Here is a 60,948-nt window from a genome sequence, read left to right as displayed (position 1 = left end):
ATTTTACTTTAATTGCAACTTATAATTTCTATTACCATGCCTATAACATTTTTTTTGCGAGTTCTTTATTTTTCCTCTTTGATGACAAAAAGGGGAGAAAAGAAAAGAAAACTTGATTATGAAGCCTTTGAATGTTGCTTATGCTTATGCTATGATGTTATATTTGCTCGCATTATGTGCTCACTGTTAATCTACTAATGCTATGTTTTGCATAATGGTACTTGTGTTGAATGATTATCTATTTTGTACGATTGTTGCTAAGCTATATTGCTTTGGTACTAATTTTTGGTTGTTTTGAGCATTCAAAATTTTAAGAGAAAGTCATGATTAAGGGAGAGAAATGTTGATATTAAGGGAGAGTACCTCACATCCTTACTCACTTCAAATGGTTATCAAAGGAAAATGTTCTTACTCCATTTAAATAAAATTTTAAATTCTTTTATCCTCTTTTATCATGTTTGTTATCAAGGGAGAAATTATTGAGTTAGAATTGATTTTGATATATATTAATATGATGACAAACATTATATTGGGTTAATAACCTAAAAGTGTTTTGATGGAGTATGTGTTATAGTGTAGGCCCAAGTCAATCTTATGAAATGAATCACAGGGCCAACAACTCAGGAGCCCAATAAAAAGAACAAATGTGTATGTATGCTGTACTTGGACCAAGCCCACAATTCCTCCGAACAGGCCCCAAACAAAGACTCCATTAGCTATAACTTTTGTCAAAATGGGTAAAGCACAGAGATAAAAAAGCAGTTTCATTTCTCAATCAAACATCAAAGAAGAAAGCAGGAAAAGCAAACTTTTGGAGATAAAGTCAAATCAACAGAGCCGAAATCAAAATGCTTAAATCAAACATGATCGGAAGAAAAAGGTAAAAGATTTCTATTATTATGCACGTCAATTGTTTGTTGAATCTACCTTCCCTCTGTACTTGCATTTCGAGTAATAAGAAGAAAATGGAAATTATTTTCTTCTGCTGTAAATCAATGGCTGAAATTAAAACTTGGGGCCAAAGCACAAGAATAAAATTGTTGATTTGGCAAACACATTAAGGACCTCATACCCATGAAGCTGTTGTTGCCCATCTCACCTCTGCGTTACATTACTCTATTCTCAATCCTTGATTTTCTGGTATGATTTCTTGAAAGAAGGAGAAGACTTCAGCTGGTTCATGCTTAAGTAAAATGTAGAGGCGGTGAAGCAAAATTGAAGAGCCAGACTTACACTATATAGCTAGTCTCACAATAACATTTGAAGGCAAGGAAAATAGAGTAAAAAATTCAGAGTATCATCTCATACATGCAGAATTACTTTTCTTTATCTTTGAGCTTCATTTTAAATCTCATTGTTATGGCTATCTGATGTTTATCTTTCTATAATTCAAAAAAAGACAAATCATGGTGAGGTGAAAAACAAAAAAGTCAGAAAAAAGGCAAGAGATATACATTGAAAAAGTCAAAAGAAATTTTTGTGTATTTGGTTATTGTTGAACTAGGATTAGTTTCTCTTGCCAAGTTGGGATAGCACCACTACAAGGGAATTGGAAAATAGCGGCAATTTTTTGGAATTGCAGCGGTTTTAAACCACCACAAAACGGCATATCAACAGTTCCATAAACGTTGCGGTTTAGGGTGTAGGCATTTGATTTTGCGGTGGTTTTTACGAACAAGCACAACCACCATAAAATTAATATATAGCGTCGGCTGATTTAGCAGCAGTTTTATATGACCAACCTTAAATTCGACGATATTTATCGACAGTCATGAACCGTCGCTATTTGAGGATCATTATTTTTATCAAATTTATTTGGCAGCGGTTAGAAACTGCCGGTATCTGATAACGTAGAAATTTTAACTTTATTTTTGGCCGTTTTGTAACCCCGCTATTTTCTTGGCTAAACTGCCACAAAAATATTGTATTTTGCACTGCAAATCGACGTTATTTTTTATTTGAATATATTAGGTTTTATTTTTTGTTTTTTTAATTTTTGAAATTTTTTTAATATTATTAATCTTAATTATTTTGTCTCTGAAAAATAAATTAATGGCAAAATGGCATAAAAAAACTATGAAGCAAATTCATATATTTATATAAATATCAATAAAGTGTATCCATTACTAAGAGTTGCATAGTCAACTTTAAAAAAGTGTATATTTAAAAAAATTATCTAATCTTAAGATCTACTTTCCACTCTATCCCTCCAAGGAATTCATCCATGTAGCAACGTCTGGTGGCAGCTCCCCACCTTGCCCTTGAATTAGACATCTTAGAGCACTCTCTATTGCCTGCATCCTTATCTCTCGGCTGCTACTTTATCCTCCACTGCCTGCCTTTTTGTCTTCTTAGTTGCTACTTCATCCTCCACTACCTTCCTTTTTAATTTCTTGGCTTCCAACTCTGCTTGTAGTTCAAGCAGCACTCTTTAGGTCTCCTCTCTTTGAGCTCCATCGCTTGGCTGATGGGAAGTCGTATCGAAGAGTTGACTAGAAGTCGGTCCGAAACCCACACCATGTACTTTACCCGGGTGCTCTTCTCCAAAAGCTTGAGCAAGCGAATCATTCTGAGACAACAGTCTAGAGGATTTATTATGTTTAATCTCCTAAATTCTTTCCTACACACATAGATAAGCAAACATAAGCATTTATGATCTAGTTGCTAACTATATAGACTTTCAAGACAATTTTATAAATTAAACCTATGGAAAACAACTTAACGATTCTAAAAGAAAGATACTCTGGTTTCAAAGCCAAAAAATTAAAATAGAAAAGAAAACCTTTCGTACAAAAAAAACAGAAGTTAGAGTTAGGAAAACACTTAAGACAAATGCATCATATAAGTAAACAATCAACTTAAAAAAACAAAAACTTAAAAATTATTATATTTGGATAAAAAATAAGTAAACAACTATACTTAGATAAAAAAAACATTAGTGACTAATGTTGTAAAATAAATAAGAAAGAAGTAATAAAATAAAGTATAAATAGAAAAATACTACTATCAGTATTTACCAATACTATTGTACTACTATAAAGATAATATATTAATATTATATTAGTAGTATGTGAAGAAAGAAAGTAAAAAAGTGCTTTATATAAGAAAGAGAGAGAGAGAGAGAAAGAGAGAGAGAGAGAGAGAGAGAGAGAAAGTATTTGCTTTATTATTGCTGTGTTTTTCTCAAAGGCAAGGGCCTCTATTTATAGGCGTATATGATAGTAGTTTTTCAAACTATATTAAATAAGATTCTCTTTGGAAACTTGAGTCTTGTGAAAAATGGGCATCTACCTCAGGCTATCTTATCACAACACTCCTTACTAAAGAAAAACCCAGTAGGAAAAAACCTTAGTGAAGGGAAAAAGAGTACAAAATCCTTTGTGATGGGGACTGCCTCATTAAAAACCTTGTCAAGAAAAATCCAATGGGAAAAAAACCTGACCAAGGGAAAAAGAGTACAGTCTCCCCCTTTTGTCGACATCATTTAATTTTTCGAAATTGGCGCATCCCAATCTCATGTACCAATCTTTCAAACGAGGATTTTGGGAGTGACTTTGTGAATAAATCTGCTAGATTGTCACTTGAGCAAATCTGTTGGACATCAATTGTCCCTTGATTTTGAAGATCATGAGTGAAGAAGAATTTGAGAGAAATATGCTTTGTTCTATCACCTTTGATGTATCTGCCTTTAAGTTGAGCAATGCATGCTGTATTATCTTCAAACAGGACAATTGGAGCTATCTTCTGATCAATCAGTCCACATGATGACAGAATATATTGGATCAAACTCCTCAGCCAAAAACACTCGCGACTAGCTTCATGTATAGCTAGTATTTCAGCATGATTAGAGGATGTTGCTGCAATCGTCTGTTTCGTAGACCTCCATGATATAGCTGTACCACCATATGTGAATAGGTATCCTGTTTGAGATCTCCCTTTATGTGAATCAGACAAGTATCCAGCATTTGCATAGCCAACTAATTGTGACTTGGATCCATAGGGATAAAACAATCCCATATCAACCGTTCCATGAAGATATCGAAAGATTTGTTTGATTCCACTCCAATGTCTTCTGGTTGGAGAGGAATTATATCTTGCTAGTAAATTCACAGCAAATGATATATCAGGTCATGTATTATTAGCAAGATACATTAGTGCTCCAATGGTACTAAGATATGGTACTTCAGGACCAAGGATATCTTCATTTTCTTCTTTAGGACGGAATTAATCCTTTTCCACATCCAAAGATCTTACGATCATTGGGGTACTCAAGAGATGTGACTTATCCATATAAAATCTTTTTAAGATCTTCTCTGTGTATGTTGTTTGATGAATAAAGATCCCATTTTTTTATGCTCGATCTGCAGGCCGAGACAAAATTTAGTCCTTCCAAGATCTTTCATCTCAAACTCTTCTTTTAGAGTTTTTATAATTGTTGGAATCTCTTCAGGAGTTCCAATGATATTTAATCATCAACGTACACAGCAATTATAATGAATCCAGATGCTGATTTCTTTATGAAAACACATGGACAGATATCATCATTCTTGAATCCATTTTTGGCCAGATACTCAGTAAGACGATTATACCACATTCGTCCAGATTGTTTTAGACCGTATAAAGATCTTTGTAATTTGACTGAGTATAACCCTTGTGAATATTCATTGGATGGTTTAGATATCTTTAGTCCTTCAAGGACTTTCATATAGATATCACGATCTGATGAGCCGTATAAATAGGTTGTTACCACATCCATTAAATGCATATGCAGTTTATGATATGCAGATAAAGTGACCAAATAATGCAATGTTATCACATCCACTACAGGGGAATACGTTTCTTCATAATCTATACCGGGCCTTTGTGAAAAACCTTTACAAGTCGGGCTTTGTAGCGCACAACTTCATTTTTCTCATTTCGTTTTCTCACAAATACCCATCGGTATCAATAGGTTTTACATCTTCAGGTGTATGGACTACAGGTCCAAAGACTTCACGTTTTGCAAGTGAGTCTAATTCAGCCTTCATGGCTTCTTCCCATTTTGGCCAATCATTTCTTTGTCGACATTCTTCGACTGATCTTGGCTCAAGATCCTTACTTTCATGTACGATATTTAATGCCACATTATATGCAAATATTTCATTGACAATTGTCTTATTTTGGTCACATTTCTCTCTTGTAAAGACATAATTTATCGAGATCTTGTCATTTTTACAATTTTCAGGTACCTGAACGTCTTCTGGCGTTAAAATTATATCAGAATTTTGGACAACTGCAGGTGTCTTTTCTATGTCTTTTTCAACAGGAATAGTATTTACCTCTTTTCTTTTTCGAAGATTTTTGTTTTTGGAACCGACAGGCCTGCCACGCTTCTGGCGTGAATTTGCTTCAGTGGCTATTTGTCCGACTAGGACATCAATTTGAATTGGGGCATTTTCCGCTGGTATATAAGATTTGGTTATCCTCTTTGTATCGAAAAATGCATTAGGCAATTCATTTGCCATTCTTTGCAAATGTATAATCTTTTGAACTTCTAGTTCACATTGCCCTGATCGAAGATCTAAATGCATCAAGGATCATGCATTCCAATTAAGTTCCTTTTCAGGAAGCTTATTCTCTCCCTCGAATGTTGGAAATTTTGATTCATCAAAATGACAATCCACAAATCGGGATTTAAATACATCTCCAGTTTGTATCTCAAGATACCTCACTATAGAGGGAGAATCATATCCAACATATATCCCCAATTTTCTTTGGGGTCCCATTTTGGTGCAATTAGGTGGTGCAATGGGAACATATATGGCACATCCAAATATTCTTAAATGGGAAAAATTTGGCTGCTGGCCAAAAGCTAATTGCATAGGAGAGAACTAATGGTAACTCGTTGGCCTCAAACGAATAAGTGCTGCGGCATATAAAATAGCATGCCTCCAAAGCGAGGTTGGGAGATTTGTTCTCATAAGTAAGGGTCTAGCAATTAATTGGAGACGTTTAATAAGTGATTCTGCTAACCCATTTTGTGTGCAAACATAAGCTACTGGATGTTCAACACTTATTCCATTAGCCATACAATAATCATCAAAAGCTTGGAAAGTAAATTCACCAGTATTATCAAGATGAATTGCTTTGATTGGATTTTCTGGAAATTGTGCTTTTAATCGAATAATTTGAGCCAGTAATCTCGCAAACGCCAGGTTGCGAGAAGATAATAAGCACACATATGACCATCTCGAAGATGCGTCTATTATGACCATAAAATATCTAAAAGATCCACATGGTGGATGAATACGTCCACATATATCACCTTGAATCCTTTCTAGGAATTCAGAGGACTCAAATCCAATCTTTACTAGTGATGGTCTTAAAATTAACTTTCGCTGAGAATACTACTAGAAATAGGGCTTTTTTGGACAAATTTTGAGACGAAATCGAAATAAATTTCGAACAAATTAGAGACAAAATGTTTCTTTCAAACAAAATTGGGACGAATATTTTTTGTCCCAAAAAGCCTTGTTGCTAATTTACATTTTGTCTGAAATTAACGGTTTTGTGACAGATTTTGAATAAAGCATTTATCTGCTAGATTTCTAACTATTATGATGTATTTTAGACGAATTTTAGATAGATTAGCCAACATAAAGACAATATATTTTAGACAAATTTCAAACGTAAAAATATTTCATTTTAGATATATTTTATTTCAGACAAATTTCAAACAAAAAATATATTTTATTTCAGACAAATTTCTAACGAATTTAGTCAAATATAACAACTTTTTTCGAACAAATTTTAGACAAATCAAATATTTCTTTTCAATTAAATTTCAGACAAATTTAATTTAAAAGAATTTACGTATTTGAAACAAATTTCATACAAAACAAAAAATTATTTTCACACAAATTTTCTACAAATTTAATATAATATTTCAAATAATTTGCTATTTAATATATAAATATTTTAAAAAATAAATTGTGTTCGATCTGCTTTCTATATTAAGACCATCATAATCAATTTTTTCGTATTACATCATCGAAATCATAAACACATAATAAAGTCATGAAAAAGTTGATTACCATAAAAGAGTTAAAAAAATATTTATTATTAAAATACTTTTATCCATAAATGTAATCAAACTAAAATATGAAAAAAAAATACTTAACTAAAACAAAGAAAGCCTTTAAAAAGGTCAAATATCATGAATAAAATAAAATGTACTAACTAATTCACCTAAAAATTCCTTAATCTAAATCAGAAAAAACATATACTCCTGACATCAATCACTTATGTCATCATCCTCATCATCACTAGAGCCTATCCCAAATTCAGCTTCTGCAGGATCAGACAAGGTTGAAGGAAGTGAGAGATTCAACTTTTTATACAAAGCATGAATTGTCTTTTTAGTAGAACCAATTCTTTTCTGTTGAACCTTTAGTTGACGTCCTTGATCTTTTAACTTGTACTCAGCATCATTCAACTTAACATTTTGCTCTGACCACTGGAGAATACATAAATCAAAACAAAATGTTAAATTCAAAGACATTGGCAAATGATAGAAAAAGAAAAGTGTTAATAGAGTTGAAGGAAAACTACTAGTAGTGTTAATAGGATCAAGAGTTTGTATTGAATCAACAACCATAGCACGAGGAGAAAGAAGCTGAGCTTTCTTCAATATGTCCTAAAAACTAAATTAAGATAAAAAAAGCATACAAGTATTTAGACTTCACCGTACAGTTCTCGCAAGTTAAGGCTATTACATGAAATAATCGCTTAATAGGACCCAGACAATAACTTCAATAAAAATCTATGTATAAAACAGAAAATAATATAGCAAGAAGAATGTTAGCAGCAAAACTAATAACAAGAAATCCAGATTTCCACCTCAATATTAGTACTTAAATATAAATAGGTTTAATTACTCTGTTGGTCTCTATAGTTTCGCGAAATTTTTAATTAGGCCCTATACTTTTTTTTCCTTTTAATTGGGTCCCTGAACCTTTTTTTTCAATTAGGTCCCTATTGATGGTAAACGTTACAAAAAACGTTAAGAATGGGTAATTTGACCATTATAACCCTCGTCTACCCCTTATAAATCAACGAGACTTAGTAGGGTTCTGAGTTCTCACTCTCTTCCCTTCACCTCTTCCTCAAAATTCTCCTCCTCCATTTGCGTCCTTTACTATGTCAATACTCATGGATCAGAGTCAGTTATCTTCAGGAGTCTGTAGTTTTAGAACCCTCGTCAAGAAGAGACATCTTTGTTTTTGTGGTGAGGCAGTTGCTGTGATGTCTTCTTCGGTAGTAGCAAGCCATAGAAGAAGGTATGTTGGTTGTGGGAGAATGCTAAAACGCAAGTTCTTCGAGTGGATTGATGATGAAGAAGATGAGAAGAGTGCATGGTTGAAGCAAAAGGAAAGGAGGGTTCGTTGCTTTTGTGGAGACACTCTGATTCTTCGGAGTTCAAGTACATCAAAAAATTCAAACAGAAGATTCATTTCTTGCCCTAATAGGAGATGCAAGTTTTTTGAGTGGGTTGATGGGAAAGAAAAAAAAGCTATCTGGAGAAGATGGAGTAAATAGTTCACAGCAAGTACTTGGAAGGATTAGAGAATTGGAGGCACAAGAAAGGAAGATAGACAGATTAAATGTGGATCTAGAGAGATTAATTGCAGAGGTTGGAGAAATAGATGCCTGTGTAGAAATGTTATGTGGTGAGCTGAGTTCAGTGGAAGAGTAATTTGCTAAAATGGAAGATAGTATGAAAAAGCAAAACAAGATGCTAATTATGCTGGTTTTGATATTAGGTGTTTTGATTGTTCCAGTGTTATATGTAAAGATGTAGAAAGTATGGTTGTTATGATAATGTAATAGTCTATATAAGACAATAGTGTACTGTTTATGTTGAGTGCAATAAAGATATATGAAATGTTGTTTAATTTCTCTAAATGAAAGTTGTTCCTTTGCTATTTAATATGCATAGAAGTATGAGACAGAGACAAAAGTAGGTAAAACAAAAGATGCATTGAATTATAATAGATACCATTGTTTTTTATATTATATAATGTAGGACACCTAGATAGCCACAAAATAAATGTGACACCCTCTCATAACAGTTTTTCACCCACATAACAAAAGTGGTCCATAACACATAATAACAGTGGTCCAAACCATAAAGAAAGCAGAGTCACAGGTGAACACTAAAAATCCTACATAACACAATAGATATCAAAAGGAAACCCTAAACTCTCTTCAGCCTCAATCAAGTGTGAGGTCAACATGTTCAGGCGGCTGACTTGTTGCCTTCCTAACTCCAATCTTGAGTCTTCCACTTCTTCTCACACCAAAGATTTTGGTCTTGGGTAAAGGTTGAGATGCTGGTGCAGTGGACAGTGATGCTGGTGTAGGTAAGGTGACCGGCTGTGATGGTGGTGCAGGGGTTTGTGAAGGCTGTGATGGTGGTGCAGGGGTGTTTGAAGGTTGTGAGGGTGGTGTAGGGGTTTGTGGAGGCTGTGATGGTGGTGCAGGGGTGTTTGAAGGCCTTGATGCTGGTGTAGTCATAGGCCTTCCTCTGCCCATCCCTACTGCTGGTCTTCCTCTGCCTCTCCCTCTAACCATCCTGGATCTAGCAGTAGGAGCAGCTGTAGATCCATTTGCTTCAACAGCAGCACCAGGTTCATTAGCAGTAGCATCAACTCCTCTAGTTCCAGTTGCAGCATCAGATCCTTGTGTGCTTTCAGGAGCTACAACATGAAATAGCAATTAATAATAGTTTCTCAACATATGAACAAAATAACTGAGCAACCAATACTTGTCACTATAGGGTTTGGACAGAGTCTCCTATTGTGTCTGTATTGGCCACAATTACTGCAGGTAACAGAAGTTCCAGTTCTTCTATATTTTGTTTGTGTTCTATTTTTATCGGGTTTCCTTATCGTAACCATCCTTGGCCTTCCTGGTTTAACTCTGAAAATTGGAGGGATGATGGTATCACATTGTATCTTTGGCCACATGTTTTCTCCATTGATTGGTGATATTGACTGCCCATATGTAGCAAGGTATGCTGCCTTGCTGTAATAGTTACTACAATAATCTTCCGAGTTCACCCTTCTCAAAGATAGCACAACAAGCATGTGGACAGGGCATACCACACAAGTCCCAGAACCTACAACTACACCTTCCAGCCATCAAATCGACCACAAACCTTTCCATGATCATCCTGTTCTTATGGTGGACTTCAAACTTGAGGTCTCCTGCCCATTTAGCTTGCCACTCCATAGCTCTAACCGCAATGATATCTAACTGTTTCTTGGGCTTTGGCAAAACAGAGCCCTTATACCTCTCTGCCTTCTTTTTCTCTGTAAACCTTGTCATCAAGTAGCACCTAATCCATTCAAACATTGTTAGAATTGGCTTGTCTCTTGCCTCTAGGATTCTTCCATTGAATGCCCCTGAGATGTTGTTCATCAGCATGTCACTCTTGGCCAGAAATGTGAAGTGACTCTTTGTCCACAATTTTGGATCCAAAGCAAACAACTTGTCATAACAGTCTCTGTTGATCTCCTTTAGTTGATTCATCCTTCTTTCCCATTCTTCCACATAGGTAGCTTTGGCAATAGATAGAATGAGGTCCCTTAGTACAATACCACCCCCATATGCTTTTTTACAGTTGGCATATAAATGCCTCAAACAAAGCCTATGCTCCAGTGTTGGCAATGCCTCTTGAAACACTTGCATCAGCCCCTGATTTATAGTTTCAATGCAGAAGACAATATACCCATGTAACAGATTAATATAGCATCTAAACATAGCAGATTAATGTTCACAAACATAGCAAATTTTGAAGCAGATTAATATTCACAAACATTGCAGATTTATGTTCACAAGATTAGCAATTGCATATATGATCATATACATATCAGATTAATATTCACAAGCTTAGCAATTGCATATATGATCATATACATAGCATATTTATATTCCAATCAAATTAATTGCAAAAAAATTAAGTGCAAACAAATTAATTAATCCATTTGTGATACCTTTTGTTGGTCACTCATGAAAACCCACTTTCTTGATTTTCCAATGTCATTTAACAGCGTCTCCAGGAACCACCCCTAGCTGTCCTTAGTCTCTGCCTCTACTGCAGCTACGGCAATCGAAAAGTAATTGTCATTTGGATCTCTGCCAACAGCAACTAGCAGCTGCTGTCCATGGTCGCCCTTCAAGTGACAACCATCCATGCCAATAATAGGTCTACAACCCGCTAAGAAGCCTTTCTTGACTGCATCAAGGCACATATACATTCTCATAAATCGGGGCTGGTGCATAAGAGAAGGCCTATCAACCAATATGCTCAGACTAGATCCTGGATTTGCCCTAAGTATTTCTGCACAGTAATTTCTTAGCTTAGCATACTGTTGGATTGCCCGCCATGTACCTCTTCTCTTGCCTTCCTCCTTGTCCAGTAAGCCTTACCAACACTGATATTGGCCATGTATTTGTCTTAGATGGTCTGAATAACTGTCGCAAGCTTCATCTCCTTGCCTCTACTGATGTTGTTGGCAATCTTCTTTGAGATCCAACTACTTGATGCAAGTCTTCCGCTATAGTTCCTTCCACATGTATGCTTACCATTCAAAGTCTTGATCCTGAAACAGTCAGAACCCCCAACCTTACTTGCAAAACAAACCCACTTGCACTTTCCCTTTCTTCCTTTGCAAACAACTCTACACTTCACCTTATCATTTTTTCGAAACCTAATGTCCCTACCATTCAATAGGGCATGCTGCTTAACAGCATCTTTAAATTGACTAAGTGATTTAAATTCCATCCCCACCTGAAATTCATACTCTCTGTTCATCTCTGCCTCATTGTATTTAGGAAACCTCCTCTTTTTATCATATCATCAGAGTCTCCCTCATAACAGTCTATATCATCAGTCTCATATCCATCAGATATACCCACAACTTGCTCATCACCCTCCCTTAAACCTTCATCACCTTTAGTTGTTCCAGCTGCTGCAGTTCCCTCATCATTTAGTGGGCCAGTAAATCCCCTAAATGCATTTGATTGTGGATCATTATCCTCCACCTCAAACCCAAAGTGATCCTCATGGTCACCATCATCAGCACTATCATCAAATACCTCTTTTTCAGTAGAAGGCTCTGACTCAGCATCCACTTCAACCTCTATCAACCCAGAGCCACTGTCTTCACCTTCCTTTGGCACATAATCAGCATCACTTGAAGTAATTTCAATCCCGTTACTTTCTCTGGCTCCATCGACAACGTATACCTCACAATGTTTGCAGGAACTTGACACCAGTGACCTAGCCATTCTCATCGCATCCCCATCGAACTTCATCTCTCTAAGACCTGACTTCAAATCCATCCCAGGTTCCTTGTACCATACCCTGGCGAAACCCTTATACCCTAGTTGCTTTAGCTGACTGACAATCTCTTGCAATGACCATTCATCAACGTCAAAATGTAAATCCTCCACAACCATTCCTCCTAAATACTCTGATCGTTGTCCACTGTCAACAAATTTGCCACCATGGTGGATTTCGATAGTGAAATCCGAATCACCCATAACTTCATACCAAAAAAAAAAATATAATACCATAAATCCCTCTTCAACCATTTTCAGAAATAAAAGGAAGCTCTAATAAACAATGTGGCAAATTTTCCCAGGAGAAAAAAAGAAAAACCCTTCAACGACTGAAAGGTTAAGCGTTGTCTTACCTAGAGGCAGCACCAACGCCTACGACGATGGCAGTGACATCGGAGACGCGAAACCCTCCAGCAATATTCCAGTGGAGTTAAAGATCTTGGCAGCTGAAGGAGTGGGCAACCAACGAATGTGAATGAGTTTTTTCTCTAAGTTTGGGAGAAGAGAACGAACAGTTTTCTTCTAAGTGTGGGAGGGTAAATTTGTATTTCAAAAAATAGGAGTGAAAGAGAATTTGAGATTTCACAAAAAGTTAGAGAATCTTTAATTTAGGAACGGAATATTCTGTTAAATCTAACTGTTTGGTCACGGTAGGGACCTAATTGAAAAAAAAAGGTACAGGGACCTAATTAAAAGGAAAAAAAAGTATAGGGACCTAATTAAAAATTTCGCAAAATTATAGGGACCAACAGAGTAATTAAACCATATAAATATATATCTGATTTAATCCTAAGGCGTTCTGCTCTGTTCCAATTTGCTCAAGACTCTGTCACATGACACAAAACAAAATAAATGCAACCAAATTAGAGAAGGTTAACTGACTCTAAACCCAAAGCACAGTCACAAACCAAATGCTAAACTTCAGTGCCCACATCAGGAAAATCAAATATTATCCCAAACTACAATACCAGGATGCAGGAAAGAAACCCAATAAAAGCTAACCTCTTCACCAGACACATATAAAACTCGAGACGCTTTGCCTTCACTGCAACCCTTTGCTATCATTATTGCCATCTTCCAATCAAATCATGACAATAAAAGAAAGCATTAGTGGTAAGAGTTCTGTATCCTCTTAATTTAAAAGAAATCAAATTGAACTCCTCCCAAGTCCAATCAGCAAAATTTGAAACAAGATAGATAATAATAACATTACAATCCACAAGATCGATTCTGTTACAAGTGAGCCAATCATTTCACTTCATTTGTATCCTCTTAATTTATTTTGTGGCATTGCGGATGCGATCCAGAAAGAACTTATTGTATAAATATTGCTCTCATAAAAGTTTAGTACCAGAAATAAAATCTCTCATACAAGGACATATTTATAAAGTTTAACTTTAATTCACTTTCAGGTTAAGCAATTTTAGCATGCATTCAATTAGGTAAAGTCACCTAGCAAAAGTAAACTACTTTTTTACATTGATTGTAGAAACTAACAAGTTTAGTATCTTTCAACTTGTATAACTTTTACTACAAAAGTTCAATTAGGCTAAAGTTTGGTTTGGAAACTACTAACTTATCTAGCAACGAGTGTGTCTTGATTGCAACTCAATTGCTATTCAATTCTAAGAGTTACAAGCATTGGAAGTTGATACATAACTTGCTGAAAACTGGTTCTTTCCAGCTTAAATCATTAACTTTCAAAAATTTACAAATCCCAATCCTTAACTCCTAAAATTATGAAGTTTTAGAGAAATAAACCAAGTTAATCAAATTTTAAAACAAAATTGGTTTTGCTCCAAAACTCAGCTCGTAGGAGTTGCAGTACAACAAACAAGTTGCTGCCCTGTTTGAACTTTTTTGCTGTAGGACAGATTTATCGACCTAACTTTAAAAATTCACCATAAATTGTGTATTTAACAAAAAGGCCTCAAATTTTTCAGTCCAGCTCCACATATTCCCAAGTTTAATCTGGACTTAGTCCCATGCAATTCTAATCATCACAGAATTAGTTATAGCTTTTCAAAGTTTTTGACTTTGTTTTGAAGTAATGCAGAAAATCAGATTTTACAATTCTTCTTTGAAAAATCATAACTAATTCTCTAGTTAAAATAAAACCTTCAAAATTGAATATTAATAACTATACTTGTTGTAGTTCGCTTAACTTTTAATCTAATAACATTCCAATCTCTATTAAGTTGCTGGTTCACTTTTAAAGTTGCCATTTAATTTCAAAACTCGAATTTTTCAGCAAGCAATTCAACATTTCAAATTCAATCCCTTAAACATTCTCTAAACCCAATTCCAATCAATCATCAACTAAATCCATCACCGATACAATAATCATATAACCAGCTCAACAGCAACAAATCCAACCTAATCCATCAAAATTTAGAATTTTCATCAATCACTCATCAACAATTCATATTCCACCCATGATCAATCAATTCCACAAAATCCACAATTTCAATCAATTCACAGCCACAATTCAACATCCACACAAACAATCAATTACTCACAATAATTCAACCTATTTGCAATTATTCAATAAACTTTATGGGCATTCTTAAATTAAAACCGTTTAAAATTTAAACCCCCTACCTCGATGTTGCAATCGTATTATTTGACGCAAAAAGCCCCTTTATCCCCAATCGTGGCAGCAGCAGTGACAATTCCAACGTAACCGGGATAGAGGCAATGGCACCAACTATGATCACACTCGCAGCAACAATTTTGACATTTTCGGCAGAACACAGCAGTACTAAAACAAAGATATTGGCTACCGTAATTAGAATAAGAATATAACAGAGAAACAATGCTAAACAGAACAAGAGTGGAAGCGTTACAGGGTTTTGAACGGGAGAATCGATGTCAGAATAAAAAAGGATGGCGCAACAACTTGTCTTCTCTGGTGACAAGCTTCAACTATGATAATTTCAGCAAACTCAACAGAGTCGAGAACATCAGAAGCAAGCACAGGGTTGTTACAGAGCAAATAAGGTTCAGAGGTGGTGATTATTAGGGGTGTGCATGGTTCAGTTTTTCTCTAAACTGAACTGAAACTGCACTAAACCATTTTAAATGGTTTAGAATCTGAACCAAACTGCTTTGTCACATAAGAAACTGGTTTTAAACCAGTTTATAATACAGTGCACCAGTTTAAACCAGTTCATAAAATAAAACTGGTTTTAATTTAAAAAATCAGTTTAAACTGGTTTATAGGCTAAAACTAGTTTTCACACCCTCTCTCTCCCTCAAAAAAACCAGTTTAAACTGGTTTATAGGCTAAAACTAATTTTTACACCCTCTCTCTCCCTCTCTCCTTTTCCTCTCTCTCTCCTTCTCTCTCTCTCCTTCCCCTCTCTCTCTCCCCTTTTCTCTCCCTTCCCCTCTCTCTCTCTCTCCCCTACCCTCCCCCTCTATCTCTCTCTCCTCTCTCTCCCCCTTTTCTCACTCTCTCTCCCCCCTTTCCCTCTCTCCCTCCTCTTTCTCTCATCTTCCCCTCTCTCTCTCCCCCTTCCTTTCTTTCTCTCTCTCCCCCTTTCCCACTCTCTCTCCCTTCTCCTCTCTCTCTCTTTCCCCCTCTTTCTCCCCCTTCCTCTCTCTCTCTCCCTTCTCCTCTCTCTCTCTATCTCTCTCCCTCTCCCCTCCCTTTCCCACTCTCTCTCTCCTCTCTCTCTCTCTCCCCTTCCCATCTCTCCCTCCTCTTTCTCTCTCCTTCCCCTCTCTCTCCCCCTTCCTCTCTCTCTCTCCCTCCTCTTTCTCTCCCCTTCCCATCTCTCACCCCCTTCCCATCTCTCACCCCCTTCCCCTCTCTCTCCCCCTTCCTTTTTCTCTCTCCCCCTTCCACTCTCTCTCTCTCCCTCTCTCTCTCCCCCTTCTACTTTCTCTCTCTTCCTTCTCTCTTTCTCTCTCTCTCTCCCCTCTCTCTCTCTCTCTCTAAATCAAAAGTTGAAAGAATCATAAAATATTTACATAATAGTAAACTAAAGCATAGTCTTACTTTTTGTTCAATGACAACATTCAAAATATGATATAATATGACACTAACCTAAATGAAGTTAAAATAAACTAATTCAAATCTAACACAAATACACAATTTTGGCACATTACAATATTCTAATCATCTTCAAGAGAATCAAGCGTGCCGACATTTCTTGAAGAATTTCTCCCTACATAGAAAAAAAATATCTCATTAATTATAGAAAACTAACAATTAGTAACAAACAAGCAATAAGAAAAAAAGTATATTACCTTGTTCAGCTTTTTCAATCTCTTCAAAATTTTCAATTAGTCCAAAAGGGTAATCTATTACCCAATCTTGAGTGCATACAAGAGCTTCCACCATATATGGTGTCAAGGAGCTCCGATAAGGGTCAATAATCCTTCCTCCTGTACTAAACGCACTCTCAGAAGCAACTGTAGAAACCGGTATGGCTAAAACTTCTCGAGCCATACGTGCAAGAATAGGAAATCGGGTTGAATTTCCCTTCCACCAACCCAAAATATCCAATTCTGCCGACTTGTTTCTAGGCTCACAATCTTCTTTCAGATATCTGTCAAGTTCAGATTTAGCATCTGAATCACGTCCAGTTGATTGCAAATAAATATTCAGGATATCATCTTCATCCTCTTCATTGATCATTGCATCTTGATTATTTTGAGATTCATCTTCTTTGCCTTGGTAGTGATTATAAAGGGAATTCAAGCAAGTAAACAATTTTGACTTGAGTTCTCCTCCCTTTTCAACACCAAATAACTCATCCAAAATCCAATTTACAAAATCCAACTTGTGACATGGATCAAGCACAATTGCAATTAACAACAACATGTTAATGACATTTGGAGTTCCCCAATACTTATCATATTTCCTTTGCATCTTGGACGCCATTAATCTTATGCTCAAATCAGTATTTTCATAATGCAACTTGATTTTTCTTCCGATGCTAAAGACTTCTTTCATATATTTATTACTAGTGACATACAAACTCCCAGAAATGCGCAATGTAGCATCATAGAATATTTTCAAGAATGGTAAAATTGACTATGCATAAGTCCAATCATCATCTGTAGGCACACCATAAGATTTGCTCATCTCATTAATATATTTATCATCTTGCAACTCAAGTAAATCAAACGCTGCTCGAAGCTTAAATGCTGCCTCCAACATTAAATATGTCGAATTCCACCGAGTTTCGACATCCAAAGAAACAACCCCTTTATAATTGATGCTCTCCCGCTCAATGCACGCTTTGAAGCTTTCACATCTCATAGGAGATGACTTGACATATTTGACTGCATTGCGAATTCTTGTAATTGAATCATCAATCTCTTTCAAGCCATCTTTCACTATCAAATTTAGGATATGAGCACAACAACGCATATGAAGATAGTCCCCCTTTAAAACAAGACTATTCCATGCATTTAATCTCTTTTTCAAGTATAAAATTGCACCATCATTAGAAGTTACGTTATCAACCGTTACAGTAAAAACTTGATGCAATTTCCAAGCATCCAAACAACCTTCAATAGCTCTACCAAGTACATCTCCTGAATGACCCTCAACCCGACAAAAATTCAATATCTTCTTTTGCAACTTCCAATCATTATCAATAAAGTGTGCCGTTAGAGACATATAAGTCAAATTTTGACTCGATGTCGTCCAAGTGTCAGTTGTAAGGCACACTTTTTGACAATGATGAGAGAGATAACTTTGTAACTTCATTTTCTCTGTTTCATAAAAAGAAAGTATATCACGGGCCAATGTAGTATGCGAAGGGATTTTAAACTTAGGTTGCATGCTATGCAAGAGCTTTCGAAACACATTTCTTTCTACAAATCAGAAAGGTAGCTCTTCAGTCACAAACATCTCAGTAAGGATACTTCGAGTTACTGCTTGGTCAAACTTTGTAACACTCGGTGAGGTTATAAGACCACTTGTTCCCCCTTCTATCCTTTGTCTCTTGCTCTGTTCGTTGTTCGATTCAAAACATCGCTTCCAATGTTGCCGCATAGCACTTGTTCCCCCCGCATATTTTATTTGATCGTTGCAGCTTTTACATCTTGCATACTTCTCTATCCCTTCGATTGGAATGAAATGTTCCCATATCTCTGATCGATTCTTACGCCCAGAAGATCCACTAGGTTGAGGAGGTAATGAGGGATGAGCAAGAGAAACAGCAGGATTTGAATGCTCCTCTCTCTCAGACATCTTTGGCAGCCCAATGTGTTGAATAATAAATTTGTTGTATGTATTCCTGTCCGTTGAACATAATTAAGATTCTCAATTTAATAATAAAATTCATTTTCATTTTGTAGTTACTACATACCCTATATATATATATATATATATATATATATATATATATATATATATATTTGTTTTACAATAACTACATCTAGCATATAGTTTTACCATGGTACCTTAAGCAAAAATACAGAGACAGAAAATTCCTTTCTTTACTTCTTGAAAATTGCTACAAAAGAGAAACGAAACAAACTATGGCTGGTCCTTTATTTTTCAACAAAGTATATAGGATAGTTGCATATCAGAAACAAAAGAACCATGTATCTAACTAAAGCTGCAAGTGTCTGAAATGCTAAAGTTAATGATACCCTGCATCTAAGTATCTAACACGGCAATTATATTTGCCTCAGGAACACACAAAATAATACAGCACTAGAAAGTGTTACACTAATCATAACTCATAAGCAACTCATCACACACATTAGGAGAAATACTTGAATATGATCAGCATATGTCACCTCCAAAAACATAACATGCAGAATACACATTATAGATACATTTTATTTAAGGTCAAAATGTAACAAAGCAATGCTGCCAATGGCTCAAGAGTTGCTAGCCTGAAAACAACATGATAATGCAAATTAAAGCAATACCGTCAAAAGATAGGCAAACATACCTAACAATGAGCAAAATGCAACATATTCAATTCGTTGAAGATGAACTGGAATTTTGTTTGTAATATCATGATGTATGATTGGAAAAAATGGTGGCCAATTCTTCTCCTCAATTACAATTCCAGCTGCAAAACAAAATGTAATGGAAGATTATTCCCCAAGCAAGAAACATGAGTTTAAGCTTCATAGAATTCTGAAGTGGCAACATTGCAACAATCAGATATAAGGACAAGGAAATTTATCTCCCCCCCCCCCCGCCCCAAAAAAAACTACAACGTTTACAATTAGACAACATACATATATACATGCATAGAAGACGTCATCTACCACTCACAAAAGATAAAACTACCAGAAGAGACAAAGATTAAATGTTGCATTTATGCTAAGAAATGACGTGAAGGTTATGAAATGTAATTTACCATAGTAGAATATCAAACTAGCAATGTGTCATGTTAATCATTCCAATAATAAACATCTCAGACTCTTTTTAAATGGTTGCTAGTGTTAGTACATCTCTATGTAATAAAAATTCTTAGTTTCTACTAAGAAAATACCAAGTTCATTAAACCAAGATGCTAAAATTAAATTGAGAAATCTAACTCACAAGCAATGCATTCTGTTCTACAAAATAGTGAATATATTATGATCAGAATAGCAACAACAAAGGGGCATTAGGGCAATGTTGCAAGTGTCATGTGTTCTTATAATCAAGTTAATGGCAAGCCAACTTGTGCAGACCCTGACCTTCTTAAAGGGGTTATTCGTGACAAGTGGAAATTAAATGGGTAGGTAAAATTAGGCAACATTTTCAGTTCTTTGTATTTTAATGATGTCTTTATAGTAAATATGAACATGCTACATAATGTGACTGCAGATATATAGTTTCTTATTGTGACTCAGTAGATGTGTTTTTCAAAAATCAACACTACACTAAGACTCCTGAAGAAGCTGCAGCCAAATCCATTCTAGCAGGTTAACACTTGTGACAATCGCTATTAAATTACATATTCATAGGCATCTCTTAGATTTAAATTGAATATCATAAAAATTAGAACACAACCAAAAATAGAACAAAACCAAAACCCTAAACAAAAAATTAGAAGAACCAAAGAACAACCTAATATCCAAAAATCAGAAACAAAAATAATTAGAAGGGGAAACAGAAATTAGAACAGCACCAAGAACAATTAATCATATAAAAATTAAATTAGAACAAATAATTAGAAGAGGGAAACAGAAATTACTTAAAGCTCCATTCCAAATGCAGGGTACGACGGAACCGACGACAGCAAGGAGACAGAAACTGAGCGAAGATGGCGCCCGCGATGGGGCTAGACGGCTGAACAGAAACGACGGCGACTGCACAAGGGACTGGCGCCTTGATGGATCCAAGTGGTGGAAGCTGTAGGGGGAGGACTGGACGGTGGCGCTGCGAACGGAAGGGAAGGCGTGCGCCGTGTAGGGCTGGACAGTGACGCTGGAACACCCCTACTGCCCGACGGAGAGTGGAGTGAAGTGAGGGCCGAGGGCGAATAGTTCGACGGCGGCGAATAGTTTGACGACGACGACTCTGACGGTGGCAGCGGTGGGTTGGTTGCGACGGTAGAAGGGGAGAGACGAGAGAGGAGGTTGAAACGGCGAGATTAGCGTTTTTGAGTTTTTCAGATTTTTCAAACCAGTTTTGATTTAGAAGATTGAAGACTTGAAGTTACTGATGTCAATAAACCAGTTTTGATTTGGTTTAAAACTAAACTGAACCATAAAAACTGGTTTTTAATAAACTGGTTTTTATAAAAAACTATGGTTTCAGTTCAGTTTTTTATTTAAAAAAACTGATTTATTTAAAACAGTTTCAATGCAGTTTCAGTTCAGTTCAGTCAAGCCAGTTTTTTTGCACACCCCTAGTGATTATGGTAGCTAGGCACGATTAACTCACCATGAATTTCGGCGGCAAACAGGAAGTCTAGCGGCAGCAGAGGAACGGCTCCTCCTTTGTTGCGTCACTTCCTCACACACGTTGCTTCCTTCCTTTCTGCAGTAGCATCAACGACGACCTCCTCTCCCTGTTTGGTTCCTCCCAACGACGGTGGCGGCAACAAAGACGAGCTCCTCTTCCTCGCGTCGCGTCTATCTCCCTCAACGCCTCTGCAAAGCAAATCTCTCTCTCCTTCGGCGCCTTAACGACAACGGTGACGACAGTAAGGACCCAGCCGCGTCGTCCCTTCCTCTCTTCCCCTCTTCCCCCTCGAGCTCCCCCTTCTCCCTTCTCTGTTTTCCCTTTCTCCCTCACTTACTGAGTGTTGTGTACGTGTGTTTAGGGATTTAGGGTAGTAAATTGAAAATTTTAGGATATTAGGGTTTTTATTAGAAATTTTTAGGATTAGAGTAAAATATACATGGGTAATATAACAATTTTACAAAATATTTGAGATAAAATAACAATTCAAAAATCAAATATAATACTATAAAGATTACTTTTAAAACGCATAAGATTTTATTTATCAATATATCAATGAGTTTAAATAATTTCTTTTAATTTAAATTATAAAGTAAACATACTAATCACATTTTATAAAATATGGTTTAAATCCTAATATCAATTATCTAAATTAAATCATATAACCTTTTATTATTTTTCCGTCACCAGAACTTTAATTTCAATTTATATGAAATAACTAATTATAATAAAAGTTGTACAAAAATATTAACTGACTTAAACTTAAAGTATTTACAAAAATTCATTTAATTATTCCTAATAAGTTAATTTTTAAGAGCTCAATTTAATAACATAAACTGTAATTTAATCACAATACAAATTTCTTAAATTAAATTATATAATACTTCTATTACTGAATTTTAGTTTCAAATTATATGAAATAACCAATTATAAAAATTACACAAAAATTGTAATTAACTTAATTCAAAATATTTAATAAAACTAATTTAATTATTCTTAATTGATCAATTTCTAAAAATAAAGAGTTCTTATTAATAAAATAAGTCATAACTTTTTCATAATAAAAATTACCTAAATTAGATTGAATAATTCTTTCTTATTTTTCAATTACTAAAATTATACAAAATATTTCATTATATAAAATTACTTAAGAATCTTAATTGGTTTAAAATGAAATTATCTCCGAATCTATTTAATTATTTCTAATAAAATAATTTCTAAAATTATAAAGTTTAAACTTAATAAGATAAAATCACAATTTATTCATTTTTAAATTTTCAAATATGCGGGATGTTACAGTAAAAATATTGGATCCTAACATATTCTTAAATTTAATATGCCAAAATTTAAATTTTCATTTTCACATCTGCAACACAGGAACAGATTCACAGCTAGAGAACCAAAATAATGGCCATTATCATAAAAACAGAGAAATAGAGGGAAGAAATAGTTACCTTGTACTATTCATGGTGAGGGTTAAGCGCCGATTGAGGGATAGGCAGTGACAGTTGAGTGCCGATTAAGGAATAAGCAGCAATGTCTTTGGTGTTTAGAGTTTACGACAGACAGCGCCAATTGAGGAAGGGCATGCCGATGCAGGGTGCGCTGACGAAGCAGTGACAACGGAGCAGCGCCGATGGAGGGTTGCGAGAGAGGGTGCAAGGTTGCGAATCTGAGAAGGAGGCTTGCGGTTAGGGTGCGAGGGTTGCGACAGACGAGAGGGTGCGAAAGAGAGGGTGCGACGGAGGGCTGCAAGATAGGGCTCGGAGAGAGGGATGGGTGCAAGGGTTCTCTTAGTAGTAATAAAGGTTCTCAACAGTGATGATGATGAAGGGCTCGGAGAGAGGGCTGGGTGCGAGGGTTCTCATAGCAGTGATTAAAATGAAGGGCTGGGTGCCAAAAAACCTTTGATGTATTCATTTGTGTTTTCTTTTTTTAATTTTTAATATATCTTAATCTTATATGAAAAAGTATATGATTTTTTTATTTTACGTAAATTTTTTATTGTTATTTATTATTTGTATTATTTTTTTAGAAGATTGGATATAATTTATTTTTAAGTTTTTATAGATGTGATTCTTTTAGATACACTTTGTCTTAAATTTTGAATTATTATAATGAAAATAATTAAAAGAATAAATTAAGAAATAATAGACTAATTTAAAATATAAACAATATTTTTATACTAAATATTAAAATTTTTCAATAAACATTTGAAATTCGTTTGAAAACTGATGAACTTTCAAATAGAATTTACAAATGATGTTATTTTCATCTCAAATTTGCGCAAAAAAATTTTAGCTATTTCGACGGGTAAGCTATAGTAAAAGCATTTAAGACTAATTATAGACAAATTTGGGATAGAATTAACATTTTTCAAAATGCGTCTCAAATCCGTTTGAAGTTATTGCGCATATTCAGATGGAATACAGACGAATTATTATTTTTGTCCAAAATATGTTGCTAATCTCTATGAAAATTTTGGCGCCATCCAAAAAAAATTTGGCACCAAAATTTGGGACAAAATTTAGGACAGAATATATTATTCCAATGTCTCCACTAAAAGTTGTTCAACATTTGTCTCAAATTTGTCCGAAATGAAAAAGTCATTCAGATGGAATAAATTTTGTTTGAAATTTTCGTCCAAAAAAGCCCTATTTCTAGTAGTATTATAACATGCAACACAACAAAATTCACTAGTTTTAAGAATCTTCTGGTTCTTTAATGAATGTCTATGGGAGTTTTCAATAATTCTCCTCATCATGGTTGTTCCCATATGACCCAATCTATCATTCTAAGTTATGAATTCATTTGGGCTAGTAAACTTCTGGTTTACAATGGTATGTGATTCAATTGCACTAATCTTGGTATAATATAACCCAGATGAAAGTGATGACAACTTTTTTAATATAACCTTTTTGTTTAAATCATGAGTTGTGATACATAAATACTCATGATTTCCCTCATTCATTGTTTCAATATGATATCCATTTCGACGAATATCTTTGAAACTCAACAAGTTCCTCAGAGATTTGGTAGATAATAGTGCATTATTTATTATAAATTTTGTTCCTCCAGGAAACAAAATTATAGCTCTTTCGGAGCCTTCTATCACATTGCCTGAGCCAATAATAGCATTAACACATTCTTCTTTTGGCACAAGATGGGTAAAATATATATTACTTTTGAGAATGGTGTGTGAACTTGCACTATCCGCAAGGCAAACATCTTCGTTATATATCCTTGTCATTCTCTTCAAAGACAAATAATAATAATAAAATGAGTAGTAATGCATACACAGTCAAATTGAATTCTTGATTCGAATTATTTTTTTAAGAAATACTGTACATAATGTCATATACTAAAATTTTATTATTATCACTATTATTATTAAAACTTGACATATTTAATGATTTCAAAGCATAAACATTAATATTTCATTATTTATATACATCATATTTAAAAATTAAATATATAGAAAATAAAACTTAACAATAAGTTTCATACATGATTTATTTATATGAATACTTAACAATCTCACATATTAAACTATTCCATCATTGATCAAATGACCATATTTCCTTCAAGATCCTCAAAGAAATCAGATATATCATAATGAGTGGTGGAATTTTCAGTATCATTTGAAACAAAATTTGTTTCCTTTCCTTTGTCATCCTTTTTCAATGATGCTTGATAAAGATCAACTAGGTGCTCTGGGGTACGACAGGTACGTGACCAATGACCCTTTCCACCACAACGGAAGCATTTATCCTCAATTGATTTGCTTTGCCCATTGTTTCTTTCTTTATCCCACTTCTGGTGAGATCCTTTGTGAACATAATTTATTTTCCTTCCATAATTTTTCTTGCTACTAAAATTTTGCCATTTACCTCTTCTGGGGTAATTTGCCGCATTTACTTCAGGAAACTGGGCGGCGCCAGCTGGGCACGCTTCATGATTTTTTAAGAGCAATTCATTGTTGCGTTCAGCAACAAGAAGACAAGAAATTAACTCAGAATATTTTTTAAATCCTTTTTCTTGATACTACTGCTGCAGGAGCACATTCGAGGCATGGAAGGTTGAGAAAGTTTTCTCCAACATATCATGATCAGTTATCTTTTTCCCCACATAATTTCATTCGTGAGGTGATTCGAAACATTACAGAATTATATTCATTTATGGATTTAAAATCCTGTAGACGCAAGTCCGTCCATTCATATCGGGTTTGAGGAAGTATCACCGTCTTTTGATGATTGTACCTTTCTTCAAGGTCTTTCCAAAGATCTGCAAGATCTTTTAATGTGAGATATTCATTTTTTAATCCTTTGTCAAGACGACGACGAAGAAAAATCATGACTTTGACTTTATCCTTCTGGGATGTATTATTTTCAACCTTAATAGTATCTCCAAGATCCATTGAATCAAGATGGATTTCAGTATCTAGTATCTATGATAAATAGTTGTTTCCAGATATATCAAGAGCATTAAATTCAAGATGAGAGAGTTTCGACATAATAAAAATTTGTTACCTGAGTTTTCTTAAAAATTTGATCAGAGTCTCGTGCTGATAACACATTGTAAAATAAATAAGAAGTAATAAAATAAAGTATAAATAGAAAAACACTACTATCAGTATTTACCAATACTACTATACTACTATAAAGATAATATATTAATATTATATTAGTAGTATGTGAAAAAAGAAAATATTTGCTTTATTATTGCTGTGTTTTTCTCAGAGGCAAGAGCCTCTATTTATAGGCGTATATGATAGTAATTTTTCAAACTACATTAAATAAGATTCTCTTTGGAAACTTGAGCCTTGTAAAAAATGGACATCCAACTCAAACTATCTTATCACAACAACTAAATTAGTTATCCACATCACATTATGTTAAATATATATCAAATAACTCCAATTATTTATCATGATCAAGTTCATGAAATTGTACTGGGCCATAAATACAAGTTCAACTAGTTGTGATTGAAAGGATTAATCACAAAGCAAATAATTTCATGAACCACATCCTAAATAAATAATTTCAAGTCCAAAAACATTAAACAAAATTCTTCACACATCAGCTGGCAAAAAATGTAGACCCAGAAAATATCATATATTAAAGGGAATCTCGACTCAGATGCTAACAAGTTGTCCTAGAGGTTTTGCAATTCTCTGAGGAAATTGGCTATACATGCTTGAAATTTTCAGTGTATCAGTCGATTGTCTATAATAAGGTTCTTGACTCATCTTGTTGTGCATTTGTTACTCCATCTTGTTTTACTAGTTTTGGAAATTTATTTTTTACTTGTTTTCTGAAAGAGGACATCCTAACCTAGAGTCTTTATAATTCTCTTCTTTTTTGAACTTCTTTTTCTATCAAACATTATTTTCAACCAAGTAATTGAATTAGGCATAAATTGCCAGCCCTGAAAAAGACCAGTCATTTGATTCTAAGCAAGATAACTAGGTTAAAATATTGTGCAAATCTCTGATTTAAAAAGCATTGTCAATGCAGAAATCAAGTTATAAGAAAAGCTTATTGGCTCCCGAAAGAAATTCATGAAATAAACAATCAGATGTTTTTCTGAGAGATAATCACACAATTTATGCTAACTGAATAAATATGGGCATAAGCATTGTACCCAAAGAAAAATAAAACTCTTAAGTGTGCACAAAAACTAGGACAGTATCGACTAAAGTGAGCATTTCGTTTGTACAATTGAAAGTTGTCTATATCAAACAACTTTTAGTGCCTAGTGCAAGTGGAATGTCAAAAGCAGTACTTCTATCATAAATTCATGCCTAGTGCCTTTTATATTGAAGGAAAACAAAGTCTGAATTAGTGAAGTGTATACTTTTAGGAGAAAACAGGGGAGGTCAGCTAGAGGAGAAGGCTATAATAGTACTTAATTGTTCTAAGTTTATCATAAAGCATACTTGATTAGTGTATGATAGAATTCTTTTAACCAGTTTCAGAGACAATATGAAAATATAGATCATTAATCTGATCATTAACTAGGATAGGCTAAGAAGTATGCAAATAAAGTCGCATCAGTAACCTCTGGACTCAAATCACCAACAAAATGTTATAGTGCCCTGATGATTTTAAAATAAAATGAAAACAAATAAACAACTAAAAATAAAAAAGAAAAAGAACTCCCCCAGAAAGGAACACAAGAAAATCATCTTAAGTCAAAGAAATATAAATTGTGTGCGCTTAAGAGTAACCTGAAGTATCCTCTCTACAGCTATTGGCATATGCCCAATTCACCTTAAATGCTTGACCGTATCTGTAGGTAGGAATTAAAAAAATTAAAAAATAAATTAATTAATTAGTGAAGTGCTGCAGAACATTAAGGAAAAGTCTAATAAACTTGTCAAGATTGAATAATTAAAATGGCATCCACTAAGACATTACAATACATGTATATTGGCAACTATGCAATAGGTGTATCAGTAAGAATGGCTATATACGGCAAGCCTCCACCACAGTTCACATACCTATGCAAATAAGGGAGATTCAAAATAATCAAGTCTGAAACATGATGCTTACATGCTGGAACTAATTTTTGAAAGGAATCAATGAATTGAGGGACGTTTTCTCAACCAACATGAAGTAATCGAGTAAATGATGACATTTTTTAGAAAATATGTGGGTTTAAATATGTGATTCTTCATGGACTTTAACAAACTTAAAAACTTTATACCATTTACATCTTACAGTATTCACACCTGGTAACATTGTTCAAAGTTACAAAATGTCATTAGAAAAATCAAAAGAACAAAAACAGACTTAAACTATTTAAAGTTGAGTATCAGAAATAGGCAGGATTATATATAAAGATTTGATTGAATTGAATGGATGGAAAACAAGCCAGGAATGAAAGAACAGTGCATAGATTTGATAGAATACACAATATTCTTGCAATATAAAAGTGGATTCTACTAACTTTATTCAACCACACAGTCATGAAGTAATTTCATTTAAGCCAAGAGTAAAGCAGAGAATATTATCATTCATTATCAATGCCGAGGGTAAAACTATTTTGGACTTTTCCTCAACCTTTGACATTTTCATCGCAAATACATGTTTTAAAAAGAGATACGAACATCTTATAATCTATAAGAGTGGCATGACAAGCTCTCAAATCGACTTCTTCTTGTTGAGGAGAGTCGACCGAAAATTTTGCATTAATTGTAAAATCATCCCAGAAGAGAGTTTGATAACACAACATAGGATGCTCGTCATGGATTTTCGCGTTGAGTAAAAGTTGAGGAAAAGACATCATACGAAGAACCCAAGGACGAGGTGGTGGCGGATGAAAGGTGAGGAACAAAGAAGCTTCTAAGACGGGTAGAAGAAAGAGGCAAAGTGGGATAGAAATGGAAGCGCGAAAGAGATGTGGAGGGAGATGGCAGAAGTTATTAGAAGAACAATAAAAGAAAGTTTTGGTGAATCTAAAGGAATAGGACCAAGAGACAAGGAGTCCTGGTGGTGGAATGCGAGTGTACAAGAAAAGATAAAAATAAAAAAGGGAGTGCTTTAAAGAGTGGTCTTTATGCTACAATGTAGATAATTGGGAAAAATATAAGGCGGCTAAGAAAGAGACAAAAGTGACTGTAAGTGAAGCAAGAATAAGAGCATATGAGGGTCTCTACCAGTCTTTGGGTACGAAAGAAGGAGAAAAAGGTATATATAGAATCGCAAACAGCCGTGAAAGAAGAACGAGAGATTTGGATCAGGTTAAGTGCATAAAGGATAAAGATGGAGAGGTGCTGGCTCAAGAGGAGAAGATTATTGAAAGGTGGAAGAGCTACTTCTACAAGTTATTTAATGAAGGACGAAAGACTCTTCCGAGCCTAGGTCGGTTATGCACAAGAGAAGAAGATTAAAACTTTGACTAACTATCGAAGGATTCGAGACTTCGAAGTAAAAGAGGCTCTAAAGCATATGAAAAATGGCAGGGCAGTAGGACCTGATAATATCCCGATTGAGGTTTGGAAGAGCCTTGGAGGAAAAGGCATCAACTGGTTAATCAAGCTTTTTAATGAGATTTTAAGGTCAAAGAAGATGCCTGATGAGTGAAAAAAGAGCACATTGGTATCTATATACAAGAATAAGGGGGATATACAAAGTTGTAGAAACTATAGAGGGTTCAAGCTCATGAGCCATACCATGAAGTTTTGGGAAAGGGTGATAGAACGGAGGTTGAGAAAAGAGACACAAGTAACAAAGAACCAATTTGGATTTATACCAGCCAGATCCACCACCGAAGCGATATACTTGTTAAGAAGGATGATGGAGAGGTATCGTAGTAATAAAAGGGATCTATATATGGTGTTTATTGATTTAGAAAAAGCGTACGATAGGGTGGCAAGGGAAGTCTTATGGAAGGTTTTAGAAAAGAAGAGAGTAAGGGTTGCATATATTCGTGCAATTAAAGACATGTATGATGGGACCACAACTAGTGTGAAGACTCAAGGTGGTGTGACAGAGGAATTTTTTATTGGTATAGGATTACACCAGAGATCATCCTTAAGTCCATACATTTTCACATTAGTCTTGGAAGTACTCACAGAGCACATCCAATTGCCTGTGCCATGGTGCATGCTTTCTGCCGATGATATCGTCCTTATGGGAGAGTCAAGGGAAGACCTAAAATAAGAAGTTGGACTTATGAAGAGAAGCTCTAGAAGTGTATGGTCTGCGCATAAGCCGTAGCAAGATGGAATATATAGAATGTAAGTTCAGTCTTAGAAGAGAAAACCCTAAAATAGAGGTGAAGATTGGAGAAAACATCATACGAAAAGTTAAAAGTTTTAAGTATCTTGGGTGCATCATACAGGATAATGGAGAGATTGAACCAGATGTAAATTATAGGATCCAAGCAGGTTGGTCAAAATGGCGGAGTGCATCTGGTTTTATTTGCGACAAAAGTGCCTTTAAAACATAAAGGTAAATTCTATCGCACTGCTATAAGACCGGCTACGCTTTATGGTACGGAGTGTTGGACGGCCAAAGGGGAGCACGAACGTAAGCTTAGTGTGGCAGAGATGAAGATGTTGAGATGGATGAGTGGTCATATGTGATTGGATAAAATAAAGAACGAAGATATAAGGGAGAGAGTTGGAGTAGCACCCATTATGGAAAAGATGGTAGAATCGCGTCTCAGGTGATTTGGACATGTGAGAAGAAGACCGACAGAACACCCAGCCAGGATGGTGGATGAGATGGAAGATGGACAAGAGGTGAAAGGCAGAGGAAGACCTATAAAGACCATCCATGAGGTGGTCAAATGAGATTTACATGTAAACAGTCTCTCTGTAGACATGATATATGACAGAGCTCAATGGCGTCGTTTGATTCATATAGCCGATCCCACCTAGTAGGATAAGCCTTTTTGTTGTTGTTGTTGTTGTTGTTGTTGTTGTTGTATTATCATTTTGTACAGTTTTACAACAATTGTATCTATGCCTAGTTATACACATGAGGACCGCCAATGCAGTTACTTCAGCCCTAACATATTTTTCCCAACTTCTAAAACTACCTAACCAATTGTAGAGACTTACTACTAACTCCTCCAATATAGATTAAGCATGAACTGTTTTTGGGTAATTCACAAAAGTGTTGTTTTTATCAGTTTTGTTCAGTGATGACTCATTGATCCAAATATCAAGACACAGGAGGTTCAGAAATTAGAGCAAAATTTTATCAGAATAGGGTTGGAACCAAAATACAGAAGGTACAGGGATGAAATTGGAGCAAAATCAATCGACCAACAAGCAAATAAAATAAATTGAAACAAAAGTACGAAGACGAGGGGAAAGAGCGGACTAGAGAGGGGAGAGGAGCGATTGAGCAGCGCACAACAGGACAAGGGGAGAAGGATGACGACGACGACACCAGGACGGATGGGCAGCCACGCGACTCCATGACGACACGAACCTGCACGGTGGAGGAAAGAACAATGGATGTGCTTTTCCACTTTCCTTTCGTGCGCAGGAGCTACACGGTGGAGGGAGCAAATCCGTGACGGGGAAGGATTTAACGGTTGAAACTGACGGAGGGAAGGTATACGTCGGCAAGGATTCGAGAAACTGGTGATTCGCGCCTTTTCCCCCTTTGGGTTCGCGCGAAAACGGGAAGAATAGCCTAGATTGACAATTTTCGAATCTCACAGGTTGACCTCTATTTGAGGGCGGTTGGAACACCAAATCGCCGCTATCTTGATCGGTCTTTCACGGAGATAGATAGCACTATAAGATTCACTGCTATTTCGTCAATACACGGCGGTTCGAAAAAATGCCGATAATTTTTTTGCCGCAATTTTTCTGTTCTCTTGTAGTGCATTTGGTGGTCATTAAATTGTAACACCCTAACTACCAAAGCTCACGCTTCCGGCTGCGCGACTCTGATAGCTTGGACATTACGACGACACTTATATTATTTAATACTAAAATATGAGCCTGTTTAAAACTTTAAACCGTAATACCGCTCCCAAAAATACTTTCATCCGATAACATACATCTATAGATACCATACAACTTACAATAACTCATAAAGAGTACATCCATATATATACACACATATATATAAATAATATTACAAGTATTAACCAATACAATCCCTATCCCTCTTACAGAATATATCAAGATAAAGGCGAGGGTACAATAAACAATAACTAAAGCAATACAGAACATTTCAATAACTAAATAAACTCTTCGTAACTTCTGCGCCCATATCCTGAAAGGGGAAAAATGTAGGGGGTGAGAACATCATCCTCGAAAGGGTTCTCAGTAGAGGGTTTTTAGGAATTACTGTAATAGGATACATGAAGATAACCGCACCAGTGATTCATAACCGTCTTATGCCTCTTTTCAAAAACAACGGGTACAATAAAAGTAAGGTCAAAAATCTTTTCTGAAAGAAGAACCGTTCAATTCTCAAAAACTCAAAAGCCTTTCAAAACGGTTTATCTATACGAAACCAAAATAGCCTTTCATATTTTATTCCAAACCAGAAACACAAAACCGAAATCAACCATCAGTTCATCTTATTCCAACCACGGCCCTAGGCCCAAACAATCCAACCAACAACCAATCACCACCATCCAACAGAGTCCCAGATGCAAACACAGATAGGAAGTTCAAGCACAAACAAACAGTTATTACAAGTAGAACAGTTAGCAATTAATCACATAGGCAAACCAAGTATAATATGCACACCCAACCAATGTCACACAAATGCATATGATGCATGCCTGTCCCTAGTGGCTGATGATATCATCTGTCGGTTATAGAGCCAACCCGACAAGTCCTGATAGCTAACCATTGGACTGTCCCTCTGTCGTGCATCCCAACTCGAGTTATACTCATCATAAACTTGATCATAATCATGATCCATATCCATCACCCTCACTGGTGAATATTTATCCATCACCATCACTGGTGAATATTTATGGGGGCGAGCTCATCCGGGCCTTTCACAGTGCCCGGCCACACTTACGACATTGGGTTAACAGAGCTTCGAGTCTCAACCTGGAGCACATGGTGGCTAGCCATTGCTACTACCCAGGGAAACCCTCATCTCCAATAGTGGAAGTGCAAAAATCACAATTATCAATAATTCAGCATATACATGCATTCATTCTCATCCATGGATCAACATCCATCTCAGCCATCCGGCTTACGGTTCAGTCCAGAACCAGCCAATATTGATAATCATACATAGCCATTCTGGCTCACAACAAAACAGCACTTCCACATTCAAAATCATCAAATTCGTAAAATCGGCATTTGAGCCATAAATCACTTTTTCTCAAATCATATCACTTTGAAATCAAGTTTCAACTCTTTTCAGCCTTGGCTTTAAAGATCTCATTTCTCAATTTACCTCGGGCTCATAAGCCACTTTTACTCAAGGAAAATTCCCTTTTTAAAACAAAGCCACTCTCGGCATTCTCTTTCCAAAACTTCCAAAACCATGGCAAGTTAAGGATTTATTTCAAAGCATTCAAAATCACCCATCCAACAATGGAATTTTATAACAAGAGTTTCTCGGCAGAGTTCCAAGTCTTTAGGGGAGATCAACCTATTTCAATTCCTTAAAATTCATTGAAACTCTTAAAATCATGGATTCTCGGTTCAAGTAAATAAAACTGAATTTATTATGAAACTGACCATACAAAATCTCAAGTTCCAACCCGGTCCAAAAATCAACTCATTTGGAAAGGAACCGGTTCATTTGAATCAAACCACTTTCAGATTTCTTTTTGGAACCCATTTTTCTAACCCTTCCAAAATGCCTCAAACTTAATTACTCAATCAAAAGTCTAGATTCCTTTGAAACCACTAAAAGCTCCTTTTTATATTGAAATCAATATTAGAGCATCATTCTTTCCTTCAGTGATTCAAATGGTAAAAATAGTTCATTTCTAAGTAAGTCAAACTCAAGGCATAAAGTTCATTAAATAAATTAAGCTTGAAAATATAATTATTCTCTTAATAAATCAAATAATACAACTTCTCAAATCCAATCCTTTCTAAATAACTTTTCAAACAAGACTAGGATTTTGTAGAAATTTCGGCAGCACCTCCCCTAAAACTTGGACTTTTGCCACCCAGTTCGGGTCCCAACTAAACCGTTTCTCATTCCTTTTCAACAGCTCAAAACCAGAAATCAATTCAAAGCAAGCTAAATCCAACAGTTGCCTCAGTGGCATATCTCAAGAAAACCATTTCAAAATCAACTCAATATCCACCGATTTAACTCATTTTCAAAGCTTTAAAGAATCGGTTCAGCATTAAATCATTTATCAAAACCAAATCAATTAAAGCAACCCAGGCTGACTTTCAAGAGTATTCTATCTTTCACATCATCAAAATAATTAACTCAATTCAAACCAATCCTCAACGGATTAAACTCATATTTCAAATCTTTAAAGAATCAACTTCAGACATTACATTTCACAAAGCCGCACCACAATTCAGCCAAACCAACATCCATAGTCATTCGAGTTAATCAAATAATACATAAAGCAGATACAATCACCAAATACACAATATCTCGCACCAGTATCCATATGTAAAAATTCCAATACACAAAACATAGTTTTTGGAAAGCGCCCCTACCTCAAAACGCAAATTCCATAACTCAAACGCGTCACAGAGTCCTTTCCGCCTCAACCCGAACTGACGGCAACCAAAACCTCAGCTCCCAGTCACGTTCGCAATAACCATAGCAACACTAATCGCAACATACAATAATCAGGACTCGACCCCACGTTACCAAAACTCATTTATTAACCAAACACAACTGAAAACTAACGCGAGGCTTTTCGAAACATAATTTCTTACCGGAATAACAACACGAAACAGTTGCGATTTCGAACCGGCCCCGACAACAGCTCCGGCAGCGGCCAGAAGCTTCGGTGGATCAACTATAAAAAAAACTGCGCAGCATTAAAACCTTCTCAAGATCCAAAATGACCAAAACCACAAATTAACCCTTACCGGCAGAGTTCTCCGGCGACGGCAGCAGGGTCTCAAGTGGCAGAAGCTCAGCCCGGAGCTCCGGCGGTGATCCCAGAAGCCACATAACCACTCCCAGCGGTCAGAAACGCAGAGGCGCAGTTTCCCCTCCGACAGAGACACCTGCAGTGGCCAGAACCTCTTTTCCGGCGGCGGTGAGACCCCAACAGCGCCGGTGCGGCTCTCCCACTCCACCCCGTCGCGTTCGTCTCTCCTTCCTTAGCTCAGCTCACGAATAGAGTAGATCTATGGTGTGAGGGTGGCACGGCGATGAGGCCAACGCGAGTCCGCGGCAGTGGCACTCAGGCGCGACGGCGGCTCCGGTTTGAACGACGATGGCAAAGGCTCCAACGGCGCACCAACCTTCTCTCTTCCCTTGCCTGACAACCCTCAAGGCGTGAACAACGGCGTGGTAAGATGGCTGGGCACGGTGGCGGCACCCGCTCCCTTAAACCCTCCTCTGCGCGCACAGTGACGACACAGGAAGCTTCGGCAGCGACGCGACGGCGCGGAGGCTTGGCGACGGCGACCCTGGCGGCATGGACCATTGCGGTGGCGCGATAGCGAGCTCCCTCCTCCTCTCCTCCGCCACGACTCAGTCTCCCTCTCCTTCTGTTGGCGACGGCGGCGACGCTCCTCACGGTTCCGGCGACGAGGATAACCCTCTCTCTCTCTCTCCACACGCAGCGAACTCCCCTCCTTCTCCCTCAATTTTGTTTTCATTCCTTCATCTTGCAGCTGCTGCTGCGGTGGTTTTGGCTTGAGGAAAGGGGAAAGCAAAATTGCGTTGCTGCTGCTAGGTTGGGTGAGGAGGAAACCGGGTCGGGTACGGGTTACTGGGTTAGGGTTTCATTTTAAAAATTAGGGTTAAGGACATTATGGTAATTTCACATAAAATTGGGAATAATATAGTAATTGATACCCAATGTAAATCCAACACTAATTGTATATAAAAATATACTATTTGTTCATCAATTTTACAAATTATTTTCAATAAAATGCCCAAATCTAAAAATTAGAAATAATATAATTAATTTCTCTATTTTCCAAAATAGCAGTATTAATATTTAAAATATTAATTATTTAATCTAAATCATATAGAAATCCTTATTATTTCACAACTACCAACTTTATAAGTTGAATATAGAAAATAATCCAATAACTGTAAAATTGGATAATAATCTCAATTTATTTCAAATTCAATCAACCAAAACTTGCTTTAAATTTCTTTAATAGAGAAATTTTTGAAATTAAAGCTACAGAAATACTAAATTTGAAATTAGCTAATGATAGCCCTTTTTCAAAGGTTTTGGATCTTACATAAATCAATTGAGTTTTTCTTGTCAATTTAGGATAGTACTTGATGGATGTTGAATCAGGTTAGGTTCTCCTTTGCTAAATTAAAATAGCACTTCGTAGTTACTAAATTTGGTTAAAAATTTAGTAGTAAATACTAGATGAATTAGATTATAATTCATTGATATTAGTGCATGTAATCAATTTTATTATAGTTGAGAGTCCATCATAATTATAATAGAAATGGGATGTTTCATTGCACATGAAAAGTAAATCAGAATATATGCTTATGTGATTTCTTTTTCTGTGCTATGTTCTGTTTTGATTTTAGAAAAAAAAAATTTTGCATATTACTTTTGTAAAAACAAAAAAAGAACTCCAATTTTAAAATTAACTTAATTTAAACTCCCTTTTCAAGTTATAATATCTCCATTAAAACTATTGCAAACAGATACTAAAAGAAGAAATTGTGTATTCTGAATTGGATCCTTTCATCTCTCATAAGTATGCACATTCTAACCTGCGTTATGCTTTGTAATTTTCTATTTCCATCATTCCATGGTCCTTTTGTTAGGAATTTGTTTATTTATAAATGCTAATCATGAAAAGAAAATTAGTTTGAGGACATATTTCTATACTAATCGATGCATGTTTAGTTTTCTCACTTGCTAGACAGATGAATAAATGTAAAAATAATAATAGTCTATTAAGTTAGAAAATTGTCTGAAATATGCCATTTGCTTTTTTTTGGGATTTTAAAATAAAAAAAAGTATAGGTAGATAATAAAAATACTAAACAATGTGAATAATTAATATGTCAGATGTTCAATTTAATAGGTAAACAGATAGTTGATTATGCTGATTCTTAATTGGATGGTTATTTCTTTTGATTCGATTTACTCATACACAGTTAACAATGACGGGATGTTCAATTTACTAGGTGTGTGAATGACTATCCTAATATTAGAATTTATAAGATAATTTGGAGTAGAGTATTTTTTTTATTTTATTAGGTCAATTTTAAAATTCATTATTCACAAAAACCATTGTCTATCTAACAAAATCCTTAAAATAAATATTCTTTTCGCATTCAATGATCCGTGAAAAGACAAGAAACAAAGCTAGGGAACAATTTTTTACTGCAGTAGAGATTGAGACGAGGATAAGAATTTTTGAAGATCTAAAATAGGGGAGGCATCCTCTCGCCCTTTTCTACCCCTTTGGTAGGAGTAGAAAAAATATAATATTAAGGGTTTAAACTTTTGTATCTTTTATTTTATCTAAAAATTTTTATCTACTAAATTATTTGTTTTTTTTAATTATATATAATATTTTTAATTTTATTTAATTATTTATTTATTTATTTTACTATTTTTTACTTTTTAAAATTAGCAAGCTTTTTTAACTAATTTCAGAACAAGTCACACTTCACAATAAATAATTTTAGTATTTAGTAAATATCTTATAATAAATGATAGATCAGATTCCAGCCAAACCTAAGGTAATAAATTTTATTACAGACCTAATATGTTAAAGATAAAGTCTGACCTAATTTAATCTATTTTCACCTCTATCTATTTATATTTCTATCATCAATCAATAACTTAACCAAAAAAAGAAAAGAAAAGATTGATATGTTTAATTTTGTAAGATATCAAATTTATAGTACATATACTTTAGTTGTTATAATTTATTTTATATTCACATAATCATATATGATAATTAAAACAATTTTATATAATCTATTCTATTATATAAAAATTGAATTTCTGCATTTAATGATGGAACTGACCTGGCATATTTTTGAGAGTATTTTTTGATTTATTTTTTTAACTCATTAAATACAAATGACTATGGTAAATTAATTATAGCAACTAATTAATTTGATTATATATTTAAATATCACACAATTTATTATAATTTATATCAAACAATTAATTATTAAAAATATTTTTTAATTTATTTCTTTTAACTCATTAAATACAATTCATTACAGTAAATTAATTATATCAACTAATTAATTTAATTAGATATTAAAATATTATACAATTTATTATAATTTATATCAATTAATTAATTATACTTCATTATATCAATTATTTTAATTTATTAATTTATAAGGTGCATATTAAAATAGATAATTTGTTATTTATTCTAATTGAATATAATAAACACAGATTAATTTAGTTAAGAAAATCATTGTCTCCTAAAAGAGTGTTTCTCTATTTGTCTTTTTGATTCATGAAATTTAATAAACTATTTCTTAATTTATTTTTTAATTCAATACATTAAATCAAATTAAATCAATTATACTAATTATTTGTATTAACTAATTGATTTGATTAATTCTTAAAAATATTTTTATTTTATTTATTTTATTTATTTAAACATATTAATTATAACTAATCTGTTATTTAATTTTATTAGAATAAATATTAAATTCTATTTCTAATATAAAAATATAAAATTTTATTCCTTCTATTTTTATTTTATCATTATAAAAGGACATATATATTAGAAGAGGATCTCATTTTTTTATCAATTACTCTTTTATTTGATAGTTTTTACAACAATTTTTTTCTTTCTATAAGACGTCGTGGCAAGAAGGCAATTATCGACTTATCGTGGATACAAGCCACCAGACCCTCCAACTCCCACTCGGAACTATATATAATATGTTAACTATGAAGTATTCATGGACCATGAACTATGAACACTGAAAATGTGTTGGGATAGAAATTCAATGGCCAAATATTCAAAATGTTATCGATATAAGATCAATCTACAGAGGGTAAGAAAAATCACTTTTGAAATGTTAATCCGAATTATATAAATCTATCGTTGTCACTACCTTTGTTTTATAATTATTTTTTGGTCTCCTGGTTTGCTCCAGCTATAAAAGATTTGAATATTTAGGTCATGAAACATTTGTTAGATACTCCAGATACACTTCCTATTTTATATGAACACGGTCTTTTTGGCATGTATCACAATTGGTGTAAATTGTTTAGTACTTATCCTAGGTCCTACAATTTTCTCCATACAGATTATCTGTTTTCAAGACTCAAGAAAATGTGTGTATAATTATTTCATTTCTCATTCATCAAAACCAATAGTTTGTCAGATCATATCAATAGACAATAATTATCTGTATCATTTTGCTAATATATGTATTGGTCTCTTAGGTGCAATTTTCAAGTTGTTGTGGCTGAGATTGATCAATTTCTGAGACCCGAAAGTATGCTTCTTGTTCGAGACACTGCTGAGGTAATTAATGAGTTTGAGAGCATGGTGAAGTCTATGAATTGGGAGATTTGCATGACTTACACTAAATAAAATGAGAGCTTTTTAGGTGTTCGAAAGTCTACATGACGGCCTACAGAGATTGTGACGCTCGAATATTTTGTTTAATTGATAGAATGGATATGTGAATTTTGAATTATGGCTTAGAAAAATTCTTGTATAATTGTACTTCCACATTTATCTATGTATCATAGTAGTTAGACATTCATGTATTTAGCTTTTTTTTTTTCATTTGGTTATTGATTTCGATCTCCATTTAGAGGTTGGTGTATTTTGCTATAAGATGGTGATATAGATAAAGAAATTTCATCACATTCTTGAAAATGTAGAGATCCTCGCCTTTGAAACCAAATAATTAAGATTCTGAACTGTTGTATAACGAAGGAGATAGTATTTATGTAATTGAATATTTCTAAAGGAATAGGTTTAATTACTCTGTTGGTCCCTATAATTTTACCAAATTTTTAATTAGGTCCCTATACTTTTTTTCCTTTCAATTGGATCCCTACACTACTATAATTTTGTAATTAAGTCCTTCCTAGTGTAAAAAATATTAGAGTTAACTGAATATTTATTCGCAAATTGAAGGTATTTATAATTAAAAACTTAATTAAATCTTTGACCGCATGCATTCTGATAAAAATATTATGTTAATTTTAACATTTTTAACATGAAAAGGACGTAATTACAAAATTAAAAATAGTGTAGGGACCCAATTGAATGGAAAAAAAATATAGGGACCTAATTAAAAATTTGGTGAAACTATAGGGACCAACAGAGTAATTAAACCAAAGGAATAATATATTAGGGAACATAGACTAAAAAAATTAGAAGAATTAATATTATTAGTATGGAAATTGAAAAAAATTATTAAATTATATAGTTTAAAAATAAGGCCATTTAAATTTATAGTTAAATTTTTTCAATTTATATTTATAATCCAAACTTATCAATAGGTTATAATGATTTCACAAGTTATAAAATATGATATTAGTCATTGTTATATATATGAAAAACGTGACTCATTTAGTATCTAAATATTTTATTTTTTATTAATATTATTATAATAAGATACATGTAATTTTATGAGAATGATATAACCTAGATTTCGGTTATCTAAGAATTGACTAAGTGGCTGGTATAATTTCACGTTACGAACTGTGGAAATGCTAGCAATTGGAATGATAAAAAAAAAACAGCCAAATAGATATTCGTAGAGATTAATCGTGATTTGGGGCTTAATAGAAATATGTCAAATTTTCATGGGTGGAATTATGGGAACCTATCCACATGAAATAAACGGGGACATGAACATAGTTACGCTCTCCATAAGACATGTTAAAACAAAGCGAATATAAAATTACTAATTTTTTCTAATATATATATTTTTGAATTTAGTAACTTTAATTCTTGCCTCCAATTCAAACACTTTTTTTTAGACACATCCTTGGTCTTGATTTTTGCATCTCTCTCTCTAACTCACTTTCTCTGCCTCTTAAATTTGTCACTACATCATATTATAAGATAGTGCAGTCATTCATTTTTTTAACGGTAATTATTGCCAAATAAAGTGGTATAAAAATGGAAGAAAAATACAATCTAAGAATAATAATTTTTCAATAGAATAAATTATATATATTGAATACTAAAGTTATTATGATTTTTTTACACAAATTAATACTCAACGATAGTGCTTTAGTAATATTACTAAGGAATATTAATCAATTTAATAACTTTGTAAAGAAATAAGTCTATATATAAGTTTGAAAATTTGAAAATCATGTCATAAAATGTGAAATATTAATCGGTAACAACGTTGATCATATTGTTTTGACTTCAAGAATAAAAATGATACTAATAAATAAAGTTGTCACATTTAAATTTTAACAAAGACAAATCTCCACAAGTATTGCTATCAATGGTAATTGTTCTACTTTCAAGACAAATACTATTTTTTTCCTGTATTTTCCAACTCGGCAAGCCAAGAACTAATCCACCACGGATTGAAGCTCCATTTATCAAGAGTTTGTCGCTAGCCAATGAGTTGTTATATACAGAAATGGATACATGGGGAAGTAGAGGCCTGCCCCAGCTTTTTTTAAAAAAAATAGTAGTATAAACTAAAAGGCCAAACCCAAATAAAATATAATGATTTTTAAATTTTTTAAACTCCTAAATAATAAACATTACATATGACATTCTCTTTCTTTTATGTTGTTCCTTTTGACATTAAAGTTTGAAACGTTTGGTCTTCTCTTCGAGGCTTGGAGCCATCAGCCATAGCCCATAGCCAATTCGGTCTTCTCTTGGTCTCTTGGAGGCTTGGAGACTGGAGCCATCAGTCATAGCCAGTTCGGTCTTCTCTTGGAGCACGCTGCACGCCCTCACAGTCTCGCTTCGGTCTTCAATCATAGCAAAGGTATTCACTACTCTACTCATTCTACTTTTTATTTTTTTTATATAATTGTATAAAATTATTAATTAATAAATCATATTTTTTATTATAAAATAATATAATTTTATCTTTTTTGTGATCACATAAATTATAGATAAATAGCTTATTCATTTTTAAGATTTATTCTCTCCTTTTTTTATTTTTTATTTTTTAGTGAAATTGATAATGACTTAGTAAAAAAATATTATTATTGATGTTTAAATAATAAAAAATATTCAAACTTTGTTTATTCTTGTGAGTATATAATTATTTAAAATTTTTTTTAGGTAACAAAATTAGAACATTTTATAATGAGAAAGCAAAGTAAAATTGATACAATTTTTAAGAGAAAAGTTACTGATGATGTTGGAGTTCAAACAAGTCAACCCTCTAATCTTGTTTCACAAGAAGTTCAAGTAAGTGAACTCTCTAATCTTACTCAAAATACACATCAACAAAAAGTCAAAGTTCCAAGATTAGAAAGAGACGTTGATATCTCTTTACTAGAAAGGGATCCAGGAAAGCGACGTCCAATTTGGCAGTATAATGTCAATGAACATGCTAAAATTCGTAGAGTATACATAATAGTTGAGCCATACCAACCAACAAATATTAGCTATTCAACTTCTGGTAATAACAATCACAGTCAATGTTTTCAATCTTCTTGGTTTAAGAAATTTTCAAGCTGGTTAACTCAAGACATATTGAATGCTTTAACTCTGGTTTCTACTACCAAGACTTTAATCCAACGAATGAGAGAATCAAGTTGGGAGGCTTTTATAAAAGAAGTTATATTATTTTGTGAGAAACATGAAGTTGAAGTTCCTAATATGAATGCATTGCATATTCCTAGAAGAGGCTGAACTCGCAAAATTGTTGACCAAATTTCAGTGGAACATCATTACCGTGTTAATTTATTTCTGGCTGTAATTGATACACAGTTGCAAGAGCTTAATGGAAGATTCAATGATAATATGGTGGAATTGCTTACTTTAAGTTCAACTTTAGATCCCAGAGATAATTATAAGTTCTTAAGTGTCAACAAAGTATGTGAATTAGTAGAACGATTTTATCTAGGTGACTTTAGTGACCAAGAAAAATTTCACATTAGAATGCAAGCTCAACATTATGAACTTGATGTTCCTAATCATGTTGAGTTAATTAACTTGTGCACAATTTCAGAGTTATGTCAAGGATTAACGAAGACAGAAAATTCTTTAACATATCCTTTGATTGATCGTTTGATTCGCTTGGTATTAACTCTCCCTGTTTCAACTGCTACAACTGAGAGATCTTTTTCATCTATGAATACTATGAAGAATAGACTCAGAAATAAAATGGAAGATGAATTTCTTGCTAATTGTCTTTTGATTTACATTGAGAAGAAGATTGCTGAAAGATTTGACACCGATTCTATTATCGATGAATTTTATGATATGAAGAATCGATGTGTACCACTTCGTTAGTAAAAAGTATGCATATTTTGTTTGTACTTTAAATATATATTCTCTATCGGTATATTTTTGTAATGCATCTTACATCATAATTTATTTGCATATTTCTTTAATATTATATATGTTATTGGCCCCACACGATAACATTTTTGAATCCGTCCCTGGTTATAAACATAAGTGAGATTTAAAAATACTTCCGTAAAATAGACGAGTGAGATAACTACACAACCAACTCAAATTAATTAAAATAAATATTAATTACTTTAATATTTTTAACATTAAAAATCGTTAACTTTTGATTTTAATTATAACTTTATAAAATATTTATAGTAATAATTGTTATATATATTTTTTGTTTAATTTTTTAATAAAAACTTCATATATTTTTATTAATTATTCCGTGCAGCACTGCATGAGAATATTGGCAAATAAAATGGTGTAAGAAATTAAAAGAAAATGTATTTAGCAATTTAGTAAAATAATAATTTATTTTACAATAGAATAAATTATATATCGAATAACAAAAATTGTTATTAGTTTCTCTTCCCACAAACTGATACTCAACGATGGTGTTCCAGTAATTTTATTAAGGAATATTAACTAACTTAATAGCTTTTGTAATGGCATAAGTCTAAGTTTGAAAACTTGAAAATCATATCATAAAATGTAAAATTTTAACAGGTAACAATATTGATGATATTGTTTTGACTTCAAGAATAAATATGATGCTAACAAATAAAATTGTTGCAGGTAAATTCCAACAAAAATAAATCTCCATAAATATTGTTATCAATAAGAAATTATTCTACTTAAAAAAATCTATTTTTTTTCTATAGTGTTCTTTTAACTGGACAGATCGAGAACTAATCCACTACGTATAGGATTGGCAGTGAGGCGGGTTTTTGCCTTATCCGACCCTGCCCGCCGTCCTTAAACTTCTCAACTACTCGCTCCACCTATACCCGCGGGTAGTAAAATATTGTACCCTAACCCTTTCCTGTGGGTAGTAAAATGTTGTATCCTAACCCTTTCCTGCGAGTTCCCTCCCCACTCTTACCCATCCTATAACAATGAAATAATACTTTAATATTTACATATTCATACATAAATCAAGATAAAAAATTAAAATTTATACATAAATTAAACTGCAAACATAAAATTCATATGATGTCAAATAACATGAAATAAAAAAAACTAATATATGATCACTACAAATTTAACATGAAGTGTATTAGCATTACTCTAAATGTCAATTTCAATATCATTAGGAGCAACACTGTTATTTTGTGCGTCCTCTCTAACATTACTAGTCATGAAATAATCTTAAAACACCTATATTGAAAAAATTGAAAAATCTAAACAAACCATATATAAAGTATTTATTGAAAAAATTGAGTAAACAATTACAACATTAGTATTTAGATCCATTGCACATATATAAATCAACCAAAATCACAAAAGCTCTAATTCTCAATCAACATATATAAGTACTGTTGCAACATGCCAACATCAGTAATTAAAACCCAAAGTCAATAACGATTTAAAATGAAAAATACAAAATGAACTTTATATAATGAGAACATTCACACTTCAATGAAGAATCAATCATGAAACATATTTATTTTTATATAAAATAATTTTAGAATCAATCATGAAAAATATTAGTCCATAATATGGACAGAAATCATTGAAATGTAGATTAGACCCATTGCACATATATAAACAAAATTGCAACACAAATTCACAACTTCACCAATAAAATTATAACACAAACTCACAACTTCACCAGGTAGAGATTCAATGAAATACAATGTGTGTGAGAGACAGGAAAACTTATCTGCGGACAGATAAATAGAGGAGGAAGACAGCGACATACTCAGGAGAAAGGGGCTCCGGTAACAGACTCATACAAAACTTCAGCGACGACCAAGTGATGAGTCTATGGAAGAAGAAAAGAAGAACTTAACAGACTTACAATGTGATGGGAGAGAGAGGGGGAGAGAAATTTACCTAGAAAAAAGGGTCTCAACAGGAGAAAGGCGGCGACAGGCTTAAGGAATTTACCTAGAGAAAGAGGGGCTCAACAGGAAGGTAGCGACAGACTCAAAAACGACGGTGACGGGCTCAGCAGCGACGACGACGAGAGCTGTGAAGGTAGGCAGTGACGAAATCAGTAGCGAGACGACAGAAGCTGTGACGACAATGAGAGCTGTGAGGTTCTCTGTAGAGAAGCCGAGAAGAAGAAGACTCTGGGTGAGGATGACTGAGTCTCTCTGGCGTGGCTATCGAGTATGGACTCAGACTAATCATTGAATCTGTGATGTGAGACAAATTCTAATCTATAAAAAGTGTTTATATGTATATACCCGACCCATTCTGCCCCACTCGAACACTCGCCCTTAACAAAACCTGCTTCGCCTCGGGTCGAGTTATTATTCGTCTTGACTGGGTAGGGACGGGTCGAGTACTCACGGGTTTCAGTACTCCTGCAATGTCTAACCACGTATTGATACTCCATTTATTAAGGGTCAATCGCTTGCTAATGGATTGTTACGCACGCAAAACGAGATTTGAACATCCTAATACTTGCTTAAGCGGATGAGTGAGATGGTCACCCAACAAACTCAAATTGATTAATACAAATATTAATTATTTTTAATATTAAAAATCTTTAGAACTTATTTTAATTATAACTTTATAAAATTTTATAATAATAATTATTATATATATTTTTATTTAATTTATTTTAATAAAAATCTTTATATAATTTTATATATTATCCCATATAAGATACTTATGCGGTAACATACACTAGTAACAAATTAAAATTGAATTGAAAATTTGATAAACATTCACTATATAGACCATTGGTTTGTGCCCCCTCGCATACTTTTTGGATTTACCCCTAACTGCATATTAAATAATAATAACGTAAATAGAACATCGTGTGAGTTAAAATTAAACTCATATAATTAATTAGCTACTAGTCCGAAATAATATGTACAATATGAACATGAATCTTTCTGGTAAAATGGATCGTATGGCAAAACACTACTGACAAAAATGTACATAATATGGTAATAATATATGCTTGACAATGTTTATGAATATGGTGGGTGCTTTACTTTAATTTGTTATATTATCATTATGGTCCTTGACCTAGCTACTACTATATATATTACTAAAGTGGCTAATAATTATATTATACACTATATAGGAGAATTATCTCATCGTAATTGTTGCTTCGAAAGTCTGGATAAGACAATATATATACAGTGAAAATATTGAACTAATTTGGGAAAATCTCGAAAGATTTTAAATAATGCAAACTACTATCCACTTTTAGAGATGTAGTGTTGGGATTTGTGATGTAAGATTATGATTTTTTGTTTGGATTCAATTCTAAAATTTTTAAAACAACACTAGTGCTGATGATAATAATATAATGATAAAAGTAGAAAAAGTTTACAGAAGCAGAAGAAAAGGAGAAATATTTAGGGAATTTTTTTTAATGAATTTAACATTTTGTTAATATTGTAAACGAATTAGAAATAAATTTTGATGGTTATTAAATTCATTTAAATCTTTTATTGTCATTTTTGTCGACGTTCATATATTTTATAATAAATAAATAATTTTTTATTCTTTATAAATCTAGATTTCTTACTTAATTAACTACGTACTTAAAATAACACTATTCAAAGACTTTTAAGTGTTCAGCTAACACAATTATTAATGGTATATATATAATTAGTTGTTATTTGTTTAGATCACATATTACTAGTATAGTAATCTTTTAACTTTTAAGAGGTAGTTTATATTAAATAAGATTTAGACTCAACCAATCTTAGCTAAATTAGGTTATATTGAAGGTCCTTATAGACTACTACCTAGCCAACATAAATATTCTCCAATATAATATATATGGTGTCGATATCAAACACCGTGAATATATTAACTTTGAATTAGACCAAAGCCAAGTTGTCTCCATTTTCTTCAATAGTCAATTATATATATACCTTGCTAGGGAATACTCGAAAATATAATAGACCACACATATACATGGTTTATTGTATGTTTATGAAATTAATAACAATAAGAAAATACGACGAAGAAAATACAATATTATATTATTATATCATACAATCATATATACTAGCTGTATATTAAAATTAGTTATTGAAATCAATCACCAATATAAAATACATATAAAAATATAAAATATGCACTAAAAATAAATTAAAATATATGTTTCTATATATAATTACATAATGTGGTTAATTTTGGTGTCAAATACCATTTTTGTATATCATTATATTATGTGATTTGATGGAAACTATTTTTAAAATCTAATCAATACTTATAAATTTAGTAAGTATATAAATAATATTTTCCTATTATATATTTAGCCTTATATATACACACGCAGTAGTAGCATTATTGAATAATAACTCATCATCTTTTAATATAATAAAATTTGGAAAATTTTATTCTCATTTTGGAAATGGAAATTCTTTTAAAATAACAAAAATAATAGAAAAAAAATTTTAGTAGGTAATATAAATAATAGTTCCACTTCATGCATGGCAATGTCACCTTGGTTTTTTTTAAATAAATAAATTAAATATTTTATTTATTAAAATACGTAATTTAAGACATATTTATCAATTTACGTAATATTATTTATTTTGTTTATTGTAGATATGAGATAAATATATACATATTTTGTTTACAGTGCGGATAAATAAAATAAGTCATATTTGTTTTTGGCTATATCTCGAATGGAAATGAAATATGTATTAAATTTTGAATAATCGTATCTTATTTACAGTAGTGTATTAAAAATATTAAAGTAGTTTAGACAATGAATAAATGGGTTAGTTTGCTTCGTTTAAAAGAGAGTGAGTTCCAACACGTAGTGGAGTAGAGAAACTTTTATAGCGAAGGGAGCTATTATTTATAATTTTAATTTTTTTAATTTAAATCATATCACATCTAAATTTTATGAAAAAAAGTATTCAAATAGTTTTAAATAATAATAAATTATATCAATTTTTTATTTTTTTAATCGATTCAAATCACTAAATATTTTTTTATTATTTGGAGGAGATTATATTTTTATAATTACAATGATTCATATTTCGTTTATATTATAGTATATACATATATATCTCGATTATACTATAAAAAAAAATATGGTCACACAAAATTTAATACATATTTTATTTGTACTCTAGATATAACTAGGGGTGAACGTAGATTAGATCCGATTTGTACTAAAATTATCGTTCGAATATGGCCAAAATCTCGATCTGTACTAAAATCATCAGATCAAATCCAATATCCACGCAATTTTTAACTTAGATCCGATTCGATACAGATCGGATTGGATTTCGAATATATCCGCAAAAATATAAATATTTAAAAAAACTTATTTTTATTAAAAAAATCAATAAAATTTCTTTTTTCTTCACTCTTTTAAACATGTTTATTCTTAAAATATTATTAAACATACTTTTTTAAATAATAAAAATAAAATAAAATAATATATATGATAATTATTAGTTAAAATAAAATATAAAAAATATTTACTTATTTATTTATTTAGTTATTTATTTATTTATTTTTGCAGATCCGCGGATATGCAGATACTTACATAAAATCCACAATTCATTCTATTAGTGTGCGGATCGGATCAATATCCACAATTTTTGGATCAGATTCAAATAAACATCGCAAATATGCGAATTGAATCCGATTCATGAATATCGTTAGATACAATTTAAAAGAAATGACTTATCTTATTTATATTAAGAACGAAATAAATAATAATAAGACACAAATTAATAAATATTTCTTAAATTAAATAATTTGGTAAATAAAATATTTATTTAAAAAAAGACATTGTCAACTTCAATATGACCAGGCATATACCAAAAGCATGATATGAATAAATTCAAATAATGTAAAGTGTAGCAGTACATACATAAATTGATGAAGAAACAGACAAAATGGATGAAGTTGCTAAGCACCTCAATTACTCAGACTTATTCGCGAATGGGACACTGTGCCTTGTGACCTTGTCCACTTCTCCTTGTGGCACATAACGGCCACTTCCCTTAAATAAATCTATACTTTTGTTTATACACTTTTATTACTTTATGAACGTGCACCATAATTATATCACTTTTACTATTCAAACCTTTGTTGTATAAATTTTTTTTTTTTTGGTTTCCCACGGTATCCCCCAACCCGGCAGGTCAAGGACTAATCCGTCGCGGTACTGAGCTCCATTTAAGGGTTTGCCGCTGGCCAATGGGTTGCTGCATGCACAAGGCGGGATTCGAACCCCCGACACTTGCTTAAGCGGACTAGTGAGCTAACCACTAGACCAACCCAACTTGGTTCTTTGTTGTATAAATACTTTAGAGTACTACTATCTAATGAATTTAATTATCTAGCATTTCGGCACATTTTTTTTTCTCTTTAATATCTATGAACACTAGTGAAAAAAAAATAATAATAACAAAAAGAGTCTTTTTTTCTCCTAAAAAATAGTCATTTTATTAAATGAAAAAATTGGGTTGGTCCTTAAAAGGACAACAGAATTGAAGAGGTGGCACTCGCCAAAACAAATAATTCATTGACTAAAGAACACGGAGAGAAACATAAAAAAAGAAATTAAAATTGAGAACTAGCAGAGGTAACTCCGCAAAATTCGTCTTTGGCTCTAATGGCAGCTTGGGAAATCTCCAAATTTAATGAGTTTTTGTCTTCAAACACCTTTAGGTTTCGAGCTATCCAAATTTGCCAAAGAGTTATTGCAGCGAAACATTTCTTTCGAATACCACTGTTGCCTGAACCCATGTTCTTCATATTCAAGGCCCACCATTTTCACAACTCGTCATAATCTCCAGGTATGTTAGCAATTCCAATTTCTGACCATACTTGAACTGAGTGTTGGCATGTAATTAAACGTACAGAATAGTTTCTTCCTCAATTTGACATTTGGGGCAATTTGATGGGGTTGTGGGATTTTAACTTGCAATTTCTTTCTTATAGGTATGCCACCATGAACCGCTTTTCAGAGAAAGAGCTTGACCTTAGCTGGACACCTAAGCCCCCAAATTCAGCGTTATAGCTCTTTTTGGTGAAATTTTTTTGGAAGATACTCCTGAGCTGGATGGAAGAATTGGAAGCTAATTTGATAACCGGTATTTACCGAGTAAGAGCCCATTTTTTTCCTTCCCCCATATAAGCTTGTCTTATTCACCAGTTCTAGGAGTTTTCAAGATGTTTTGAGCTACTGTATCTATAAAAGTGTTACAGATTAGGTCTTCATTCCATATGCCATTCAAAAGCATTAGCTGATTGACCCATGTTAGGTTATTATTTAAACATTCATCGATTCTCTCTGAATTCTGCCTTTATTGTTTCCCCAAACATCCTCATAGATACGGACCTGAGTACCTTGTCCGATTTGCCATTTCAAACCTTTTTCGAGCACGTTTCTACCTTCAAGAATGCTCCTCCAAGCTTAAGAGGGGTTCTGACCAATCTGAGCATTCATGAAGGGAGAATAGGAAAAGTATTTGGCTTTGTAATCTCAGTGTAGCAAAGAATCAATTTTCTTTAGTATCCTCCAACTTTGCTTTCCCAATATTGCCAAATTAAAGACTTTCAAGTCCTTGAAACCCAATCCTCCCTGATCTTTATTTCTGCACACAGTGTCCCACTTAATCCATTGAAGCTTTCTTTCATTCACCCTTTGACCCCACCAGAACTGCATCATTTTCCTTTGTATGTTGTCTATGAGTGATTCTGGTAGTTTGAAGTAGCTTAGGGTGTATATAGGCACAGCAGAACCCACAGCCTTAATAAGAACTTCTCTACCACTAGCCGATAATAATGATGGCTTCCATTGATTAAGTTTCTTGGTTACCTTATCTTCAATGTAGCTAAAGGTAGTGTTTTTTGTTCACAACCGCAGGGAGGCTTAGATATTTATCCTGTGAACCAACGTATGGAACTTACAAAATCTTCGCAACCTCATTCCTCAGCTCCTCAGGCGTGTTCTGGCTAAAGAAAACCGAGGATTTGTTCAGGTTAGTAACTTGACCACTAATCTCACTATACTCCTAAAGTAGTCGAAGTAGATTTTGACATGTTTGAGTGTTGGTTTTTCTAAATAGAATAGAATCATCTGCAAAAAATAAGTGACTAATGGTAGGACACCGCCGATTTAACCATAGACCTGAAAACTCATGTCTCTGTTCACCCTTGTGGAGCAAAAGAGATAACCCCTCTGCACAAATGAGAAATAGATAGGGAGAAAGGGGGTCTCCCTACCAAAGATCCCTAGTAGGCTTGAAAAATTCATGAGAGAACCCATCCACAAGACCTGAGTAGGAAACCGTAGTTATACACTTCTGACAAAATCCCATCCTCTTGAGCATTTTCCAAAAAAAAAAACACTCAACTCGGTCATAGGCTTTACTCATATCCAACTTCAATGCCATATCAAAATCACCTTGCCTCTTGTTCTTCAAATAGTGCATAAATTTATGGGCTATAAGTATATTATCACTGATCAACCTACCCTTAATAAATGCACTTTGATTCATATTGATGATTTTATCCACACAAAATTGCATTCTATGAACCAGAAGCTTTGAAGTTACCTTATAAAACACCGTACTCAGACTAATAGGTCGAATATGAGTCATAGAATCAACACTTGTAATCTTCGGTATTAAACAAATTTGCGTATGGTTCAAGGAGTGAAGCATTTTACCTCCAGAGAAAAAGCTAGCACATGCTTGAAAGACTTCATTCTTGATAACCTCCCAATAGAATTGGAAAAACCTTGCTGTGAACCCATCCTCACCTGGTGTTGAGAAAGGATTGACAGAGAAAACAACTTTTTTAACCTCTTCCTCTGTGATGGGTCTAGTGAGTATACGGTTCATTCTATCATCTACCTTCCTTTCTAAACCTTCTAGAGCATCTTTGGGGTTTTTAGGATTTGAAGTAGAAAAGTGCTTCTTGAAAAAGGATTCAATTACCTCCCCAATACCTTCCACATCAGTTCGGTACAGCCCGTTCTCGTCCTTCATTTTCTCTAACCTGTTCTGTCTATTCCAAGCATGAAACTTTGCATGGAAGAATTTTGTATTTTGGTCACCCCCATCGGAACCATTTCACGTGGGGCTTTTCTTTCCAATATCTCTCCTCCTTCTCATAAGCCTCTTGGAGATCATCTTCTAGATTTAAAATGAGGCGCTTATCTGCTACCTGACCTTTTTGTTTTTCAGCTTCCAGCTTCTGATTAAGCTCCACAATTAGCCTAGCTGAGTTATTATGATTGGTATGTTGCCATTTAACAAGTTTATGACGATAGTTTTTCAATTTGCTGAATAGAATGTATATCGGTGACCCTGAGAAATTTTGTTGCCAAGCTTTCTTAATAATGTTTTGAACCTCCTCCAACTCACACCGCCTTTCTTAGAATCGGAAGCATTGCTTCTGTTTCCAAACTTGCTGATCGGTCTGAATAATGATTGGGCGGTGGTCAGAACCCATATCCTCTAGGTGTAGAGTCTTTGCATTAGGGTACTCCGCCAACCATCTATTAGAAACTAAGCATCTATCCACCCTCTCTCTTATTAGATTTTTCCTAAATTGTCTATTTGACTAAGTGAATTTGCAGCCTTCATAGCCAATGTCTCTTAACCTGCCCGCATTAATGAAATCATTGAAACCTGTTACGGAACTTGAGGATTTGTGTCTGCCTCCTTCATTCTCATGCTGAGCCAAAATTGTATTGAAGTCTCCAATCGGTAGAAAATGTTCCCCAATGCCTTCAAGTTGCCGAAGAATTTTCAAATATTGGGCATTACGTTACTGTTCTTTGCTGTGAAGGTGGACAACAATAACTACCCACAATATGTTCCTCCCTTTATCTAGCCAATGAAAATTAATAAAATAGCTTCCTGCATCAATAATTGTTACCTGAGCGTCAGAAGTCCATGCCAAGTCTAATCCACCCGCCATACCTTGCGGTTCCACGCAAAAATTTTCTTCAAACCCAAATCTTTTACACTGCCTCCTAACAAACGAAGAGGTATTTTTTGTCTCATAAAAATACCACCTCAGGAGAATGGGATCTTTTGATCCCATGTAAGTTGTGAACTGTCAGGGTCTTCCCCAAATCCCGACAGTTCTACATCATCATCTTCATTGGCTTTGGAGTGCCAATTGCGGGTTGGCACCCTCCCCCAGTTCAACGATATTCAAATCTTTGCGTCTTCCTGCCTCCACCAAGTTTCATCTTCAGCTTCCTCTGACTTCCTTTTAACACCCACTGTAATGTGAGAATTAGAATTAGTCTTCTTAGCTAAGTGTTTAATTTTTGGTTTTTTGCTAACTGGCCCGACCTTCAAATTGGTTCCTCCGATCTGCTAATAATTATGTACATCAATAATAAAATTTTCTTCTATTTTACTCTCTAAAAAACTTCCAACACACACAATTGGCTGCTCCTCCCTATTATTCTCTTCATCCTCATTGGCACAATTCAATTCTGCTAGAAGCTTTGTAGCAGTAATTAAAACCTCCCCTCTACATGTTTTTGTTTCTTCCATGTCAGCGTTGTTCTTGTTTTTCTTCTTTTTTACAGATAATGCTGTCATACTCCTAAGAAGATTAACTGGAGTGAGATTTTTGGACTTATTCCTCCAGTCACTTGAGTTTGAACCCTGATTTGTTTAGGGGTTCTCTTTCAAGTATATAACCATTTTACCTGTTTGTTCAGCCTTCATCCACTTTCTCCAACATTCCTCCACCTTCTCTCCCTTCACCGTGTCATCTAGCAGTGTGTTGCAGCTTCTCACCTCGTGCCCCAAATGGCCACAATAGAAATTAAAACACCCTATTCGCTCATACTTCAAATATACCTCCATAACCCGACCATTTACCCTGCAATCTTCACAGATTTTCTCAGTTTCTAAGTAACATCAAGGCTGAATTGCACTTTCACAATCGTTGACCCCCTTCCTTTCATTGTAAACACTCTCATATCCAACACATCACCAATAGTTGCACCAATTTTCCTTTCTAGTGCAATTGTCTTACAATATTTTGGGAGGCCCCAAAATTGCACCCAGATCGGAACAAGGGAAAATTCTTCAGCATTAATACACATCTCCTTGTTCCATCTTTTGATATTGAGTATGTAGTTTTTGAGAAGTCATGGAACCTCCTTCTCCACCCTAATTAAATCCTGCTCGTTATCAAAGAAGAATTGGAAGGTGTTTTCTCCATGATCAGTGACATGAAAACCTTCAAGCTGTCGCCATATAGCAAACATAGCAGGTTCAATTGTGCCAATTGAAAAGGACTTATTAGACAGAATTCGACCTACCAGACTTTTTCCACATACCCCCAGCCCTTCCTTGATATCATTATCATCGAAGAACACCACTCCATTCTCTTTTGATTTCTCTCGATCCTCCCTTCCTTTATCTCCTACTCCTCTTTCTTCCATTGATTACAAAAAGACCAACTGAGTGAGAACTTAGCATGCGGAAGCGCAAAATTAGGATTTTTCACGCAGTAAAATCTTAAAGCACCTAAACCCTAGCAGAGCACCTTAAACCCTGTTTGGGCCACAATTTGTTAACTTGTTTAACAAAAAAAGTCTTTAAAATTAAGGATGCGTTTGATTTATATTTATATTTTTAATATTTTTTATTTTTAAATTTTGTAAAAAAATAAAAATAGAAAATAAAAACAAAAAATAAGATTTTATTGTTTTTGCTGTTTTTATTTTTTTTTTCATAAAATTTAAAAAACAGGAAATATTAAAAATAAAAATGCAAACCAAACGTACTTTAAATAATAATATCCAAAAACAATTTCTATAACAAGTTATTATTGAGTGCATTCTATTCGCAGAAACTTACCAAATTATGCGGACTTCTTTTAATTAGAAGGTCTATTACTGAATTAACAAATTTTTAAATGAGAAAATTTCACTTTTCTTCTTTGAGAGATACTAAAATAACACTCCTCTCCCCTCTATTTGTAAAATGTACGTTCTCCTCCCTTATAATTTTAAAAAAAAAACTCTTCTTTAATTTATTTTAATTTTTTTGTGTTAACTAATGTTAACTTTATCCATTTTTCAAAAAAAAATAAATTATTTTTTTATAAAAATACCCTTTAGAAAAAATTATATTTTTTTGTCATTAAATTTTTCTTACCGAAATATATTTTAATAAATTATTTTTTATTGATTAAATTGTATTTTTACCAAAATATTTTTAAAAAAATTAACAATTAAATTAATTTTTTTCTAAAATATCCTTCAATAATTTTTTAATTATTAAATTGTGATTTTACCGAATTTTTTATTAATAATTATTGTTATATTTTACTATTACTTTTTGGATGTCAATATATATTATTTTAACTTTAAATAAAAAAATCTTACCACCTTTAATATATATAATAATTAATATATATTGATATCAAAAAATAATTTTACCAAGATTTTTTATTTAATATTAAAATAATATAGATTGATATTAAAAAATTAATAGTAAAATATAACTATAATTGTTAACAAAAATTTTGACAAAATCATAATTTAATAATTAAAAAATTATTGAATAGTATTTTAGAAAAAAATTAATTATTAAATTTTTTAAAAAATATTTTAATAAAAATATAATTTAATCAATAAAAAAATAATTTATTAAAGGATATTTTAGTAAGTAAAATTTAATGACAAAAAATAAAATTTTTGTTAAAGGATATTTTTGTAAAAAATAATTTATTTTTTTCTTAAAAAATGGATAAAGTTAATATTAGTTAACACAAAAAATTTAAAATGGATTAAAGAGAAGGTTTTTTAAAAGTTATAAGGGAAGAGAATGTACATTTTACAAATAGAGGGAAGGGGAGTGTCATTTTAGTTCTTTCAAGAAAAGGTAGTGAAATTTTCTCATTTTTAAATGGTTTAATTACTCTGTTGGTCCCTATAGTTTCGCAAAATTTTTAATTAGGTCCTTATACATTTTTTTCTTTTAATTGGGTCCTGCACCAATTCTTTTTTTTTCAATTAGGTCCCTCTTGGTAGTAATTGGCTTAATTGTATAGGGACCCAACGCAAAATATATATATATGTATATATTGGTGCAGGGACTCAAATAAAAGAAAAAAAAGTGTAGGGACTCAATTAAAAAAAATTGATGAAAAGACTCAATCAAAAGAAAAAAAAATATAAAAACCTAATTAAAAATTTCACAAAACTATAGGACCAAAAGAGTAATTAAACCTTTTTAAATCAAGTAGATATAATAGTCATACAGATAATTCTGTTTAATTATGAGGAGTGAATTTTTTCGTACCCTTTGTTGTTACTATTAGTTTATTATGCTTTTTATTAATTAACTAACATTTTTACTTAAACACTTGTATTGAAAATAGATCAAGTCAAGTCAAATTTTAGTTTTGACAAATTTGGTTTATGCGATAAATAAATCATCCAAGTTTAAATTTGTTATTTTTTATAGACTTTTTTTTTTAAATTTGAATCCAATATATTTAAAGAGGTAAATACCAAATCGATACTCGAAAGATTCTGGCGCTGATAAAATGGTACCTGACTTTTGTTATTGATAAAATAGTTCCTAAAAGATTTTAAAATTTGACAAGCGTATCTCCGAGCTCGCCGAAGCACATTTCCGATGAGAAAGATGCTGAGGTGGCCACCGGAAAATTCAAGGTGAAATTTTTAATTAATTACCCAGTCCAACCTGAAAAATCCAAAATCTCCCAACCCTAATCCCCCCCCTCCCTTCCCCTTCTGAACCCTAATCTCCCCTCCCCAGTGCACCCTCTCACTCAAGTGTTACCCTAAATTCGAAAATCTTCCTAAACCTTAATCCAGCAAAAGATCTCCCTTCTCCATCACACTCTCTCACTCTTTCAATCACGAATTGCTCCAAATTTTCAGATTAATTTACAATTCAAAAAGTAGAGGAGGCAGATTTAGACAAGGCCAGAAGCAAGAAGCATATTCATATACAATAATTAAAATAAAATAAAATAAAGCTTAATACAGACACCAATGAAGCAAGAAGCAGATTTAGACAAGGCTAGAAAAAGAACACTAGAGATAGAGGAGGCACGACACAACGGAGCCAAGATGGAACACAGACAGAGAAGGCAGGGCAGCAACTGGAGGCGAGCAGCAAGTAGATACAAACGGAAAGGTTGAAGGACGCTGTTGCTATGTGTATCTATTTTTATGTTCGACTAGAAGGAGGGAAGCGAGCCACCACGAAGCACAATAGTGAAGGTTGAAGGCGAGCATGTCATGTCGGAGGAGACAAATGACGCTGACAGACGCAGAAAATCCGACGACAAGATGGCGACCGTGTAGTATCGGTGATGCTGGCTCTGTAAGACTGAGAAGGTTGAGCTCCATTTTGGGGGAGAGTGAGTTGAGAGTGTGAAACAGTGAGTTGAGAAGGAGAGATTAGGGTTCAAAGGGACAAGGGAAGGGGATTAGGGTTCAGAAAGGGAGATTTTGGATTGGAAAAGTGCGAAGTGTGTTGGGGAGGGGGAATTAGGGTTAGGGAGGGGGAGGGAGGGATTAAGGTTATGGAGGGGGGAGATTGCATTCAGGAAGGGGAAAGGGAAGGGAGGAGTGCGTTGAGGGAGAAGGGGAAGTGCATTGGAGGAGAAAGATTAGGGTTGGAGAGGATTTTTGCCATGTCATCAAAACATAATAGCCATGTTAGCATTGTGCTTGCCGGAGATTTGCTTTGGTGAGCTTGGGGACACGCTTGTCAAATTTTAAAATATTTTAAGGACTATTTTGTCAATAAAAAAAGTCAGGTACCATTTTGTCAGCGTCAAAATCTTTCGAGTACCGATTTGGTATTTACCTCTATATTTAAAACTCGAAAGTCCACAAGTCAATTAAAAAACATGCTTCGTTTATTATAACTCAAGTTGAGGTAGTTGTTTTGTTTTTTTTTTTTCTTTAGGACAAAAGGCCTCCGGTGTTTTAAAAAAATCTAAATTGATATTAAATATATTATAAAATTTATAATTCATAATTTGTAAAATATAATTTATTTATATATCATCAATGATTAGTTATATATTACCATTTAGAGGAATGACCATGAGTAAAAGTATGAAGATATTATTCGAGAGTTCGGTTGACCACTTCCGTCTGACCATCTGTCTGTGGATGATACATCGTGCTATATAAGAGTCGAGTGTCATAACTCTTAAATAGTTGCTTCCAAAAGTTGAAGAAAAGCGGGTCACGATCAGAAATAATTATGGCTGGAAACCCATGGTAACACACCACCGGGCTGAGAAAAGTGTGAGCCACCACCTTTGTTGTGAAACCTGTTTTGAGTGGTACTGTTAGGGTTGTTTTAGTGAAATGATCTATAACAACCAAGACAAGCGTGAAGCCCCCCCTGAGTTTGGCAATTTGACTATGAAGTCCATGCTAATGTCGTCCTAAAGCTTGGAGGGAATAGGTAAGGGTTGGAGTAGCCCTTGTGGTTTTGCAGCAATATATTTGGTGAATTGACAATCAACACAGTGATTAACAAAATGGATCACACTTTGGCGCATACCTGGCCAAAAGAACAACTCGCCCAATCCATTGTAGGTTTTCAAAATTTTCCCATGACCAGCTGATGAGGTAGAGTGAAACTGATGCAGCAGTGTTTCCCGTAATTGTTCCAACTCAGAACCCATATTCTACGTATAAACAACATCAATCCATACTTGAAAGAGAATTTAGACCCCAACACTCTATTGCTCCATTTTTGCCTTAGATCATGCAATTCAGGAGACTCGTTATTTGCTTGCAACAAGGTAGGGATAAGGTCGAAATGGATGGCTGTGAATGCCTGAAACTGAGGAGCCACTTCATCCTCCTCTTGTCGTGACAATGCATCCACACCCTTATTAAACTTCTTTGGCTGATACTCAATCTCAAAATCATAGCCCAGCAGTTTTGAGAGATAATATTTCTACTCTAGGGGTGAGAACTACTTGTGTCATAAGTTCATGCAGTCCCTGATGATCCGTCTTAATTAGGAACTTTTGCCCCAACAAGTAATGGAGCAACTTAGTTATTGCTTGAGTCACCACATAAAGTTATCATACATAGGCTGAGGCTTGAGACAAGCGCAGCCCAAGATTTTGTTGAAGTAAGCCACAAGATGCCCTTCTTGAGAGAGTATTGCACCCACCCCAGTATTTGAAGCATCAATTTCAACTATGAAGGGCTTGGAGAAGTCTGAAAGTGCAAGAACCAGAGTGTGTGTTATGATATGTTTTAACTGGTGGAAGGCATGCTTAGCCTCAACAGACCAATGGAAGCCATGTTTCTTGAGAAGGTCAGTCAAACGGCAGGCTAGTTATGCATAATTGGCCACAAACTTGCGATAGTATCCTGTCAGGCCAAGGAAGCCACGAAGATGCTTAAAAGTTTTAGGCACCGGCCAAGCTATAATTGCCTCTATTTTGGAAGAATCCACCATTACTCCTTCACCTGAAATTACATGACCCAAGTATTCCACTTGAGGATGCATGAATAAGCATTTGGAGCGTTTAGCATAAAATTGATTATCCCTCAGCACCTCTAAGGCCACGGTAACATGTTGCAAGTGTTCCTCTCTAGTACTACTATAAATCAAGATATCATCGAAGAAAATCGAAATTACATAAGGTTGAAAAATTCTATTCAAGGTGGCTTGGAATGTTGATGAGGAATTAGTGAGTCCGAATTGCATGACTATAAATTCATAATGCCCCAAATGAGTGTGAAACACTGTCTTGTCAATATCTTCCTCTCTCACGCTGATTTGGTGGTACCCACTTCTTAAATTAATCTTTGAGAATACTTGGCTCTGTGCAGCTCATCCAGTATCTCTTCAATGGTTGGAATGAAGAATTTGTCCTTAATAGTGATTGCGTTCAAAGCGCGATAATCAACACAGAAACTCCAGCTTCCGTCCTTCTTCTTAACCAACAAAACAGGGCTGGAGAATGCACTTTGACTTTCCTGAATGATCCTCGCATGCTGCCTCTCCTCTAACAACCTCTGCATCTCCTCCTTTAGGAAGTGTGGGTACTTTTATGGTTGTACACTAACTGGGGATGCATCCGGTGTAAGGTGAATCGGATGATCCACCACCCGACTTAGGGGAAGCTGTTGGGTTTTTTCAAACACTTCAGGAAAGTCAAAGAGAACCTTCCTCACATCTTCATCTTAACTTTCCTCATGAGGTTCTCCTTCTGTGATCATAGTCTCTAATTGGAATAGGGAAGCAACGGCCTTGCTCTCATATAATTTTTTCAGCTCCTTATAATTCAACCCAGCTTCGTTGAGTAGTCTCTCACCCCTAAAAATCACCCATTCATTGTTCACCTTAAACTTCATGAATAATTTCAAATAATTAATTTGAATGGTTCCTAAATTCATCAACCAATGCACTCCTAAGATAATATCCGCATCCTTTAAATCCAACATGTAATCATTTACAGAAAATTCATATCCTAAACTACTAGCGCCAAATCTGGACACTTAGCCTCGCAGTGAATTGCATCTCCATTGCCCACC

At 33.9% G+C, this 60,948-nt stretch overlaps 1 protein-coding gene and 1 long non-coding RNA gene across 2 annotated transcripts; both read right to left on the bottom strand.

Moving 5' to 3' along the window:
- Nucleotides 1–17,431: 17,431 nt before the first annotated feature.
- LOC140181292 (zinc finger BED domain-containing protein RICESLEEPER 2-like) lies at nucleotides 17,432–18,022 on the bottom strand. The gene has a single exon (XM_072224827.1). It carries the CDS (start codon nucleotides 18,020–18,022, stop codon nucleotides 17,432–17,434), a length of 591 nt encoding a protein of 196 aa, XP_072080928.1.
- Nucleotides 18,023–31,984: 13,962 nt separating this feature from the next.
- Nucleotides 31,985–34,875, bottom strand: LOC112769359 (uncharacterized). Its single transcript, XR_003186474.2, has 4 exons — nucleotides 34,779–34,875; nucleotides 34,623–34,705; nucleotides 34,398–34,512; nucleotides 31,985–32,010 (listed from the first exon to the last, which is right to left on the bottom strand). It is a non-coding gene; the product is annotated as an uncharacterized lncRNA (long non-coding RNA).
- Between the last annotated feature and the right edge of the window lie 26,073 nt (nucleotides 34,876–60,948).

Source organism: Arachis hypogaea, chromosome 18, assembly GCF_003086295.3.
Source record: "Arachis hypogaea cultivar Tifrunner chromosome 18, arahy.Tifrunner.gnm2.J5K5, whole genome shotgun sequence".
NCBI lineage: Eukaryota > Viridiplantae > Streptophyta > Magnoliopsida > Fabales > Fabaceae > Arachis > Arachis hypogaea.
Note: the sequence above shows the minus strand (reverse complement) of the source record. Positions and strands in the feature narration are given on the sequence as shown.

Excerpts from the sequence above, each read along its gene's own strand:
- LOC140181292 (XM_072224827.1), bottom strand. The coding sequence starts at position 18,022 with ATGTCTCTAACGGCACACTTTATTGATAATGATTGGAAGTTGCAAAAG.